This window comes from Rattus norvegicus, chromosome 9 (assembly GCF_021556685.1).
Source record: "Rattus norvegicus strain SHRSP/BbbUtx chromosome 9, alternate assembly SHRSP_T2T, whole genome shotgun sequence".
Classification (NCBI taxonomy): domain Eukaryota; kingdom Metazoa; phylum Chordata; class Mammalia; order Rodentia; family Muridae; genus Rattus; species Rattus norvegicus.
The window spans coordinates 11913063-11981664 of record NC_141542.1 but is presented as its reverse complement, the minus strand read 5'-3'; the positions used below and the strand labels follow the sequence as shown (position 1 = coordinate 11981664).

The 68602-nt window shown below is 41.8% G+C and overlaps 2 protein-coding genes across 9 annotated transcripts; one reads left to right on the top strand and one right to left on the bottom strand.

Moving 5' to 3' along the window:
• Nucleotides 1–13780: 13780 nt before the first annotated feature.
• Pp2d1 (protein phosphatase 2C-like domain containing 1) lies at nt 13781–35206 on the top strand. 2 transcript variants are annotated; one of them, XM_087565707.1, is made up of 3 exons: nt 13781–14052; nt 25075–26144; nt 33667–35206. In XM_087565707.1, the coding sequence occupies exons 2-3, from the start codon at nt 25184–25186 to the stop codon at nt 34443–34445; spliced, it is 1740 nt and encodes a 579-aa protein (XP_087421833.1). In that variant the 5' UTR covers nt 13781–14052; nt 25075–25183; the 3' UTR covers nt 34446–35206.
• Rab5a (RAB5A, member RAS oncogene family) lies at nt 34589–63493 on the bottom strand. Of its 7 annotated transcripts, XM_087567537.1 has the most exons (8): nt 62621–62972; nt 61559–61648; nt 59575–59615; nt 58584–58838; nt 45357–45508; nt 44755–44877; nt 42692–42785; nt 34589–35961 (listed from the first exon to the last, which is right to left on the bottom strand). In XM_087567537.1, exons 4-8 carry the CDS (start codon nt 58744–58746, stop codon nt 35846–35848), a joined length of 648 nt encoding a protein of 215 aa, XP_087423663.1. In that variant the 5' UTR covers nt 58747–58838; nt 59575–59615; nt 61559–61648; nt 62621–62972; the 3' UTR covers nt 34589–35845.
• Between the last annotated feature and the right edge of the window lie 5109 nt (nt 63494–68602).

Below are 68602 nucleotides of genomic sequence, written 5' to 3'. Positions count from 1 at the left end.
GCAAGCACAAGGCCCTGGGTTCGGTCCCCAGCTCCAAAAAAAAAAAAAAAAGTACAGTTCTGGTTCATGGTAGGCAAGCACCGTACCTCAGTTGTCATCACTTCTCACAAAAATATTAAGACAGCATGTGGTCGTTTGAATATGCTTGGTCCGAGGAATGGCACTACTAGGAGGTGTAGCCTTGTTGGAATGGGTGTTATCTTGTTGGAGAAAGTGTGTCAGTTTGGGGCTGGGCCTTAAGACCCTCCTCCTAGCTGCCCGGGAAAGAGTGGTCTTGCTCCTGGCTTCCTTTGGATGAAGACATAGATATCTCAGCTCCTCCAGTGACATGCTTGCCTGGACACTTTCATGCTTCCTGTCATGACTATAATGGACTGAACTTCTGAACCTATAAGCCAGTCCCAATTAAATGTTCTTTATAAGAGTTGTCTTGGTCATGGTGTCTCTTCAGAGCAATGGAAACCCTAAGACAGTGTTTCACAAAGTTGAGTAGGCTAGCCTTGAACTTGAAATTCTGTTGCCGCAACAGAAAAACTGGCATTATAAATCTGCACCACCAATTTCACCTACACAAATGAAATCTTCCCTTCCTCATCCTTTTCCTGTCTTTGAAACAGGGTCTCAAGTGTGTAGCCCAGGCTGACCTTGAATTCCTTTTTTTTTTTTTTTTTTTCTGAGCTGGGGACCAAACCCAGAGCCTTGCGCTTGCTAGGCAAGCGCTCTACCACTGAGCTAAATCCCCAACCCTGACCTTGAATTCCTGATCCTTCTGCTACATCTTGAGTTCTGGGATAAGAGATGTAATATATCTAACTTCAAAAATTAGGATTATAGGTATGTGTATAGGCCCTGGGTTCGGTCCCCAGCTCCGGAAAAAAAAAAAAAAAAAAAAAAGATATGTACTACCCAGCCCTCTTGTTTGTTCATATTAGTGTCTGTAATTTTTTTTTTTTTGGTTCTTTTTTTCGGAGCTGAGGATCGAACCCAGGGCCTTGCGCTTCCTAGGCAAGCGCTCTACCACTGAGCTAAATCCCCAACCCCTGTAATTTTTAATTAATTAACTCATGTTACTGGGAATGGCAGGGGTTTGCCCATGGTAAGTTCATGCTCTTGGTTTAGATAAATCTCTGGTCCTAGACCTTTTTGTCTTTATCTTTTAAAATTATTATAATTTATTCATTTTATGAGGGTGTTGTGCACGCAATGACACATGTAGTGGTCAGAAGACAGTTTAAGGGAGTCAGTTCTCTTCTACTGCCAAATTATGCATCTTTTATTTTGTTTGATTACTTGCATTTATTTATTTGGGGTATGGGTATGGACATATGTATGCCCACACATAGAAGTCTTCTGCCTTCTACCATGTGAGATCCACGGGTCAAACTTAGGTCGTTAGGCCTGTAGCAGGTATCATTGGCCCCAGTTTTGTGTTTTGAGATTTTGCCAATGAACTCTAACTGGTCTAGAAGTTGTTCTATAGAACAGAGTGAGCTCCGATCTGCTTGCCTTTGCCTCTGTCTCTTGAATGGTATCAACTGCTCTATATGTTTTTGAGAAACGGTTTAATTCTGTAGCCCAGGGTGGCCAGACTCCAACATTTTCCCATTCATTCATTCGTTCACTGTCTTGGTTCTCATCTTCCACCAGGTGGGTCCCTCACCTCAAACTCTGGTCGTATTTCTTGGCAACAAACATCTTTACCCACTGTGCCATCTAACCCATGCTCTTTTCTTTTTCCTTTTCTTTTTCTTTTCTTTTCTTTTCTTTTCTTTTCTTTCTTTCTTTCTTTTTTCTTGAGAAAGGAATTTAGCTGGTTGTGTGGCATCATAAGCCCTTAATTTGGGAGATAGAGGCAGGTATGTCTCTGAGTTCAAGGGCAGCTTGGTCTACAAAGTAAGCTCCAGGACACCAAGGGCTACACAGAGAAACCCAGTCCCCAAAAGAAAATAAAATGACTTTTTAGGTAGGCAGACGGGCCCTTAGGTCTTCCCACTGAGTGATGGGATTAAGGCTATGTTTTATCATGGGTGGCTGTGCTCCCAGTTAGTGAAACAAACCAAAGAAAATTAAATAGTCCAGCTAATCCAGGGTCTCAGACCTGTCATCCAATCATTCAGGTAAAGTGTAATACTTCAAAGCTCAAGGTGTTTCTTGAGCTACAGAGTATGTCCAAGGCCACTGTCTCAAAATGAAAAAATGTGAGAGGTATCTGGAGGTAGATGTTGGAGGTTGGGCATTGTCTTAAATGCAGGAACTCTTGGGTTCAATCCACAGAAACGGCCCTTAGACTGTTGGTGTTTACTTTGTTTTAGAGTTCTGGGGTGGAACTCAGAGACAGAGAATAGTAAATCATCACTCTGACCATCCCTTCCACAGATCGGCTTGTTTTGTTTCCCTTCGGCTTCCGTCGACCTGGCCTCACACTGTAACCAAAGCTATACTGGAACTCTCAAATGTTCCTCCTGTCTTCCGTCCTCCATTTCCCAAACTTTACAGCATGCCTTCCCGGGTTCTGCACAAAATTGATACTTAGACGGCTATGTCGTGGAGCTGGAACTTAGACAATGGCACCCTCCTCTGAGACGTGTAGTACTGAGTACCCTATGTTGCACGAACAAAACAATCAGTATGTCACTTGGTATTCGTTTCAGACAGAGCAGCCTCATAAATCTAGAGGCTCACTCTCTTGCCCAAGAGTCACTTTCAGCCCCATCCCCTCCCCACCCCAGGAGGCGGGGGGGGGGGGGGGGGGCCCTCCTTACATCTCTTTGTGCTAAGTCCCCAAGACAAAAGACATCTGCATTGGTGTGTTCAGTTATCTGGCAAGAGCCTTGCATGGAAAGGATTTGAGTGGCAGAGCCACTTAGGTAAGTAAAAAGACAAATTAATTAACTTGTCAAACCCTGCTTCTTAGCGTGAACGTGAAGGATTCTTCAATAACAAAGCATTGTTCCCAGCATGCTCAGCAGCCCTTTTCTTTTCTTTGTACTCGATTCATGCTTTTGCAAATCTCATGAATTAGCTCCTCTTCCAGCACTGAAGGCTCTTTATTATTCAGAGTGGTTGGGAAACTTTTGGTAAAATGGATTCCTTTTGCCTTCAGCTTCATATGCAGAGATACCCAGACCTTGGAAGCCGGGTAGCAGTCCTCCCTGGCAAAGGAGACGCTGAATGAGAGCTACCACGCCCTGATGCTGGCACTGTTTTTATGCCGGTGTTGTGTTCAGCTGTGCTTAAACATCTCTTGACGACTCAAAATTTTTGTATTTTCTATCCAGTGTTTTTCTTTATGCTGTAATTGAACTAAAAATGTGATAGTGACTATCACTTCATCTCGCTAATTTGTTTTTAAAGCTTTGATAGATGGTTTTGAATATTTGAGTTCACCTGGTTTGTTCTTTTTTTTTTTTTTTTTTTTTCTTTTTTTCGGAGCTGGGGACCGAACCCAGGGCCTTGTGCTCGATAGGCAAGCGCTCTACCACTGAGCTAAATCCCCAACCCCTCGGGTTTGTTCTTTATAGTTTTGTTTGGTCTGTGATTTTGAGACTCATGCCCACACCCACTTGCTAGGAATAGATTCCAAGGTGGGCCAGAGCTCTACTGTCGATCCCTGATTTTGAATACGTCAGAACACCTTCTTTTTTGTTGCTTTTTTGAGACAAGGCCACACTATGACCCACACAAGTAAGCCTGTGCTGGCTTTAAACCTATTTTGCAGTTCAAACTTGTAAGGCTCGAAGTGAGTGCTAACTACCAGGAGGTCCCCCCAAGTGAGGCACAAGAGCAGAGTTCGATGCAAATGGAAAAGGTTTATCTTCTGCCTCCTTGTGGTGAGAGACTAGAAGGCGACCCCGAATGGCTGTAACAAGCAGTTTTTATACTTTTTAGGGGTACAGGTTGCATCAGCAAGGTTACAGTTTAAACTTATTGGTTAAGCATATTGACCTTTGAATGTATTGGCTAGCAAGCATATGACACGCATTCAAACTCTCTCTGGGACCAGAGGGTCAGGTGACTATCAGTCAGTACATTCCGTGGATTTTCAAGAATGTCCCTGCTCCTCCTGAGAACTATGGGTGGAGAATGGAACTTGGCCTAGCCTTGACCTGAGGTGGGAAGCTGGTACTTGGCCTAATCATGACCTGAGGTGGTGGGTGTAAAGCTGGTGAGAGCCCCTAGGATCCCCATAACCTCCCTGTTTCTACCAGGCCAGGCCTCTTAATAGCTCTTATGCTTCAGTAAGAACTAGGGTCCTTCAACCTGACCTTGAATTCCGTCTTAGTCATTATTGCTGTGAAGAGACACGATGACCAAGGGCAGCTCTTATAAAAGAGAGAATTTAAGTGGGGGTTGGGGGTTGATTATGGTTTCAAAGGCTTAATCCATTATCATCATGTCAGGGACCACAGAGGGTGCACAGGCAGACCTGGTACAGGAGAAGTAGCTTAGAGTTCTACATCCTGATTTGCAGGCAGCAAGGATTAAAAAAGACCTGAGCCCTGCTTGGGTCTTTGGAACCTCCAAGTCCACTCCCTCAATGAGGCACTTTCTCCAACAAGGCCACACCTACTCCAACAAGGCTACACTTCCTCTAATCCCTCTCAAAGGGTGACAACTAAGCAGTTAAAATATGAGCAGCGGGAGCAATTCGTGTTCAAACCACCACAAAATCTGTTTCACTTTTACTTGTATTTGTGCTGCTGGAGATCAAATCAAACCCTGTATACTCTAAGCTAGTGCCCATTCTAGAAGCTACATTCTCAGCCCAGGTGTGGAACCCAGGACCTCACTGCCTCAGGCTCCCCCGGATGCTCATACTACAGGTGTTTTCAACCTCACCCAGCCCACAGCTAAGTTTTATGCCATATGACCATAGTAACATTAACCATGAACATTTGAATTAAAATTTAAACAAACAAACAAAACCTTATCGGTTTTAAAGTCTAACTACAGGCGTGCTCAGGCCGCTGAGAGTGATGGATTTCTTTTCTTTTTTTAACTTTATTTAATCTACTTTTTACCCTCCAGATTTTCTCCACCTCCCCATTCTACCCTCTGACTGTTCCCCATCCCGTACCTCCTCCCCACCCCCTGTTCCCACAAGGATGTTCCCATCCCCCCCTACACCCCCTCCCCCCACTCCACCAAACCTCTAAACTCCCTGGGGCCTCCTGTCTCTTGAGGGTTCCGTGCATCTTCTCTGAGAGTGAAGGATTTCTTAAGTCCATGAATTCAAAACCCAGCTATCTCAGTGACAAGGATAAACACACACACAGACACACAGACACACACACACACACACACACACACACACACACACACACACAGGAAATGTACATGCACACCGAATAGGAGCAGGCCAGTAAATCAGTTAGTTGGTGGAGCACACACATGAAGCCCTGGGTATGGCTACGTACGGCTGTGATCCCAGCAAGCAGAGGTGAAGACAGCAGGATTTAAAACGTTCTTCAAGGACACCTTCAGTTCCACAGTGAGTTTGAGTCAGCCTGTGCTACATGAAACACTATCTTAATTTTCTTTTCTTTTTTTTTTTTTTTTTTTTTTTTTTTTTTGGTTCTTTTTTTTCGGAGCTGGGGACCGAACCCAGGGCCTTGCGCTTCCTAGGTAAGCGCTCTACCACTGAGCTAAATCCCCAGCCCCTTAATTTTCTAAAAGTGCTCTTTTTTTTTTTTTCCAGAGATGAGGACCGAACCCAGGGCCTTGTGCTTGCTAGACAAGCGCTCTACCACTGAGCAAGTCCCCAACCCCTTATCTTAATTTTCTAAAAATTTTCTCCGAAGTGAATAAACCATCAAAGAAGGCTCAGACCCGTGTTTAGAAATGGTGGATATTCATACTGGGGGTACTCTAATTTGAAATCAGCTACAATGTAGCTTCCATTCTTTTCTTCTTCCTTCCTCCATACAAACACACTTACCCTGTTTGGAACTAAGTTTTCTTTATCAAAACAGATCTGAGAGGAGAAGACAACACAGCTGGCTAAACAGGCAGACTGACGCTTGTTAACAGAACGTTGGGGTCCAGCACAGACCAGGAACCTCTAGGTCTCATGAGACCTTCCAGCTCTCAGGTTTGTGGGTGGCAAAGGAGAAGTTAACTCTTTTCTGACAGTGTGATCTGTTTGTTGATTTGACAGTCTGTGGCAGAAATGAAGGAAGTGCCAAAAGCTTGCAGAGTTGGCCCCCTCCACACATCCTCCGATGCACACCTGGAATACCTTCAAATCTGAAACTGAATTTCTAAAGAAATTCATGAGAAAACAAAGCAATAGCAAAATAAGAACTGAAAAGGAACTAGCTGATGTATCTCACTGTGAACCCAGCACCCAGAGAAAAAGAGGACCGCCAGGCAGGTCAGAGCTAACTTGCAGTATTTGGTGAGTTTCAGGCCTGTCTGTGGAAAACTGGAGCGATAGGAAGGTAGACAGGTAAGTAGATAGATAATAGATGATAGATAGATGATAGATAGATAGATGGATGTTAGATGATAGAAAGATAGATGATAGATAGATGATAGATAGGTAGATAGATTGATTGATAGATGATAGAAAAAAGATAGATGTTAGATGATTGATTGATAGATGATAGATAGGTAGGTAGATAGATAGATAGATAGATAGATAGATGATAAGATGAGTAGACACATTGAAGTAGAGGGGATCTTTATGGGATGAACTTGATAAATTATTTCTCTGCTGGTGAAATGAACCAACCAAGCCAGATTATATTAAATACAAGTTTGTTGGGAAATTGCTCTCTGGTGAGTTCACTGGTCCCAGGGAAGGAGGACAGGGGAAGTTGCCATAGGAAGGGAGAGAGAAGAGAGGGAGAAAAGAAAGAAAGGAGGAGGGGAGAGGAGAGAGGGGAGAGGGAGACACAGAAACCAAGAGAGGAGGAGGGGAGGGAGGCAGAATGTCTGGATTATATAGTGTGGAGCCTGGGAGAAGGGGGCAGCCTAGTCCCTGGGCTAGAAATTTCCGGATGGGGGCAGGGTATGCCAGGTAGGGACTGAGGAATGCTGGGAGACCCTGGAGGCCAGCTCTGCTTTGATATGTAAAATATGCACCTCAGTCCCTTGTCCCCAGGGGTCTGAAACTGAAACCAAACATAACTTAACAAGTGCCTTTTAAAAAGACTTTGGGGGGGGGGGGGGCTGGAGAGATGGCTCAGTGGTTAAGAGCACTGACCGCTCTTCCAAAGGTCTTGAGTTCAAATCCCAGCAACTACATGGTGGCTCACAACCATCTGTAATGAGATCTGATGCTCCCTTCTGGTGTGTCTGAAGACAGCTATAGTGTACTTATAAATAAATAAATAAATAAATAAATGAATCTTTAAAAAGATTTGTGTTGATGTGTGTGTGTGTGTGTACACCAGAGTATATGTGTATGTATAATAGAGTGCAGTGCCTAAAGAGGCCATGGAAGGGCCCCTGGAACTTTGTCTTTTGTTTTCTAAGTTAATGCCAGTGTGTGACTGTGAACTGGCTTGTGCCACGGTGTGTACACCCTTTTCTGCCAAGCCATCTCACCATCACCAAATCTTCATTTTCTTGTGATGGTTTTTATTTTGTAGGGCTAGCGATAAACCCCGTGTCCCACACATGGTAGACAATCTCTCTAACCCTGACCTAAGCAGCCTAAGTCGTACACTGTCAGGTATAGCTGTTGTTTTGTTTTCTCATCAGACCCAGCACGCACTAAGCCCTGCCCTCCGCCAAGACACCACCCACACTCTTTGTTTGCAGTATTTCGATTTATTGTGGTGCCAGGGTTGAACCTATATGGGCCTCCTGGCACATATGGGGCAAATGCCTACCACAGAGAAACACCCCAGGCCTTAAGTATCAAGTTGTTGTTGTTTTTTTTTTTTTTAAATCTTATCTTGAGCCTGGATCTCAGTAAATTACCAGTTCTGTCCTTGAACTCATTCTGTAGCTTAGGCAGGCCTTGAACTTGGGATCCTCCTACCTAGCTCAGACTTCCCAGTAGACGAAATCCAAGTAAAACAAGACAGTTTTTTTTTCTTTTTTCTTTTTTTTCCCCAGAGTTGGGGACCGAACCCAGGGCCTTGCGCTTGCTAGGCAAGCACTTTACCACTGAGCTAAATCCCCAACCCCAACAAGACAGTTTTGGAGAGTAACACTCCCTGGTGGCCAAGTTCTTGGCAGATTTCTCCTTTGTGGATTCTGCTTGTGCGTCTCCCCTTAATCATCCCAAAGCCACTGGAGAACACAAGCCAGTGGATACCGAAGTCTATATTCTCTGTGAGTTACACACGTGATGTCTGTGGCAAAAGTTACTTTACAGATTAAACACAGAGAGAAATACCAGGAGCCAGTAAGAAACTATAGTACTATCCTATAGTAGCTGGGTGTGGCGCACTGTAGGCCTTGAATGGAAGCACTTGGGAGGCAGAGGCAAGCAGATCTCTGAGTTGCAGGCCTGCCCGGGTTACATAGAAGGTCTTATCTTAAGCAAACAAACAGTAGAGACCAAGGGTTTTCTGAATGTGGGCGCTCCATTGTATTTCCCTCACTGTTCTCGCTATTTCTTTTGTGATTTATTTATTTTTTAACACGATTCCATATATAGCCCAGGCTGGCCTTCAATTTTTGGCGATTCTGCCCCTGGCCCTGCCTCTTGGATGTTGGGATTGTGAGCTGCTTATTGGCTTACGGGCAATTCTATTAAGAACCTCCCAGGGACCTAGCAACAGCTTTATCTGCCACCAGGTGCTGGCATATAAAAGACTCTCTCCCTCTCCTTCCTCTTCCTCCTCCCCATGTTCCCTAAAGACCTCTCTCTTCCTTCCTGTCCTTCTCTATCACCCCCTCCACACCCTTTCTCTACCTCATAGCTCTGCTACTGCTTGTCTGCCTCTACCCCTTCTCCAGGTTCTGACTCCCTTCCCTTTTCCCTGATTAAACTTCCTTTATACCCGGTATGTCGCCTGGCCTGGTTTCTTGGGGGTGCGGGGTGCCGAGGAGGGGGCTTGTCAAACGCTGGTACGACCGGAACGTGTGTCTAAGGAGCGCAGTGTGCCTGTTTGAAGATCCTTAGAGGATGGGAAAGTGGAGTGGCGAACCTGAAGGTCAGACTTTCCCTAGATTCTACAGATGTTTGTGACTCCCAGTGAGACCACTGACCTTTACCCTCAAAGCAGAGTTGCTGAAAAGTTTTCGGCAAGATGACATCCTTAGGAAATAAACTGAAAAAGAAAACAAGCATACAAATGTGGCTCTGTACAAGGGCGCCATTGTTCTCTGCTCCCTTGCTCCACCCTCTGCAGACTGACAACTCAAGATCGACTCTGGCACTAGCTCCTCAGAATATACTGGAAGGCTGGATCTGGGACCATGGGCCAAGCAAACTAAGCTGGCTCTTTGTGCTAATGCTTTGTGTTTCTGCCCTTAAATAAATACCCAGATGTTTATAAGAACTGTTGGCAAGGTGCCCGCACCCTGTCCTCAACCACATGCTCCGAAGCCCTCATCTGCCACAGGCAGAGCATCCTAAGCATCCTCTGAGGTGCAGATCGCAAGCTCGCACCACAGCGGTGCCACAACCTCTGCCGTGCAGCTCGCACCACACTTTTCTCTTACAACAGGAAGTGAGCGCCTTTTGCTTTGGTTTGGAGTAGGTTAAGTCAATCTTTGTGATGCTGAGGATTGAGTGCGGGGCCTGCTGGAGACCAAAGGTTGTAGCCATCAGCTACAGGTCTATAGCACTGGCTGACAGCTTTAGCAAACAAAACAACAGCAGCCTAACTCAAGAGGCTGACTCTCTGGTCTGACCATCTTTCCTACACTCTGTGTGTGTGTGTGTGTGTGTGTGTGTGTGTGTGTGTGTGTGTGACCATGGGGTATGGGAGTCAGAGAGCAACTTGCAGATGTTGGTTCTCTGATTCCCCCAGTACAGCCTACTGAGATTGTTTGGCCTAGCAGTTGGCATAGTCCCCTCTGACCAAAGTTTGCATATATATATATATGACTGTCCTATAATTGGGAGGATGACAAGCCAAAATAATGTATTATTCTGCATGGAGAAAGACAAGAAAAGAGAGAAAATGGGAGATTAAGGTTGGTGAATGGGCTGGGTATCATGGGACTTTCTGCTGTCCCATGGCTTGGGAGGTAGAGGAAGGAGGATCCTACTTCAAGGTCATACCTGGCTATATATCAAGCTCAAGGTCATTCTTGGCTATATACCGAGATCATATTTTGGAAAATGTGGAACTAAAAAAAAAAAAAAAACAGTAAAAAGCAATGAAAATTTCAAGATTGGTGAATTTGGCTGGACATGGTGGTACACGCCAGTAATCCAAGTAGTTGGGAGGTAGAACTAGGAAGACCAGAAGTCCACAACCAATCTTGACCACCTACTAAGTTTGAGGCCATCCTGGGTTATTGAAATACCATGTCAGAACACATGTGTATTTACAGAGAGAGAGACAGAGAGAGACAGAGACAGAGAGACAGAGACAGAGAGACAGACAGACAGAGAGAGAGAGAGAGAGAGAAAAAACATATTTGAACTAAATAGGTTTCAAAATACATGAAACTGACTTTTAAGCAAAAATGTATGACTAACTGACCTCTTCATCCAAAATAAATTCACTTGACTTTTGCTCCTTGCACACTTGAAAAGCTGCCTGTTTTGTTGGTCAACACCACTGGGGTTGACTCCCGCCTCTGACTAAGTGTGTTACCTCAGCTTCCCAAAGCGTTGGTGTCAAGCAGAATCTGACCTGTTAGTGCTTTTTGCAGTGTGTGTGTGTGTGTGTGTGTGTGTGTGTTTGAGACAGCGTGGATGAATGCTTTTCAGACAGCTTCAGCACATGCAGAGTTCTTATACCATTATTTAACAGTGCATTGCATGTTTCTTCTGTGTGTGTGTACCACCTGTGGTTGTCGCGCGCCCAACGTCTCGCCAGCAGGAACGATGCGCAGACACCAGGATCCTTCTGCAGCAAAGCGTTTATTACATCTTGAAGAGGAGAGACCCGGGGCCCAGAAAGGCGCTGCTTATATACACCCTAGCTTGGCGCGTCCATACCTGATTGGTCGCTTACCCATGATCTCATAGGCACGCCCCGGGGTGGGCAAAGACTTGGCGCGAACACACTCTTGCACATGCGCACACAGCTAGCTTCCTGAAAGGAAGTCGGGCTGGCACAGCAGAAGCCAGCGCCATTTTGTAATGGCGAATGCTATCACAGCTTTCCACATGTGGTAGTTAGGAGAGCTGGCCAGGAGGACATGAGAGCAGGAAAGCTAGCCCTGCTGCCTCAGTGGTTGTAGCACTCATGACAGTGGGCCCTGCACCCCCTCATGGCAACACAGTGGAGCTGGCCCTGATGGCAAAGGCACTGTGAACCAGCTCCTTACAGGCTGGGGCACTTGGGAGAGTGGGCCCAGTGCATTGACTGGACAGCATAGTGGGCTGTCTCTGGAGACCCGCAGGGCTAGTGCTTGCCAGTGAGCTGGCCCACAAGGCATGAGAGCAGGAGAACTGACCTTGCCTCATGCTAATGGTGGCATTGGGTGCCCTAGCTTGAGTAGTGCTGGAGAGAGCTCATCCTTGTGGTTCGGATAACGTAAAACTGGAGTGATGACCACCTCACTGCCCACCCAGGCCCAATTCCAGGGCTCTGAGTTGGCCCACCCCCAAATTTATATCATCTGTGATTGGTTAGAATTCGTGAAAGGGCAAACCTTGCTGATCCAAAGCTGCAGGATCTCCATGGCACAGGTTAACAGGATAACCAGGAGGAGTCCTGGTGAGGAGGATCCAATATTGATGAATTATATTCAAGTGGAGGCCAAACAATAGAATGGGAATTCAAGGCCAGGCTAGTTGCATTGCAAGATTCTGTCTCAAAAAAACTAATAATTAGAGATGAAACTCAGGGATAAAAAAATGTGATATTATATATATTATAATATATTATATATATCATAATATATTATATATATTATATATATGTATATGTGTGTGTATGTGTGTGTGTGTATGTACATAAGTGTACAGCTGACTATGGAGGCCAAAAGAAGTCATTAGACCCTCTAGAGCTGTAATTACAGATGGTTGTGAGCCCTGCATGGGCGTTGGCAACCAAACTCTATTCCTCCACAGAAAAAGTACTAATGAGCCATCTCTCCAGACTGTTTTCTCTTTTCTTTTCTTTTATTTTAATTTTTAAACTATTGTTTTCTCCCAAGGATGGCCTGACCCTCCTACTATAGCTCCTAAGGGCAGGGGTTACAGTCATTGTTGGGTTTTTTGTTTGTTTGTTTGTTTGTTTGTTTTTGAGGAGGGAACTCGCTGAGATGGTTCTATGTAGGTATGCAGCCTACTGGGTGTGAACCCTTGCTTCTCTTCCTACCTTCAGTCTGGGGTTATAGGATTAGAGATACATATTACATTTTTTAGAATGTGGTGGGGGCTAGAGTGATGGCTCAGTGGTTAAGAACACTGGGTTGGGGATTTAGCTCAGTGGTAGAGCGCTTGCCTAGGAAGCGCAAGGCCCTGGGTTCGGTCCCCAGCTCCGAAAAAAAGAACCAAAAAAAAAAAAAAAATGAGATACTAGTGGTTAAGAACACTAAGTACTCTTTCTGAGGTTCTGAGTTCAATTCCCAGAACCCACATGACAGTTCACAACTGTTTACAATTGTTTATAACTGTATGGAATCCAATTTCCTCTTCTGGTATGCAGCTGTACATGCAAACAAAACAGCCATATATGTAAAATATATAAATAAATCTTTTTAAAATATGGTGCTTAGAATAGCATTGAGAGATTCTCATATGGTATTAAGTATTGTATCTCCAATTTCCATCTTTCAGACCCAAAGATAAAACACAAATTAGCAGTTTGGAAAAGATCACAATGTACCAGCATTTCTGCAATCTCAGCAACTGGGAGGAAGATGATCATAAATCAGATGACAACCTGTGCTATAAATTGAGTATGAGACTATAGTGAGAACTTGTTTTAAGAAAAAGAGAAGAAAGGAAGAAGCAGAAGAGGAAAAGAAAAGAGGAGAAAGAGAAGGAGGAGGAGAAAGAAGAAGAGGAGGAGTAGGAGGGGGAGTAGGAGGGGGAGGAGGAGGGGGGAGGAGGAGGAGAAAGAAGAGGAGGAAGAGGAGGAGGAGGGAGAGGGGGAGGATGAGGGGGAGGATGAGGATGAGGGGGAGGAGAGTTGTTTATCTTGGTCATCTAACTGGCAGGCTCTCTGCTTCTGACTATGGGTCTGATGTGATGTGACCATCTGGTTCAAGTTCCTACTGCATAGATTTCTCAGTAGTAATGGGCTGCTCCAGCTGGAAAAATGATGCAAATAAACCCCTTTTCTTTCCTTTGCTTTTCCTGAGGTATTTTTTTATGCATATGGGTATTCTGTCTCTGTGTCTACACATATGCCTATGTACCATGTGGTTGTGAGCTACCACTTGGATGCTGAAAATCAAACTCCTCGGGTCCAGTACTCTCTACCCTTGAGCCATCTCTCCAGCCCCCTTATAATCATTGTTTCAAAACCTCACAATTAGCCAGAAAAGAAAGGAAGGAAGGAAGAAAGGAAGGAAGGAAGGAAGGAAGGAAAGAAGGAAGGAAGGAAGGATGCAAGCAGGCCCATTTCTGATACTTTATAATGTATCATAGGTATAAGGTGGAACCTATAAGCTTTGTCCTCTCACTGGGAAGTTGGCTAATACTCTTATGACCTACTGTTTCAAGTCCCGGATCACAAAGGTTGCTATGGCTACAGTTCCAGATGAGATGGTCAACATTGTAATAGGGAGTCTCCATCAATCAGAGAAGACCCCACCTCCACCATCACCACTCCCTTCACTGCTTGCCATAACCACATCTGTTTCATCCCTCCTCCTTTCCTCCCTTCCTCTTCCTTTTTCTTCCCTATACCCTCTCACCTGTGCTCAAGATAGACAGAGGTTCTGCAAATAAAGTAAAGGAAGGACAAAGAAAAGTATTACGTCCAAAAGAACATGGATTTTGAAATATATAGCCCTGTAAGGTATTTATTTAATCTTAAAAAGATTGATTGATTGATTGTGGACCTATGGGCCAAAAAAGAGAACATTAAGTGTCCTACTCTATCACTACGTCTATTGCTTTTGAGGCAGCACTCCCTGACCCTGGCTGAGGACTGGGCTTTCTTGGCGCCCTAGTGACCTTGTTTTCACCTTCCTTGGAGCTGGGGTTACAGGTGGGCATGCGATACCCAGTTGGATGGTAGGTGGTGGGATCTGAACTGTTGTCCTCGTGATCACTCAGCAAGTGCACTTCACCTCTGAGTCATCTATTTTGATTTATTTTTAAAAGTATTTATTTTATTATATACGTGTGTGTGTGTGTGTGTGTGTGTGTATACTTCCAGATGTGTGCATGCTCTGTGATCTCAGAAGTTAAAAGAGGGTGCCGGATTCCCTGGAATGGTCCTGGGAGTTGAACCCAAGCTCTCTGAAGAGTATCAAGTGTAATCTCTGAGCTAACTCTCCGGCCCTTGTTTTATTTTATTTTGGTTTTGCTTGCTTGCTTGCTTGCTGGTTTTTGAAACAGGGTCTCACTATGTACCTTGGCTGACCTTGTACTCATTTTATAGACCAGGTTGGCCTCAGACTCACAGAGATCTATTTGCCTATACCTCCTGCCTGCTGGGATTAAAGATAAGTATCATCTTGACACTTGTCTGTTTCTTTGTTGTTGTTTTTTCCCCCTGAGACAAGGTTTCTCTCTATAGCTCTGGCTGTCCTTGAACTCAGAGATCCAACTGCCTCTGCCTCCCAAGTAATGTAACTAAAGGCATGCATCACCACCTGGCACAGCCCAAATTCTAAAGTAAGTGTGTGTGTGTGTGTGTGTGTACATAAATACAGGTACCCATAAAGACCAGACCTGTGAAATTTTCTTAGAAGTGGCATTATAGTGAGGGTGCTGGAAAATAATTCAGGTCCTCTGCAAGAACACTGGGTACTTGTAATCATTCAGGTATCTTTCCAACATTCCCCACTCTATTGGCCAGGTTGGCCTGGGTTATTACGGTAATTTACCACACTCAGTGCTAGGATTACAGTTGTTAGTCATTGGGGCTGTCTGGCAATCTTACAAGAAAAGAAGAAAGAAAGAAAAGGAAAGAAAGAGAAGGAGGGAGGGAGGGAGGAAAGAGAAGGAGGGAGGGAGGGAGGAAAGAGAAGGAGGGAGGGAGGGAGGGAGGGAGGAAAGAGAAGGAGGGAGGGAGGGAGGGAGGGAGGGAGGGAAATGTGATGAAAAGTTGAAGGTCAACTGTAATGATTTTGGGAGAAAATAAGTTTTATACAGGGTATTCTGATTATGGTTTCCCCTCCTCTACCTTCTATATTTTCCCACCTTCCCTACCCACCCAATTCCATACCTTCTTTCTCTCTTTAGAAGATGGGGGGAGGGGCGCTCATGAAACATACACACACACCCCAAAAAAACCACAAAATCAGAAACCATGATATCTAAGACATTTTGTCTTGGCCATCTACTGTTGGGCATGAACCCTGCCCTTAAGTGTGGTTTATAGACCCAGTGCAACTCACTGGAGAAAGTTAATTTTCCCTTTGCAAGTGGTTGTCTATTAGTTATAGAGTCTGGGTTAGGTATATGAGCTCCTGTCTGCTTCCCCTTCTTAGCAGTGGAACCCTGTCGGGTTTGGATCTGAGCATGCTGACCCAGTCTCTGAATTTATATGCATGTCAGTCCTGTTGTATGTGTAAGACACTGTTTCTTTGGGGTTATCCATTACTTCTAACTCTTACATTCTTTATACCTCTTTCACATATATCCCCAAGCAACAAAGGAAGCACTTTAATGAAGGCATCCTATTTTAGACTGAATATTCTCACTCTCTGCACAGTGTCCATTTGTAGGTCTCCATATTAGTTCCCATCTATTGCAGGAAAAGCTTCTTTGATGATGGCCAAATGAGACATGGGTATGTGATCTATGGGTCTAGCAGAATGTCCTTAGGAGTCATTTTATTGCTATGTTCCTTTAGCAGAATAGTAGCATTTTACTCACTCCTATGCCCACCGCTTATCTAGTCTCAGATCTTACTTTATCATAGGTTCAATCTCATGGAGGGTGACTAAAATCCATTCTGGTGGTTACTAGCACATCTGTGCCACTATTGTATCAGTGTACCATGCGGGTAGGTCACTACTGCAGATCTCAGTGGTTGTGGCTTCGTTGGTTTACCTTTGTCCTTTGGTAGTATACAGACTTTACTACTGTGAACACTAGTCAGTATAGATAAAGGCTCTTGGTAGCCACCAGCTTCACTGCTCTGTGTTCAGTGAGTTGTGTATATATTGTCTTCAGCAATAGGACTTTTGTGGGGAGCCATCATCAGAGAGTAAATGATGGCCTTGGCAATAGCCTGGATTGTTTGGGGGCTTCCCTGGGGCCCCTTTGGACAGTGATTCAATTAGATGTAACCCATCCCTGGCATTGGAGGGTCCACTTTGTAATGAATGATGTCTAGTGGAGGCATTGGCTCGCCCATTATTTGGTGGATCAATTTAGATTTCTCTCATACATGTATGTCTACAGTATTCTTTAGAGTGTTATTTTTCCCCCTTTACTTTCTTAGCAAAAGATGAATCTTTGTCTTTCTGTTAGACTATGCAGACTGAAGAATGGCTATCCTTTACCTGCTACAAAAGAGAGATTCTGGCATAGCCCCCACCACCATCTATTTCCTCCTCCTTCCTTCTACCTTCCCTTCCCTCCGTGCCTCCCTCCCTCCCCCACTCCCTTCTTTCCTCTCTTGCTTGCTGGCTGGCTTGCTGTTCACATGCAGGATTTGATGTAGCCCAGTTTGGCCTTGAAATTCAGATCCTCCTGCTTTCTCTTTCCCAACACTGGGTGACAGGTACTTACTCTCATGCTTAACTCCCTTCTGTGTACTCTTTTTTTTTTTTTTTAAATTTATTTATTTATCATATATGAGTACACTTTAGCTGTCTTCAGACACACCAGTAGAGGGCCTCAGATCTCATTACAGATCCACCATAGTGAGCCACCATGTGGTTGCGGGGATTTGAACTCAGGACCTTTGGAAGAGCAGTTAGTGCTCTTAACCGCTGAGCCATCTCTCCAGCCCCCTTCTCTGTACTCTTTTTTTTTTTTTTTTTTTTTTTTTGGTTCTTTTTTTCGGAGCTGGGGACCGAACCCAGGGCCTTGCGCTTCCTAGGTAAGCGCTCTACCACTGAGCTAAATCCCCAACCCCCTCTGTACTCTTAATTAGCTATTCTTACTTGGTTTGTTTTCTTTTGAGCTTAGGTATCATTCTGGATCCCAGCTGTCCTTAAATTTATTATGTATCCCAGGCTGGCCTCAAACTTGCAGCCATCGTCCTGTTTAAGCTTCCCTAGTGCTGAAATTATAGGCATGCATCTCCATACCCAGCTATGGCTGATGTTTTCATTTTAAGTATGGCTCCACGCTTGACAAAGCAGTGTCATGGCTACCCCATAAACATGAAAATTGAAGTTCTTATTTAGGAAATGACTGCTGGTGAAATTTTATTATTTTATATTGTTCCCAAAGGCCATCACATCTGGTAAAACTATATCCTTTACCTGCATATTATCTTTTTAAAATTTAATGCGCAGTTTAATTAAAATAGCTTAAAACATTTCCGGCCGGGGAGACAGTTGAGTTGGTAGAGTGCTTGCCTAGCATGCGTGAAGGTCTGGGTTTGATCCACAACAGGAGATGCAAGTGGTGGCAGGTGCCTGTCATCCTTACACTCTGGCAGTGGAGGCAAGAAGATCAGAAGTTCAAGGTCATCCTTGAATACAAAGCAAGTTCAACGCCAACCTTCGTTTCAGGAGATCTCTTAAAAAAAAAAAAAAGCATTTGTAGTCAAGAGGGGTGGAGGGAAAAGAAGACCTGAAATTTACTATGTAGTCTATGCAGTCTGTGCTAGCCTGAAACTCCTGTATATTTTCCTTCCTTAGCTTCTTTTTTTTTTTTTTTTTTTTTTTTTTCTTCGGAGCTGGGGACCGAACCCAGGGCCTTGCGCTTGCTAGGCAAGTGCTCTACCACTGAGCTAAATCCCCAACCCCCTTCCTTAGCTTCTTAAAAATGTCTGGGTCAGACGTCTACCATCTCACCCAGTCTCTCTCCTTCTGCCTATTAAATTGTCCACTCCCTTTTACTCTAGATCTTTGGTTGCGAGTTCACTCTTGATCTCCTGATCCTCCTGCTTCCACCTCCTGAGTGCTGGGATCCCAGAAGTACATCACTACACCTGGTTTGTTGTAAATTAAGCCTAAACACAGGGCAGAAGAGAGACTTATTTTTTTTTTAATTTATTTATTTACTATATATAAGTACACTGTAGCTGTCTTCAGACACACCAGAAGAGGACATCAGATCCCATTACAGATGGTTGTGAGCCACCATGTGGTTGCTGGGATTTGAACTCAGGACCTCTGGAAGAGCAGTCAGTGCTCTTAACCACTGAGCCATCTCTCCAGCCCAGAAGAGAGACTTATATGCACCCTCTATGTCTCTATAGTTTTTTTTTTTTAAGATTTATTTATTTATTTAATGTATATAAGTACACTGTAGCTGTCCTAGACACACCAGAAGAGGGCATCCGATCTCATTATAGATGGTTCTGAGTCACCATGTGGTTGCTGGGATTCGAACTCAGGACCTCTGGAAGAGCAGTTCTTTTTTTTTTTTTTTTTCCTTCAGGGCTGGGGACCGAACCCAGGGCCTTGCGCTTGCTAGGCAAGAGCTTTACCACTGAGCTAAATCCCCAACCCGGAAGACCAGCTCTTAACCACTGAGCCATCTCTCCAGCCCTAGAGGTTGTTTGTTTGTTTGTTTCTTTCTTTTTTTCTTTTTGAGATAGGGTCTTGCTATGTAGTAGCCCAGGTTTACTTGGAACTTAGTACCCTCCTGTCTTACCCTTTCAAGTACTGTTACCCCTAGCTAAGCAGGTAGCTTGCCATTCCAGCACTTTGTGAATTGAGCCAGTCACAGAATGGCTTCCTGGCCAGTTGGAGCTACAGTGGGAGTCCCTGTCTTGTGCCCATCTCAGAAAAACACAGAACAGAGATGTTATTAACATAACACTCCAGAGGGGGTGCAGATGGGCCAGGAGCTCAGAGCAGGCTTCAGCTCCTCGTTTTTGTTTTTATGACACAGGGTCTTGCTTTGTAACCCAGGTGGGCCTCAAACTTGTGCTCCCACTCCTCTGCATACTCCGTACCATGCTTACAGGTGTATACCGACACCCACGCATTTTATAGTTTTTTTTTCCTCTTCCTCTTTTTTTAAAATCATCATCATAAAAAAATGAACTCTTACAATTTCAGCCATTTTCTTCTGCGTTATTTGGGGATTGAACCTGTGCTGCTAGCATGCAGCTCTACCACCAGCCTATGGCCAACAGTTTTTAAAGGTTGAATATGTAACTCCAGATACTGTGGAACCCCTGGGTGGTGTAGCAGGGTGGCTTTGAATTTACAGAAAGCCTACATGCCCAACTTCTCCAAGTGGACCCCCACCCCCTTTTTGAACTTACTTTTACTTTTGTGTTTGACAGGTGAAGATGTGCTCCATCAAATGTATAGCGGTCAGAGTCAGTCTTTCCTTCCATGACAGGAGTCCTCAGGATCAAACTCATGTTAGCAGGCTTGGTAGCAAGTGCCTTTACCAGTAAGCTGTCTTTCAAGGCCAACCATAAACCTTTAGACATTTTCCTTTGAGATAGGTCTTACTCATGTGTCCTGGCTGGCCTCAAGAATGAGGTAGTCCTGCCTCAGCCTCTGAACTTACCTGGACTACGAGTAGCCAATATGCCCAGCTCAGAGACTAAGTGTATTTTTGTGTTTTTATATTTTTACAGTGTATTGCTTTTATTCATTCATATTAAAACTTTCTGTACATCACATAGGATTGGCTGAAACCAGAAGATTTTAAAATATTTTCCTTTCAGGAAAGCTTTTGTTGTCATCCCAGAATTTACTTTATTTTTAAAAATCAACAAAGGGACTATGCCATTCAGATCCCAGTGGAAGTGATCCATATCCAAAATAGCTTTGAAAAGGTACATAAATCTCCGGAGTCAGCACTGGTTTATTGCAGGAATTGCTGTAAACCCACAGTAACATTTTTGTAAATAGAGATAAATCGCTTCATGGAACAGAATTGAGTGCTCAGAAGTGAACTGGCACAAGTGTGAAAAAGCAAGGCTTGGTAGGCAGAGGAGATTTTACAACAGATTGCTTTGAAACAGGGACAAGTGTGCACTACAAGCCTGGGGAACTAAGGGCTGTTATACCACACAGTTAGCTAAAAGTGGATCACAATATGAAATCTAAAATTGCAAAATTTTAAAAACAAAAGAAAATATTTTGCCTTAAAGAGATAGACAATTCTGAATAATGAGTGGACTGTAAAAAAAGATATAATAATAATAATAGGAAAAAAGAGGTAGACAAATCCTTCTTTAAAGATATAATAATAATAATAATAATAATAATAATAATAATAATAATAATAATAGGAAAAAAGAGGTAGACAAATCCTTCTTTTCCTCATACAAAGTATTTTGACTATGTTTCCTCTACTCCAGCTCCACTCTGGTCCTCCCCACCTCCCTATGTTCTTTCTTACAGAAGAAAAAAAATCAACAAAATCCAAGAATAAAAATCAAAACAGTCAATAAGACAAGCCAAAAGAAAACAACAACAAAAAATCCCCATGAAGTTTCTTTTTTCTTGGCAAACTACTTCTGGGCATAGGACCTATCCTGAAGTATGGTTAATAATACCCAGTGTGACTCCATTGGAGAAAACTGATTTTTTGTTTGGCCACATGGAATCAATTGCAAATAGTTTCTCAATGGGACCCCATGGGAACCCCTTTCAGTGCCGGGACCTGTCTAGCTTGAATCTGTGCAGGTCTTGTGAATACTGCTATAGTTTCTATGAGTTCACATGTATACCAACAGTCCTGTTGTGTCTGGAAGCCAGTTTTCTTGGAATCATCCATCACCTCTGGCTTCTGTAATCTTTCTGCTTTCTCTTTCCTCTCTTTCCCTGAGTACTAAAGGAAGGAGTTTGACTGTCTTATCCCACGGAGGATGTAGTCCCCCAAAGTATTAATTCCCATCCACTGGAAGAAGTAATTTTACTGACGAGGTTTGAGTGAGGCACTTATCTATGGGTATAGCAATATACCATTAGGAGTTATTTTATCTCTATGTTATTTTAGCAAAATAATATTAGGTTTCCCCTAGGACCATGGTCTATCTGGTCTCAAGTTCTTAGCCACATTAGTAATGTGAGCCACGGGTTCCATCTCATGGAGGTGGCATGAAATCCAATCAGAGTGGGTGGTTATTCCCACATTTGTGCTATTGTAGGTCACCAGGTCTGGAGTTCTCCTCTGTTGGGATGAATAATTCCTTTTAGCATGATGACCCTTAGTAGAAGTGACACTTCTAGTTCAGTACCAGTTTAGCTTTGCTGTCTGATAACACAAGTAATTGTTATCTTCTGCAATAGGGTCTTACTACCAGGTTGTATAGAGCAATCAACAGCTTTGACTGTGATTTGGAGGGCATTTCATGGAACTTTTTTTTTTTTTAAGATTTATTCATTTATTATATATAAGTACACTGTAGCTGTCTTCAGATACACCAGAAGAGGGCATCGGATCTCTTTACAGATGGTTGTGAGCCACCATGTGTTTGCTGGGAATTGAACTCAGGACCTCTGGAAGAGCAGTCAGGTGCTCTTTTTTTTTTTTTTTTAAGATTTATTTATTTATTTATTTATTTATTTATTTATTTATTTATTTATTTATTTATTTTATATATGTGAGTACATTGTAGTTGTCTTCAGACACACCAGAAGAGGGCATCAGGTCTTATTACAGATGGTTGTGAGCCACCATGTGGTTGCTGGGAATTGAACTCATGACCTCTGGAAGAGCAGTCGGGTGCTCTTAACCGCTGAGCCATCTCTCCAGCCCCCAGTCAGGTGCTCTTAACTGCTGAGCCATCTCTCCAGCCCTCATGGAACTCTTTTGACTCAAGAGGTAACCCATTCCTAGCACTAAGGATTTTTACATGGGGGCATAAGGTGTCCAGTGGAGGGCTGGAGAGATGGCTCAGTGGTTAAGAGCACTGACTATTCTTCCAGAGGCCATGAGTTCAATTCCCAGCAACCACATGGTGGCTCACAACCATCTGTAATGAGATCTGGTGCCCTCTTCTGGCCTGCAGCCACATATGCAGGCAGAATGCTGTACATAAGATAAATAAATAAATTTCTAAAAAAAAAAAAGACCAGTGGATTCATCATCATCCCCATTATATGACTAATTTAAACTCCTCCTTTCCTTCCTTCCTTCTTTCCTTCCTCCCTCCCTTCTTTCCTTTTTGTTTCTTTGAGACAGGGTTTCATTACGCAGTCCTGAGTGTCCTGGAACTCACTCTATAGACCAGACTTTACTCAAACTCAGAAATCTATCTGCCTCTACCTCCTGAGTGTAGGGGTTAGACGTATGTGCCAACCACTGCCCATCTAGATGACCTGTCTCATCACCTCCACAAGTGTTCATGCATACTTACAAACATACACATATACCTACACATATGCATAGATGAACATACACACACACACACACACACACACACACACACACACACACACACACACACACAAACACATACACTTAGTGGATGGGGCAGATGCTATCACCTTTTCTCTGGCCTTTTTATATCTTCTTAGACAAAAGTCCTCTAGAAAATTACCTCATAGATAAAATGTTATACAAAGGGAGGATTATAGAAGAATGTTGATAGTTAAGTTCAAAGCAGTGGTTCATTCTATAAGCTCATTATGAGTTCAAAGCAACAGTTTCATATGGCTAAAAAGAAAAATAGGCCACCTGTGGCTTTATCCTTGGATCTGACCTAGAATGAATGTTTTACCTTGATCACAAATTTGTCCCAAGCCTATTTTTCTTTTTAGTGTTGTGAAAGCTCATTGTATTCACTATTATGCAGCCTTTCCTTACTATTCTATGAGGAGTGGGCACATTCTGTTCTTGATTCTGACTTTATTACAACTTTCTGGCAAAAGAGCTAACACCATCTCCCGAAAACTTCTTTCTAAACCGATCCAATCATCAATTCTATAAAGTCATTAATTTATCTAAACAGCATTAATTCATGAAAGTTCATTTTCATGTTGACCTGCAGAAAATTTGGTCAATAAGGTAGGCTGAGGCCCAGGAATCATTAAGCTGTGTAATAGGGATAGGAAAAAGTCTATCAGCAGTGAGAAGTGATCCTAGGATGAAGTCTTTAGGGACTTTGCCTCTCAGAGTTCACTCATCATAGGCCATGCAAAAATGGTGGGCCATCTCCAGAAAACTTATTTGCCTTTAGCCGTTTCTGGATGGCTCCTGACAAGGAAGAATAGTGAAAAATCACCTACATGTGTCAGCCACAGTATGGCCACTTAGGGTCCCTAGTAGAAACCATGTCTGTGACCTGGCAGATGATACAAAGAAATATGTTCAGTGGAAAAATGTTAGGTGGAAGTGTGCCCAGGTAATGGCTATAGGGCAATCGGAGGGACTCCTGTAGATAGGCTACATCAGGACTCTCAGAAAGTTTATGTGTGGATATGTGTGTATTGAAGTCAAGGTCTCAGTACATATCCCAGGCTGGCCTCAAGCTTTAAATTTTGTTTCAGGCTCCTGAGTTACTGGGATTATAAATGGGTTAAGTTCCTATCACTCCTGGCTTATAGTAAATATTTCCTTCCCTCTATTCTCTAGCCACCCATTCATTTGGAAAGATATATTGGTAGTTAATTACAGGTAGGAGCTATAGTTCAGAGACACTGCACTTGCCTAACCCTGGGATCATTAATGACCAAATTGGAAAAGACAGTTATTGAGACTGAGACTTGACCATATTAACTGAGGTTAACAACACCACTCTGTGGTTCTCTTTTTCCCAGACACTAAATCACTATGTAGCCAAAGCCAACCTCAACCTCACAGCTATCTTGTCTCAGGCTACAAATTATACTGGAAAAATTTAAAAGATTACAAGTGGATTTTATGTTAAAACTGTATATGTGAGGGCTGGAGAGATGGCTCAGTGGTTAAGAGCACTGGCTGTTCTTCCAGAGGTCCTGTGTTCAATTCCCAGCAGCTACATGGTGGCTCACAGCCATCTGTAATGGGATCTGATGCCCTATTTTGGTGTTTCTGAAGACAGCTACAGTGTACTTATATATAATAAATAAATAAATCTTTTTTTAAAAAGGTGATTGCTGCTATACCTGAGTAAAAGTGATTTGTTTAAAAAAACTGGGTCCTCTGTTGTTTTAAGCCTTATTCCTTTGAGGCAGGTATTCAGTGGATCTGGAGCCTATTTTTTCTTTTTGGTAGCCAGGAAGCCCCAACTGTCTTTCTTTCTGCAGGTTAAGAAAGAAATTCTGTCTTAAAGGAATAGGAGAAGTGTGGTGGAGGAAGGCAACTAATGTTCTCCTCTGATCTCCATGCATCTGCACATACACACATAGAAATTTATAAAACAAAACGTTTCTCTCCATAGCTGGAGTAAAATACTATTTCTCTGAGTATTTGTTCAGATGTCTAGCTGAATTTGTTTACTGGGCACCTAATTTCTCTTAGGCAAACATTGAGTAATCAGTGACTTATTGAGGACCTTTTTTGGAGGGGCTTTATAAAACTCAACTGTAGGTCTCTATGAAATTATGAGTAAGACTATGTGGAGGGTGTACCATTTCTTTCAGTAAACATCTTAAATTGTTTAAATGTATTTTATATGTATAAGTATTTTCTCTGCATGTGCATGCAGTGGTACCCATATAGGTTAGAAAAGGCCATGTGGTTATGGGCCTCACGTAGGTCCTATACAAAAACAGCAGGTGCCCTTAACTACTGAAGCACCTCTCTAGTTCCTGATGAGTAAACGTATTTCACCTTTCTTCCAGAGTTTTTTTGAAATCAAAACAATGGGATGAGAAAACTTCAAAATTTACTTCAGATGAGGCTCTCCCAACTGTCAGAACAAATGTCAGAAGGCGTAGTAGACTGCCACGAATGAATGACCCAGAGGAGTCCACTGACCAGCTGACTTCGGTTGACATGGGTGACATGGTCACATTCCCCTGCTCTGTCTGCCACCAAGAACTGAACACAGCTGGGAATTTTCTCCATAAGAAACATCACAATGCTCTGAGTACGCTGGGTTTCGAGTGGATGGGAGGGAGGAAACCAAAGCCCAAAATGGTCAGTTTTCACAGAGAGTGTATAATTTCTAACCTTTTGAGATCTTCTACATACAGTGAAAAAGTCCTTCAGAGTATGAATTATGCATTTGAGCTTCTTAGGAAGAAACAAATTCCGTCGTACTTCAAACTTTGTGACAAGGTCGGAGAGACTTCTATATATTCTCCAACCAGCTACCACCTTCTGATTAAAGGTATAGCCATCTGTAGCAATAGTAATTCAACCTGGAAAGCTGAGCCCAACTGTAAATTCACGGTCGTGAACGACTTTGGCGATAAAGCCAATGTGTGCTTTTTCGGTTTATTTGATAGTCATCATGGTTACGCAGCAGCAGACCTGGCATCAAAGGAGTTTCAGGTTTTACTTCTCCATCAACTGTCTGTACAGGATCCTTCCTACCAGATGACAGCCGAGCAACAGGATCTCATCAATTCCTTTCACACGGTGTTCAGGGAAGAATACAGAGCCAGAGAAGAGGCCTTCTCTTCCACATATAAAACCTTCAGAACCAATAAACGGGAGTATGAGGATGTACACAAAGCGTTTGCCAAGGCATTCTGGAGAATGGATAGGCTTCTACGGCTGGGAAGGAACGAGGTCTCCCGGGTTCGGTGGAGCGGCTGTTCAGCACTCACGTGTATATTAGAGGGTGGGATCAAGAACCCACAGGCTACTAAGGACTGGGAAAAAACCTATCAGCATGGTGTTAACAGCTCTCCCTTCCAGAAGATTCCCCAGATCATCTCTGGAGTACTACACATTGCAAATGCTGGTATGTAATTCACTTACATCCATGACACCTAAATTTTATAAATGCTTGCTCATGCTGCTAAAATCACTGTTATTTAGCAATTTGCTAAATAATTAAACAAAAAAAAATCCAGTTTAAATAGATTGCAGACATAAAAGCAAGCAACTATTTTGTGCTGTGTAATGAGTTGTGTAATGAAACTTTTTCTGGGGAGGCAAAATACACACTTCTATGAACCTCAGATAAGGAACTCAAGATAGAACAGAATATGGATACCATGAAAGTAAGATGTAGGGAACAGACGAGCTTTACTGGAGCCACTTACCTGAATATGGAGGAGGGGTAACTTACAGGAGCAGAAATAACTCACAGACAGTTGTATCACTAAAGTCCACCCCAGCATGGATGACAGTGCACAAAGCTGGGAACCTGGAGCACACTGCATATCCTGCAGGCCACTCAATAGGTTGGAGAGTGTTCTTTCCAGGTGACTCTGGTCTTCAAGGCAGATAGGCTAGTTTCTGCTTCTAGGCAGCTGGTGTGGCCAGGGCCTGCCTACTTATTTGTTTTCTTACGGATGTTGATAAAGCTTAAAAGTGACTGCAATATGGAGACAGTAACTGCCTGGATCCAAACAACACAGATATAAGGAACCCACGCCTTTTTAGACTGGAGAGTTGATTAATAACTGCTAAGGTAAGTTTGTTTACTTTTGGGGACAGGACTCTTGATCCCCAGGCTTGCCTCAGACTCACTGACTCTCCTGCCTCTCTCTTGAGAGCTGGATTTACAGACATGTACCGTAACTCTTGGGGCTGCTAGACTGGACTGAATGTGTTGCCAAGCACCCTATTAACTATTTCCTAAGGAGAGACCAATGCATGTGTAACAGATTGTTGTTTTCAAGCTCAGTGATCATGCTGTATTCATTTCCTAAGAACAGAGTAACCATTTTTCCTTCAGTTTTCAGAGCTTTAAAACTGGCTAAGGTGCTGTGCAAACTCTTCTCACCAAGCTACATTTCTAGCCCACTTTGTCGTTCTTACTTTAACACAGAATTTCACTAAATTTCAAGGGTGGGCTTGACTTTGTAATTCTGCTGCCTCTCAAAATTGGGTATCAGCAATTAGCCCTGGCTGAGTTCTTGTCCTTACAATTTCTTATCTACGGTCTTACAACTTTCCTTGATCTACTTCTTTATTTCATTAAATCCTTATAGGATTAAAATACTCACATACATTCATACACAGGGTCATGTCCGTGGGGGTGGAATTGCCACAGCTTTCCAGAATGGTGATTACAGGACATTATGCATTTAGCAATGGCTAAAAAGTTCTATTTTTCTACATTTCTTCAATATTGTCATCTCATTTGGTGCTCTCTGCAACAGCAGTATTTGCTCTTAACCTCTGGCCCAGCTCTCTAGCCCTACTTTTTCTTTTTTTGAGATGGTCTTTCTAGGTAACTTAGGCTAGTATCTGCGAGAAATGCCATGACCAAAAACCAAGGTGTATTTGGCATATACTTCAGATCACAGAAATTGGAAGTCAGGACACGAACTCAAACAAGGCTGGAACCCCAAGGCAGGAGCTGATGCAGAGGGCATGGAGGGGTCATGTTTACTGGCTTGCTTAGCCTGCTTATAGAACCCAGGACCATTAAACCAGGGATGGCACTATTTACCACGGGCTGAACCCTTCTACACTGATCACTAACTGAGAACATGCCTTATAGCTGCCTTATAGCTGGATCTCATGGAGGCATTTTTTCAATTGAGGCTCCTTCCTCTCTGATGACTCTTACTAGAGTCAAGTTGACGTCAGAACCAGCAAGTATAGCTAGCCTCCTACTACCCCTACTCTGTTTTCACTGTTCTCATTCTAGAGCACCAGAATTACAGGTGTGTAGGGCTACACCTGGCTCAGTCATTATTTTGTTTACATGTTTGTATGTAAATGTTTATATATATATATATCTTTCTATATCTTCATATTTTGTACTTGAAAGAGGGATGTATCAGGAACTCCTACTCCTTTTGTTCTTAACTCCTTTGTGCTGATCCATTCACTTGGTGTGTCTTCTGCCTGGAAAATTCCATGGTTTCTATGATGTGGCTCTTCTGGTGTTTTGTTTTTGAGACAGGGTCTCAAAAACCCCGACTGTCCTGTAACTATGTAATCCAGGCTGGCTTCAAGTTCACTAAGACCCACTTGCTTCAACCTCCTAAGGGCTAGGGAAAAAGGAATATACCACACAGGCTAGTGATGAATTTTTAAGACATTATTTGCTTGCCTCTTGTTTTTGAAGGAAATAATCAACTGGTGTGGAATTCCAGACTGGCAGATTTTTCTCAGTTGCTAGAATCTGTTTCCCTGTTTGGCAGGGCTGACATCACTGTCTCCACCTCTCTTTGCTCCTCTGTTCAGAATGTGCCTCCCTCTTGTGGTTGCTTTAAAGATTTTCTCTTCCTCGAATTTTTTTCTTTCTTTCTTTCTTTTTTTTCTTTTTCTTTTTTCGGAGCTGGGGACCAAACCCAGGGGCAAGCGCTCTATCACTGAGCTAAATCCCCAACCCCGCTTCCTGGAATTTTACGCCATTTGAATGGTGATGCATCCTCTTTCCGGCTCCTCTCTAGATCACTCACGTCATTTAAGTCAGTCCACTGGAACCTAACCTCTATGCTTTGTTTCACTCTTCTACTTCTCTTTCAATTAAGTTGTTTCCTAAATGCAGAGGACCTGAACTCACAAAGATCATGGTGCATGTGTGGAGGCCAGTCAACTTTCAGGGTTAGTTCTTTCTACAATGTAGGTTCTGGGTATTGATCTCAGGTTCTCACACTTGGCAGCGGGCCTGCGCCTTAACACCGAGTCACCTCACTGGCCTTCCTCTCCCTCCGTCCATCTCCTTTCCTTTTTTAATCATAAAAAAAGAGAAAACCTTTTATGACTTATCTATGTATGAACGTTTTGACTGTATATATGTACACCTTGTGTGTGTCTGATGCCTTCAGAAGAGGGTGTTAGATGGCCTAGAACTGGAATTATTGATGATTGTGAGCCACCATGGGGGTGTGGGAAATAGAACCTAGATCCTCTGCAAGAGCAACAAGTGCTCTAAGCCACCGAGGCATCTCTTGAACTCTTGTTTTTTTGTTGTTTTTGGTGAGATAGTGTCTCATCACTCTGTGTAGCCCAGCCTGGCCTTGAACTTGTGGCAACCCTTCTGCTTTAGTCTCTTCAAGGTGAGACTATAACTTTGAGCCTTTCTTTTTTGACACACATAGCCATAGCTGGCCTGGGACTCATAGTTTTATATAGAGTTCTACTGCTTCTGCTTCTCAAGTGTTGAGATTAAAGGTGTGTACCACTATACAGGGCTCCTTTAACAGTTTTCAAATCCACCTACCATTTGTTTTGGAATCCAGTCTGGCATTAATTCTTGTTTTTCTTTATTTCAGGCATCGTGGTTTTAACTTTTGTCTTTCTATATCTATATCTTCACTATTTGAATGTTTTGAATGCAGTTATAGAAAAGGAGGGGTAGGGAAGAAAAGGAGGAAAGGTGGAGAAGGGAGAAGAGAAAAAGGAGGAAACTAGACAGCAGTGGACCCTGTCTCACAAAAAAAGACCTTCCTTGTTGATCTCAATTCCAGTGACATTTTGGGTTTGGTGCTACTCAGTTGGGGCTGTGGGGCTGACCTCTCAGGAAAGCCTAGTGGTTTTTTCTTTGAGATCTGCTTCTCCCTTTCTAGTGCTAGTGCTCCCCAGGTATGTATCACTGCTTGGTTTCAAAGTTTTGTGTGTGTGTGTGTGTGTGTGTGTGTCAGAACTGGGAGTTGAACATATGGCCTCACACAAACAAGGGAAGCACTCTACCATGGGGCTATAATTCTCCTGGCCTCTTGTCTTGATGCTTATTTGTAAGCTGTTGGAATAGTGTACCTGGGCTGCCAGAATAAATTCTCATAAACTTAGTGGCATGAAAAAGAATTAGCTTTCTCAACACTTTGGATTTTAATAAATTTCATACTGGCAAGCCATCATTTCTTCCTTTTGGAAATAAGATCTCACTCTAACCCAGGCTGTCCTCCCAACAATCCTTCTGTCTCATTCTGAGCTTACAGATGTTAACCACCGCTGTCAAATTTCCTTCCTTTCTCTTCCCTTCTCCTCCCTCACCTTTCCTTTCTTCCCTCTTATTTTTAGTGTTTTTCCCCCTCTCCATTTTCTGAGATTTAGTCAGTTACTAAGTCAAGAGGCTTGAGGTTACAAGGAATTTATTCTTATGTGTTTTTGTGAATGTAACATATATGCAGGTACCTGGGGAGTCTGAAGAGAGTGCACTGGATTCCCTGGAGCTGAAGTTGTCAATCAGCTGACAGGGTATTAAACTGAACCCTCTGGATCCTCTGGAAGAACTTTAAGAACTTAACCACTGATCCATCTCTGCAGCCCATTATTATTTTCTGACTTAATAGCTTTGTTCTGCATCAACATATCAACATGTGGAGACCTAACAGTACATTACCAGGACTGTGTTTGGTGAGATGGTCTAGACCCTGATCCATGGTGACTACTATTGACCTCTTTTTGTTTTTTGGACACAGTGGTCTCATATTATATCCTGGATGGCGATGGCCTCACTCTTGCATTTCCAAGTTACTACTCCTTTTAAATAACTGAATATTCACATTTATCTGCCAAATTACAGATGTATAAGGTCCAAGTGCTTGCTTACCATCATCCCCCTTAAGGTGGTAAGTGAATTAAACTACGTCCCCACAGTTTTAAACCTATGATAGCATTATTTATACATACACACACTTCCCTGCCCCCCTCTCTTTTAAGAAAGGCGCAGAACTACATCCTAATAGTTTATCCAGTTGCTTTGCTGGTGACAGTTACTTAGAACCTGACGAGATCCTACTATTGACTTAAAACCAAGGATTATAGCTCAGTTTGCAGAATGCCTACCTAGTGTGCATAAGACCTATGCAAACAGGACATGATGGCACATGCTAGCAGGAGGACTAGGAATTTCAAGACATTCTCAGCTACACAGGCAGTTCAAGGCCAGCTCAAGCTATATGAAGAGCTTGTTTCAAAACCAAAACCAAACCAAACAAAGCAATCCCCTCTCAGTAATTACGGACTTACCTGCGACAAAGTAAAGATGCAAAAGTTCGCATAAAAGAATGAGAGTACAAATTTGTGCAGATCGCAGGAGCGTCATCTGCACAGCACAGGGTCACATTTTGCAATCAACCCAGTAGCTCAACTAGCATTCATTCTATTATGTTAATGAGGCAATACTACTGTTTCTCTCATCAAGATAGGCTTTCTGTCAAATCATACCAGCTGGACAGACTTCAGCCTTCTAAACCTAGATTCTTCTTTGCTAAATATATTAAAAGGCTTTCCAGCAATGAGGCAGAGACAGGAAGATTTCAAGTTCAGGTTAGCCTGGGCTACACATTGAGACTCAAGTTAAAAACTAATCAAAAGAAAAACAAACAAAAATAAGTTAAAGATTGAAAAAGATTGAACACAGTAACAACAAAATTCTGATTCCAAGTATAGCACTGTTTAAAACCTGAATATTCTTTTGTGATTGGAGACAGGGTTTCATTGTGTGTAGCCTGGCTATCCTGGAACTCAGGGATCTACCTGCCTCTGCTTCTTGAGTGTTGGGATTAAAGACATCCACCACTACCACCTGGCAGAATATTCTCATTTAAAAATGTGTGGTACATGTGCATGTATGCCATAACATGCATGTAGAGGTCAAGGGCAGCTTTGGGGATGCGTTCTAGGTCAAACAGGTCATCAAGTGTCTTTACTTACTGAACCATCTCACTGGTCCCACAAAAGTTTGCTTTTAGAATTGGTATATTAAAGTAGGAATTTTAATTTTCAGGGATAGGGGGCTGGAGAGATGGCTCAGTGGTTAAGAGCACCGACTGCTCTTCCAGAGGTCCTGAGTTCAATTCCCAGCAACCACATGGTGGCTTACAACCATCTGTGAGGGGATCTGATGCCTTCTTCTGAGGTGTCTGAAGACAGTGACAGTGTACTCATATACATTAAAAATAAATAATCTTTAAAAAAATTTTTTCAGGGATAGAGTATTCAGATACCAATGCCACCTCAGATACGCTGTGAGTCACAAATAATACTGTAACAAGAACCACTGCTTTTTCTTAAATATACAATGATTATAAAATCTTTGGAAAAACAAAACAAAAAAATCCAAACCACTTCTAATAGCATCTTTTAATCTGTTCAGACCACATTTAGACTTTAGGACATAAAGGAAGCAAAATGTAAACATTCCAGGTCTATCTCAACTGTAATCATATCATACTGCCATCTCTTACTGAAGACTTCAGTTATCAGCTGTTGAGTTTAATATGGCTGCCTATTTCCCTAATATGAATTTTTATAGAACTTACAGTTTAATTAAATATTACAGAAATCTAGGACGGACACTTAACAGAGGCATCTTATTATCCATATCCTAAATACATTTGGGCTTTACTTTCACCAATCCCATATGTACACACGTACTTTGCTCATTTATTCATCCATTTGATTATGCTAGTGCGTGTGCCTGTGTGCGTGCGCACGTGCCTGTATATGAAGGTCAGAGGACAACTTGTAGGAGACAGTTCTTTTCACCATGTGGGATCCAAGAATGGAGCTCGAGATTAACAGGCCTGGTAGCAGCTGCCTTTACCTAATTTTCTTAGCAATTCCCAAGAGTTTTTGTTCTTTAAGAGTTCTTTTATTTTTATATGTATATGTGTGGTCCTGTGCATACAAGTACAGAGGCCAAGGGCATCAGGTCTTCTTAGATCTGAAATTACAAGCAATTGGTGCTAACCTCCGTGGATGCTAGCGATCAAATTCAGGTCCTCTGCTGGAGGAGTGTGTGCTCTTTATTGCTGGGTCACCTCTCCAAGCCCCACTGAAGAATCTGTTGTTGTTGTTGTTTGTTTGTTAATTACTTGGTGCTAGAAAGATATTTCAGTATTTAAGAATACTTGCTGCTCCCCTAAGAGTTAGAGTTCAGCTCCCAGCACCCATTTGGGTGGATCATGGCAAACTCTAGGGGATCCAACACCTTCTTCTGGACTCTACAGGCACCCACCCTCCTCATGTGCACACCCCCACACGTATAATTTAAATATTAACGAAAAAACCCCCTTTATTTTAATATTTTAAAAATCTGCTGAATAGATGTTAAGAAACAGTAAAAAAACATACTTTGAAACAGTCATAAAAAATTTAGAAATCATCTTTTGTGACTTGTAGATATAGTTAAGTGTTTTAAATTCTACTGCTTATCGCTGAGATTTGAATTAGGTGGCTTCCCAGTTCAAAATCATATTGGTACAGTGTTCAGCTTATGTATTCTAGAAATATTTACATGTCATACTCTGTTTATTAGCACTGAAACAATTAGTAAGTAGCATACTTTGATACAAACTGATGATTAATCTTTTGATCCCTTTCTCTTAAAAAACAAAATACCTGTTTAGGAAATGTACAAGCAGTCTTATGCAGAAATGGAAAAGGATTTTGCCTGACCAAGGAGCACACTACACGAAACACTAAAGAAAGAAGAAGAGTACTTTACAGCGAAGTAGGGATCAGTTCAGATGACCCCTATGGTCTCCTGGATGGGCACATAAAAACCACCAGGGGTCTTGGATTCCATGGAAACCTCAGACTAAAAAAGGCCATTATTCCAGTACCACAAACAATTTCTGTCCCTATAGATGATTTATGTCAGTTTCTCATCTTAGCCACCAATGGACTTTGGCAAGTTTTGGACAAGAAGGAAGTCACTGCACTGGTAATCACTTTGTTTCACGCATATAAAGAAACATGTGTTTCTGGCCCTAGAAATAAACCCTGGCCATCTAAAAGCCTGCTTTTCCCACCAGACAGTAACATCCGCGTGCTGTTCCAATACCAGCCTGAAAATGAAGACATTACGTCAACTACAGATGTAATGAAAAGGTTATCTGACTCACCATTTGCTGACACCAACATTCATCAAGATACATCTGCAGAAACATTTCTACCAAAAGCGACCTCTTATGACCCTTATAGCACAAAAGAGAGTAATAGCTTACCCACTTCGAACAGTAAGCAGGAAAGTGAGAAAGAAATATGTATTAAGAACTTCTATAAAGGTGCAGCTGAGTACATTGGCTGTCAACTGGTAAGTGCTGCAATAGAAGGTGGTTCCAGAGACAGCATCACTGTTATGGTAATGTTTCTCAATGGAAGTGAGTATCACAGGCGGACATGAAACACTCCAATGACCTAGAACAGTACTACAAAGACGCCTGTGAGAACCATTCCTCAGAAAAGGAAGGAAACGCAAAAGTTGCAGCTTATACATCATGTGTATTATGGTATACACTTTATGTCAAAGACAGAGAAAACTCGGTGTTGCTTTTTACACCACTTTATTCCAACCTGAGCACCTCAATATAAAACTAAACACTGGTGAGCTGTTCTCCTTACTAATTTTGAGTTACTGTAAAATGTACACATTCTGCTAGCAGATCAACACTTAAATAGATTAAATCATCTGACACATGGTAGATTTCATATAATGAAAATACCTAAAATAATTAGTGCAATATACTGATTAAAATAAAATGGACTTCAAAAAACAAGGCTTCAAGATTACTAATAACATTGTAATACTTATGTTACAAATTGCAAGTACGGTGTTTATTATGGTTCTAGCATGTAAGAACAGCAAAGCCCCTTCCTTTCATAGGGGGAGAAAGAAATAATTAGCTGTTTTAGTAACTGTACATTTTGTATGTTTAGGCAATTCTTAAATATTACAGGAAATAATAAACATATGGAGACTACAATGCAGTACTCTATTTACAGTACAGCTGAATATTTAAAATAATCAAGTTTGAATGTACATAATGGTTAGTGCACTGACTAATCATGTCCAAAGGGAAGCAGAGCCCCCTCCCTGTTCTAGACAGACCTCTATGTAATAGCCAACAGTGATTAAATAGAAAGCAGATACCTGGTTTGTTTCCACTTTGTCTTAAAAAGAAGCTCCTATGAAAGGACCACTATCCATTAAAATGCACTTATCAGTTTTTATATTCCTAAAACAGGATGGGGTTACATGTGACTTTTTTTTCTTCAATTAAATTTTAAGAAGTAACATGACTGAATAAAATTAAGATGCCACCAATATTCCTTCTTTCTGGAGATATAGGACTGTTTTCTTGGGATTACTTTATTAATATGTGAAATGTAGGCTTTTTAAGACAATCAAAGAAAATTACCATTTGCTTGGCTTTTGTTGCTAAGCATAAATATTTTTAGTCTTCTAAAAATGTTTTTCTAAAGCATACATTAGTAATTTTGAATCTTCCATACCTGACTATCATCCCAGTTTAGAGACTGGGTGGGTTAAGAGTGGGTCCATACCCACTGGAGATGAACTGTTCCCCTGCACTTTCCCATGGAACAAGTGTATACACAGTTCTCATTTTCCTTTCTACTGCTGGAGGAACACATGCATGTTATTAAAAATTAAGTTCAAAACACTCAAAATAATTCAGTATTAGAAACTTGATTCTACCATAGTCTCTTTTTGGAAGTCACACTGGGCCGGCTAAATGCTCCCAATTCCATGGTTTTTGCCATTTAGGAAGTTGACACTGGAGTTCAGTTACTACAACACTGGCTTCTGGCTGGCTGTGCAGGCTCAGTAAGGTCTACTCCTCGTCCTCTGGCTGAGTTTGCGCCTGGATTTTGTGGTTCGTTCTTTGGCAGCTTTTTAGCTGAGAAATAAACAAGATAAAATTATATCATTCCTATTAAAATCACTTAGACCTGCTTATTTGTAATGCTCTCCCAGTTGGATTATCTCCAAAGGTTTATGTAACTGACAGTATGCTCTTTTCAAATGTTTATTGCTTACTAAATGCCAAAGAGCAAAATGAAGCACTAAACAAGCCACAAAATTAAAACAAACAAACAACCCCTGCCCCAAACAATACCTTCCTCCCAGCCCCCACACTGCTGGTTGCTGTACTAAGGGAGTTTAATAGTACTTTGGAAGTAGTAGGAAGAGGCCAATTGTAGACATACCATTTAAACTTAAATTTAACTAGGACCATACATAATTTTTATATCAGTTCCTGTAGAAATCACAGTTTATTTAGTTACTGGTACTTTAGGTTGTATTGGGTCCTGTGCACACTAGGCAAGTCCACTACCACTTAGCTACACTTAGTCTGTTTTATAATCATTACATTTCTATATACACAATCTGCTGGACATGGGGGAGCATGACTGTAATTACCATGATTCACTATGGAGAATGAGTTGGAACAAGCATTTGAGCCCAGGAGATTAAGACTAGCTTGAGTAGCATACCAAGACTCCATTTTGAAAAAGAAAGTCAAGCAAGACAGACATAAAGTCCATAGACCATGGAGAGGTACAAAATTTATAAAGAAGCTTATATTATAGCAACATTCTCTGGGCTCTCATCACAATTCTAAGAACAAGTCAGGATGTGAACAAATTCAACTGACAGAATCATCAACCCAACCAAACTTGTCCTTCACTTCGTAACCTAATCAAACAATTACATGACCGGTAACTTCTTCCCTCTTTGGCTATGACAAACCCTGATTTGATCTATAAATACCAATAATTAATATACATGAACAGCTTAGTGAATTCTACATTGCTAATACTGGTTCTGTGGAATATGCTCCCACTAAAAGCTCACCTGCTGGATATATGGCTTACTCCTGAGGATGAGGCAGCAACACTACGAAGAGTAATGCTTTATGTCCAATGCCCACCTGAATCCTGGACCTTGATTTGTTTTTTAGGAAATCTGGGGCCTACATACACATGTTATCCAAGTTAACTATCACTAAGTCATATACCCCTTAATCTGAAATTTTTAACCCTTTATTTTCCTTACTTCTCCCTCATCAATATTATCTTTAGAATCTTATGAGCTGCAGGAAGCAGGTCCAGTGATCACTTATGTTTGGGAAGAGAGCCTCCACTGAGCTCCACTGAGCCACTCTAGAAACTGCTCTAAAGATTCCATAAAGTACAATATCAATTAAGTGTTCAGTCAGGTGTATTTATAATAGTACCCAGTAAATAGACTAACAATGGTACTACTAGGTATGGAGAAGTGGACTGTGAAAGGAGCCTGATCCTTGGTTGAGCTAAGGCTAAAAGCCCGAGACCCTAAAGGGATGGTTGGAACTTGGCCTGCTCTTGGGCACCGGCCCATCACTAGCTGCCACCATCCATAGATTTGTGGCCATCAGTCATGTAAGGGTAACATCCCAATTTTCTCCACATGCAGATGAGGAAAAGGATGTGACCTGTGGCTACATAGGCTCAAGACATAGGTACATAGGGAGCCAATAGGCTTCCCTTCCAAGACATTCTTCCCTGTAAAAGGTATTTAATCTCAGGCTCACCCTGAGAAGTGGGGCATGGTTTTACACATCCACTTTCCACTATGGCAATAAATGATTTGGAAATGTCTCTCTTCATCTGGATCCGCTGTGGGAAGCCACGGAGAAAGCCTTTGCCTATAGAACCTCTGTCTAATATCCCATAGAAGGTCTCTTTACCCCCAGCCACAACTGCCATAAGGCCCAAGGCTGCAATCAAGACTAGGACTCTCCCCATGAGACCTGCCAGAGCTCCTGGACACACACACACACACCCTCTCCCCGGTTAAACCTAGCTCATGGGCTCCAGCCTCTTCTTCACAGGCCCAGCTGTTCAGCACCTCAGACTGCGCTTTCCCATCACAAGTGGTGCTTTGGCGCTCCCCTACACAGCACGTGTCCCTGTGGCATGGGACAAGTACAAACTCCCCACATTCTGCCTCCCCAAGCTGCGGAGCCTGGACACGGGACCCCCAACTCTACAACTAGGGACACAGAATAAACTAGCACTGTATACCGTATGATAATAAGCACCAAGTTGGTTTTGGAATGAGTATAAATGTCTTCCTCCAGCCTACTCCTCTAAGGACTTTCTAAGACTACAATCACATCTGACTCGGATGAGGAGGTGGAAGTGAACACAGTAAGGACTCTCTTTTAACTGGACTGTACCATATTTACTATGATATTTAATATGCTAATTTCAAAGAAAGACTCCAATCCCAAACACATGCATTTGTTTTTCTGTGTGTAACCCTAGCTGTCCAGGAATTCACTCTGTAGACCAGGCTGGCCTCACTTGGGGATCTACCTGCCTTTGCCTGTCAAGTACAGGTTAGCTTGGTATTTCTTTATAGAAAGCTTAATTTTGAAACAAAATCTAGGAGCTGGGAATGGAATCCAGGCCTCAGGACTATAATACACACTGTACCACAGAGCTACTTCTGCAGCCCACAAGTTTTAAACTTAAGTATAAAGTGTAGCCCAGCTTAGAACGGTGGCTCTATCCTATAATTCTAGTAATTGGGAAACTGAGGCAGGAGGATCTCGAGTTCCAGGCCAGCCTTGGCTATATGTGAGACCCTGTCTAAAAAAAATAATAAAACAGGTTTGGTTAGTGAAATCTTTATTGTTCAACCATAAGTTCTGAATTTGCGCCCTCACCACCCATGCCTGCCTGGATGCTGCCGTGTTCCCACCTCTGAACCTAGAATGTTGTCCTTAGAAGAGTTGCCTTCCTCGTGGTGTCTGTTTACAGCAATAAAACCCGAAGACGGAAGGTGGCACCAGGAGTGGGGTATTGTTGTGATAGGCCTGACCATGCTTTTGTTTGGAAGAATGTGGACTTTGGAAAGCAGTGAATACATTAAATGGAACTTAATGGCCTATCCTAGTAGGATAGGAATATGGAAGACTTTGTTACTGAAAGTAATTGTGAGGTCCTGGCCCAAGAAAGTTCAGTGGAGAATTTCATTATGTGGCCTACACACTATTTTTGTGGTCTTTTGGTGAAGAATGTGGCTACTTTTTGCATCTGTCTGAAGAGTCTGAAGCTGAGGTGAAGAGACTCAGATTAATGCATTAATGAAGGAAGTCTCAAAAAAGCCCAGCAGAGTCTTTGTACTCTGGTTAAGTCTCATGAAGAGCATTTTAAACAAGCATAGCAAGCTTAAAAAGGGAAAATATAAGACATATGGGGCACCACGAAGTGAAATGGAGCTGAATCCTGTGTTCAAGGATATTAAATTGAATTAAGAGAATAGTGACCTTGGGGCAAGATCCCACCCAGCTAAATTTAGGTTCAGGCATGTTAGTACGAGCCTTTAATCCTGGGAGGCAAAGACAAGCAGATCTCTGAGTTCAAGGGCAGCCTAGAAGAAATACTTAAACCCAGGCTTGGTGGACCACTTTTTTAATCCCAGGCATGCAGATCTCTTGAGTTCAAAGTCTGTCTACAGAGAAAGTTCCAGGACAGCCAAGCTTAGGCAGTGAAGAAGTTGGAGAATAGAAACCTGGTGATAATTTAATAGAATGTTCCAGACCCAGCAAGCAGCAGGACTCAGCCGCTTTGGCCATATGGCTTTGGCTTTAGAGTCCAGAATAGGGGCTGGAGAGATGGCTCAGCGGTTAAGAGCACTCGACTGCTCTTCCAGAGGTTATGAGTTCAATTCCCAGCAACCACATGGTGGCTCACGACCATCTGCAAAGAGATCTGATGCCCTCTTCTGGTGTATCTGAAGACAGCTACAGTGTGTACTTATATATAATAAATAAATAAATCTTTAGAGTCCAGAATAGAAAGCATTACTGGGACTATTGATGCTGCTTAGCTGGAGACAAAAATTTAGGGGCGATTAAGAAGAGACCAGCATCACTAAGGTGAAATCAGGGAGGTGTTTTCTGAGAGCACAAAGAAGCTGTGTTCCAGGTTGTATCTTGTGCTGCAGTTGTACTTGGTAATGTGTAAGAGTCACCCAGGTGGTACTGGTTTTGACGGCATGGAGGGGTCATGAGGCTTGGCACTGTGAGAGGCCATAGAAGGTCATTGGTGAAGGTGCAGCCTCACGTGCAGTTGATGGCCCAGGACTGAAGGGGTCATGCAAAGGAGTTGAGGCCTGGCACCATGAAGACAGCCTATGAGAGGCTATTGGTGAAGCCTAGTAACAGCGGAAGTTCCCTGTCTATTGGAGATGCCAGTGCCATGGGATGAGCACCAAGAACAGCAGCAGCAGTGGAGGGGATCAGCCCGAGCTTAGAGTGCTACAGAAGGCAGAGCTTGAGAAGTGACACCGACCCTTTGGAGGAGCCCAGAAGATCATGTGAGGATCCCAGACATTGAAACAAGAAGTTGTAACATTGAAGTTGCCACGGAGACCCCAAGATGTTCGAGATGCCAGAGTCATGGGCTATCTGCTGAGGAAGGACGCTAACAGAGTAGAATCAGTCCAGGAGAAAGAAGTTCATTGCAGTCAACAAAGATGAAAAAGAACTCGGAAATCTGAAGACTGCCTTGAAATCAGACATGGAGATGAAGAATTTGGAGTTTGCCCAGCTGATTTCCTGTCTTGCAAGTGACTAGATGAATCTCAGAAGAGACTTTGAATTTTTAACATTGTTGAGACTGCTATAGACTATGGGACTTTTGAAGTTGGACTAAATGTATTTTGCATTATGCTATGTTTAGGCATGGCCTCGATAGATTCATATGTTTGGAAAAGCATATTGGGGCCAGGGAGTGGCATTATTAGATCTGGCCCTGTTGGAGTAGGTGTCTCATTATTAGGGTGGGCTTTAAGACCCTCATCTTAGCTGCCTGGAGTAGGTGTCTCATTATTAGGGTGGGCTTTAAGACCCTCATCTTAGCTGCCTGGAAGCCAGCATTCTGTTAGCAGTTCAGATGAAGATAGACAACTCTTAGCTCATCCTGCACCATGCCTACCTGGATGCCATGTTCCTGCCTTGATGATAATGGACTGAACCTCTGAACCTTAAGCCAGCCCTATTTAAATGTTGTCCTTATAAGAGTTGCCTTGGTCATGGTGTCTGTTCATAGCAGTAAAACCCTAACTAAGACAAGCACCAATACAGTGTCTTCCTCAGGTATGGGAGACACTTATCTCAAAGCAACTTTAAAAAAGACAGATCTGGTGGTATCCCTATATACCCAGCACTCTGAAATCTGAGGCCCAACAATCCCATGTTCTAATCCAGCCTTGATATATACCAAGCCCAAACTTAAACTCAGCTTCAACAAAAAAACTCAGGAAAACAATCTTCAACACCGAACAACACACTTGCCTACCATTTTTAAGGTCAGGGGTCTGATCCTTTTCGCAGATGGAAAATAATCTTTATGGAAAAGGGAGAGGGAACTCTGTGCTAGTTTTGATTTTCCATCTCTGTGTGAATTATGGCGAATGTGTAAGATGTATACAGAACAGAAAAGGCATCAAATTAGAAGGCTTAACACTATCCACTGTTTCAGGCATTCACAGTTTCTTGGAATACATTCCATACAAACAAGAGGCACGACTTTTCAGTCAATTCATCTTTGGAAAAAATCTACCTCTTATCTATAAGATCAACTTTTTTTTTTTTTTGGTTCTTTTTTTCGGAGCTAGGGACTGAACCCAGGGCCTTGCGCTTCCTAGGTATGCGCTCTACCACTGAGCTAAATCCCCAGCCCCAAGATCAACTTTTAATTCACCTCTTTATATAATCCAACACTCACTGAATTCATAAATGAATATAAAACTGACATTAATGGGGCCACTGCCTCCATGGTAGGCATAGGTTGCTTAGCAAGTAGGAGGCCGGGTCTAATTCACACTCTTGGAAGGGAAAAAAAAGTTAAAGGAGGAGAAAGAGGAAGAAAGAAGGGAAAAGAAAGGAGGAGGAAGAAGGAAAGAGAAGAAAGGAGAAAAGAGAAAGGAAGAAAAGGAGAAGGATGAGGAGCAGAAGGAAGAAAGAATTAAAAAAACAGGGTGGGACCTCCTAACTTCCAATCAATCTTTTTTTAACCTTCCCCCATTCTGAGGAAGGGTCTTTTGCTTAGAAAGGCCACAACAGGGCTGGAGAGATGGCTCAGTGGTTAGGAGCACTGATTGCTCTACCGAAGGTCTTGAGTTCAAATCCCAGCAACCACATGGTGGCTCATAACCATCTGTAATGAGATCTGATGCCCTCTTCTGGTGTGTCTGAAGACAGCTACAGTGTACTTACAGATAATAAATAAATAAGTAAACAAACAAACAAACAAATAAATAAATCTTAAAGAAAAAAAAAAAAAAAAAAAAAAGAAAGGCCACAACATCCTGCTTCCCAACCAGCCTTTACGGTATTCCTAAGAAAATATTGCTTATTGAAAAGGATCTAGAAAAATTGTGTAATCAGCTAAAAAAATGTTTTAAGAAGGGTGAGGGGGGGTTGGGGATTTAGCTCAGTGGTAGAGCACTTGCCTAGCAAGTGCAAGGCCCTGGGTTCAGTCCCCAGCTCCGAAAAAAAAAAAAAAAAAGAAAAAAAAAGAAGGGTGAGGAACATTCAGTATATTTTACTTTTCATTAAATATTAATCTTACCTATTGCCATAAATATTTCATTTACATTCATTGATGTCTTAGCTGATGTCTCCATAAATAATAAGCTGTTGTCATCTGCATAGGACTGTGCTTCCTGTTTAAAAAAAAACAAAAAAACAAAAAACCCTTAAGCACGCACCGTGTACAGTTTACTTTATGGGTCTCCTTATTTGATTTCTATTACTAACAATGAAAGAATGTGCTGCAGCAACGGAAGACACAATGGGTAGGATAATCCACCATGAATATTTTTTTACCTTAATGTTTTATATATTCTACCCCTACTCAACAGATCTAAGATTAAACCTAGTCACAATAATAATTGGAGGACAATGTATCATTTTACTCTAAATTCTCTTCAATCACAATGGCAACTTCTACTTTTAAAGGTAAAGACAAAATCTGTAATAAATATGGAAAACCAACGTCTTAGCACAGGTACTACTGAATCACATCCTCACGTTCAATGACATACAGCATTAAAATTCAAATTACATTATGAACTATTTCCTTCAAAATTACAAACTAACCTACATTTCTGTCATGCTTTCCAGTTTACCTCTATTGTTGTCTTTGATCCCCTCAGAAAAACTGAGATCCCTTTGAGCTGTTATAGCACAGGGCCACTTCTGAACAAAACTGAAGCCCTCTAAGATGTTTTGCTGGAGAGTGTAATAGTCTTGCATAGCAGATAACAGACTTCACGTGGCCATCTTAAGAATTAAAGTTACAAGTGCAAAGTGCTTTGCTTAATACACCATGATCTCCCTCTATCTACATTCTAACAATGTCACGAAGAAAGAGTCCCATCTACATATTAGGCCATAGCCAGAGATTTCTGAACAAGAGAAATAGTTCTAATAAATATAAATAATTTTGCAAATATAAATAGCATTTACTATGTTTGTACTGGAAAACATTCTCAATTATCTTAAATATATACAAACGAGGTCTTTTAAGATCAGGCTAGCCTAAAACGTGTGGCAATACTCCTACCTCTGTCTCCCAAGTAATGGGATTACAGGGGTGCACTGCCACGCTTGACCCAAGCATTATTATTTTTACGTATATACATAGTACATATTTGTATGTATGCTATGTATGTATGTATATATCTATGTATGCATGCATGCATGTATGTTTGGGGTAGGTATGTGCCAGTCAGTATGCACGGGGAGGTCAGAGGACAATTTGCATTTCTCTCCCTCCAGCACCTGGGTTCAAGGCACAGAACTCAGCATTTCTTCGTGCTGAGTAACACTGCTGGGTCTCAAATGAAGAGTAGCCAAGTCTCTACTTTTTAATTGCCTTTTAAGGACAGCTTTGTAAACCTGCACGCACACACACTTGAGTGTGTGTGTAGCAATATATAGAGAGTATATGTACAGAAGGTAGGAAGAACATTACTTTTTTTCTCAGTTATATATTTGGGAGTGGAAGGATGAAAAGTACAGAGCAGGATTTCTGTAATCTTTCATGCGATTCTTTTTGGGAAGAGACAGGGTCTTATGCAGCCAAGACTGTCTGTCCTTACTCACTCCCTACCCCATCGTCTTCCATCTATTTCCCCTGGTATTATGTGTGCTACCTGCATGCCTGGTTTAGGCAGTGGCTCAGTGGCTCAGAATAGAATCCAAGACACCCATACAGGGGCAAGTGCTATCATCCATCCATCCATCCATCCATCCATCCATCCATCCATCCATCCATCCATCCATCCATCATCTGAGCTATATCCCTGACTGCATCAGGAAAAAAAAAACCTATATATTACTGTTTTTTATGTTCTTTCTTTTTTCCTTCCTTTCTTTTTGTTTTAGGTAACATTGTCAATATCTTCAGACACACCAGAAGAGGGCATCGGATCCCATTACAGATGGCTGTGAGGCACCACGTGGTTGCTGGGAATTGAACTCAGGACCTCTGGAAGAACAATCAGTACTCTTAACCACTGAGCCATCTTTCCAGCCCCTTTGCATGTTTTTTCAAAGTCTGTATTTTTAAGGTTTAAAACTACTTTTGTAAAACATATGATTTTAAGCTAAAAGTAAAATTCCACATACCTGGAAGTCAACAGCTCTTTTATTTGCTAAGTCAGCCTTGTTTCCTGACAAAGCTATCACAATATTAGGACTTGCTTGCCTTTGAAGTTCTTTAACCCAGTTTTTTGCTCTCGAAAAGGACTCCTGTTAAGAGTTGGAAAAAATAATTTGGCATAAGCTCAGAACAAGAGTTAGAAAGTATTCTCTATGAGAGAAGGCTTAAGACTCTAGTGCAGTGTTTTTCAACGTTCCTAATGTTCCTCACATTGTGGTGACCCCAACCATAAAATTACTTTGCTGCTACTTCATAACTGTAATTTTGTTACTGTTATAAATTGTGCTGTAAAAATCTGATATGCAGGATGATCTTAGGCGACCTCCGTGAAAGGGAGGTTAGATCCCCAAAGCGGTTGCAACCCACAGGTTGAAAAAACCACTGCTCTAGCATGACCCCGTGGGAAGAAAATTTTTCAGTACTATATCATTTAAGGCACTTTCATCATATATTCCACTCATAAAAGCTTTGGCAGAAATGCTATGACTTCCCAAGAATCTTTAACAAATTATAAGTACTAAAAATGACTATTCCAACCGGCTTTAGGGTAGTAAGATTTTATACCCACCTCATTTGTAATATCATACACAACTATGGCGGCTTGTGCTCCTCGGTAGTACATTGGTGCTAGGCTATGATACCGTTCTTGGCCAGCTGTATCCCATATTTCAAATTTTACTGTTGTGTCATCAAGACACACAGTTTGGGTTAGAAAGGCAGCTGAAAAAGAAAATATCTGTAAGTTTATCCTTTTTCTCAGCTTGAAAAAAAAAAAAAAAAGACACAAGAGCCAGGCTAGCCTGAAATTCAGTGCATAACCAAAGTTGACACTGAACTTTAGATTCTTTTGTCTCTACCTCCCTATTGATGCTACATCATAACCAGTTTATGTGGTGCTGGGAATCATGCATGCTAGGCAACTGCTCTACCAATAAAACCACATCCCAGCCTACCAACTTCACATTTCAGGTATTAGAAACAATCTAGAGATTATTGAAAGTAAGTGGGAGGAGCTGACAATATAGCTTGCCTAGCATAAACAAAATTAGGTTAGAACCCCAGTGTCATATAAATTGAGTACAGTAGTGCATACTGGTACTTCTAGTCCAAGAGATAGAGGGCCAAAGAACTAGTAGTTCAAAGACATTAGCAATATCAAGTTCAAGGCCACCCTGGTCTACATAAGGCATCTCTCCCGCCCCCACCAAATCCCACTTGTATATACTGTTAGTCTCTGAGTTCTTATGTTCTTTTTAAAAACATTACTTATTTATTTATTTATTCATTTATTTATTTATTTAATGTATGAGTGCTCTAACTATATGTACACCCACATGCCAGAAAAGGACATCAGAACTGATTATAGACTGTAAACTACCCTGTGGTTGCTGGGAATTTAACTCAAGACCTCTGGAAGAGCGCCTGGTGCTTTTAACCGCCATCTCTCTAACCCTAAAAACCAACTCATTATTTTTTGTTTGTGTACAGCATAGCTCAGAAGACCACTGTGAATATCAAAGTTTAAAATCACCAGACTAACTCTTATTCTAAAGAAATAAAAATAATTTTTTTTCTTTTGGGACTTCACTATGTAGCCCTCAGACAAAGATCTGTCTGCTTCTGCCATAGGAGTGCCAGAATTAAAGGTGTACCATTATGCTCAAGGGTCATTTTTATGTTTATTTTGTGTGTTGGTCTATGAGAAACACTTAGTTCTTTGCAAAAGCAGTATACACTTTTCTTCACTGAGCTATCAGTTCTTCAACACCCACCTTCCTTCTAAGAATTTTACCTTTTCCTACCTTTTTTATTTATTTTTACTTATCCTGAGATAGAGTATCACTACAGAACTCGTTATGTAGACCAAACAAAAAAGTAAAACAAACAAAAAGTGGGGCTCAGCAGTTAAGTCTATTTCTTGCTCTTACAGTAGACCTGGTTTCAGTTCCTAGCACTCACATGGAGGCTTACAATTATCTGCAGCTCCAGTTTCAGGAGATCTGGCATCTTATAGCATCCAGTATACTCAGACATACACATGCAGGCTAACACTCATAAAGTAAAATTAATAAATCTTTAAAAGCATTCTGTGTGCCACATATATGTACAGGTCAGAGGACAACTTTCAGGAATTGGTTCTTTCTTTCCACTGTGTGGGCTATACTGATTGATCTCGGGTCAGACTGTGTGGCAAGAATCTTTGTTTTTATTTCTGATTTTAATTTCACCAAACAGTACCTACCTATATAAAAGAATACTTTATATATTCAGTATGGAGATGCAAGCCTGTAATTCCAGCATTTATTCACTGGAAGCAGAAGAATCATGAATTTGAGCCTAGCCTGGGCTTAGATCCATAGATAAACATAAACATAACCGTTTGTAAGAACATGGTTCATTTCGTGTTTTTGAGAAAACTCCAAGAAAGCGAGAGTCTTGTGACCTGTTTCTTTCTTTTTTTTTTTCGGAGCTGGGGACCGAACCCAGGGCCTTGCGCTTCCTAGGTAAGCGCTCTACCACTGAGCTAAATCCCCAGCCCCTTGTGACCTGTTTCTTAAAAAACAGGGAATTGTTCTTGGGACACAGAATGAAATCCTATCTCAAAAAGCCAAAACTAAGCTGGAATAGCACCCGCTATTTCAACACTCACGAATAGGATTGTTACAAACTTGGGGGAGTTTTAGGTCAGCTTGGGCTACAGAATAATACCCCGTTTAACACCCCTACCCCTAAAAACTCCAAAAAACAAAGCAAACATAGTGTGCATAACTAGAAACAATTCTTAGACCATGGAGATAACTGCCAATTAATTACACTACCTTAAAAAAGTCCAGTCTCAAAACAGTTAAGTTATAACAAAAACCACTTAACAGCAAAAACAACAACCAAGGAAAAAAGCTGTTCTCTGCTACTATGGCACAGGCATACCCATGCTCACATGAATAAAGAAAAAAAAATTAAAAAGCAGCCAACCTTCTTCATATATAATGTTAAAAATTCCAAGTACATACAAGAAAATATTAAATACATCAAAAGAACAGTAAGTCACCAGCAAGTTAGGGTTCCTTTTAGAGAACTAAACCATTAGTTTAAAACAGAGCAACTATCCCATCTATAAGCATGAAACTGGCAGACCACTTAGTAGCAAGGCTCCGAGGAATTCTGCTTCGGTGAACAATAATGCCCACGTCGCTAAAATTACTATTTCTCTATAATAAAATTGTTACTGAGAATTATTTTAAATCTAACAGGTTTAGATCTAACTAACGCATGAGTTCTTGACTTGTGATGAGCTAGTAGTTGTACAATGGAACACTGAGTAAGAAGGTGAAACTTCCTGGAAAGTAACAGGATTCAAGGAACCCCAGTAAGACCAGATCATTGTCCACACTGTGTGCTTACAACATCTTTTATCACCCTAGTGAGGATCTGCTGCTTATGTGCTCCCAAAGCTCTTTACATGGATGCTTTAGACTTGACTCTTCTGGTGCTGGGGATTAAACACAGGCACTCAAACAAGGCTAGGCAAATGCTCTATTTATCTGACCAGACTTACTGACTTACTTATTTTACTCGTTTTGTTTAGAGATAGCATCACATTCTATTGTATCACAGACTTAACTAAGCCTCCTAAATGTTAGGAATTATAGGAAGGAGCTAAGTAAATAGTGGCTGAACTATAACCTACAACTATTGAGCCTACAAATACCCAAGTTCCCACTGTACTGGTTCCAGGAGGGGAAACATTATCCAAACTGATGGCATCAAAATAACAAAAACCAGTTAATCTCTCCTAAAACTGCCCAATAAAACACAGAGAGAACAGAAAAACTATGGGAACTAAAGTGACTCTACCCCCAGATGGTTTATTTGTAATGTTCACGGCTTCACACATGTTAACCACACACTCTACACTACTAAACTACATCCCCAGGCTGCCAAGTTAGGTATCAAATTCAACTAAAAATTACTTTACTAGACTTAACAACAACTAAAATCTGTAAGACTAGTGGATTTAACTATACAAACAAATCTGAGACCCCATGTTTTTGAGGCATCCAAAATGCACATATGAATACACTCAAAAAAATTCCTGGGGCTGGAGAGATGGCTCAGCGGTAAAGAGCACCTGACTGCTCTTCCAGAGGTCATGAGTTCAATTCCCAGCAACCACATGGTGGCTCACAACCATCTGTAAAGAGATCCGATGCCCTCTTCTGGTGTATCTGAAGACAGCTACAGTGTACTTATATATAATAAATAAATAAATCTTAAAAAAAAAAATTCCTACGGTGAATGCTAAGTGATTTTTAGTGTGCAGAAAGTTCCTATAAGCAAAGCAAGGTGCCTATAATCCAAGCACTGAGAATGAGACAAGGGGGAAAGGAGTTTGAAGGCCTATCTCAACTATACAATGAAACCCTGTGAACACCAAAAGCCTCAAATAACACAAAGCTGGGGCAGAAGAGATGGTCCAGCATTCATTGCTCTTACAGAAGGAAGAGTCAATTTACTTCCCAGCACTTACATAGCAGCTCACTATTATTCATAATTCCAGGGAATATGATACCCTATTCTGACCTCTGTAGGTCCCATAAAGCTAGTATTAATAAAAAGCATATTTGTATATCAAATGTTCAAAGCAGCAATGTACATAATAGTTTTTTTTTCGGAGCTGGGGACCGAACCCAGGGCCTTGTGCTTCCTAGGCAAGCGCTCTACTGCTGAGCTAAATCCCTGCTCGTCACCTAATTATTTATCTGCTGCCCTTAACAGCACATTTATAATACTTTGTTTCTTTTTTTGATCTGGTAATAAAGTCTTCCTTATGGTTAAAAAAAAAGGGGGGGGGGTTGGGGACTTAGCTCAGTGGTAGAGCGCTTGCCTAGCAAGCGCAAGGCCCTGGGTTCGGTCCCCAGCACCGAAAAAAAGAAAAAAGAAAGAAAGAAAGAAAAAAAAAAAAAGCCAAGCCTTAGTACTATCATATGAACTCACAGAAAAAGTAAATACAATTAACTTGCTTTAAGGCGTTATAGCTATATGAACATGTGGGAAAAGTTCACAAATACCTTAGTTGTAGATAATAGTTTTTGTTACAAGTTGAGATTTTAATGGAACATATAAGTGGCAAAAAAAAAAAAGTTATGAGGCTTTGGAGCTGGGGTGACAGATCACTGTTTAAGAGTGTCTGTTACTCTGGTTGAGACCCTAGTTTCAATGCCTATGTGCAGTTCACAACCACGTATAATGGTTGTTGGAAGGTATTCAATGCTGCCTTCTTCTGACTTCCCCAGGCACAAGGTGATGTACTTAGACACATGCAGGCAAACAAAATACTCATACATATTTTAAAATCTTAATTAACTATGGCTGGCCTATAACTCCTTACAATGACCAGTCTGGCCCTAAATTTGATATTTACCTACCTCTGGCTCCTGAATGCTGGGACCACATTACTTCGACCAGTAAAGATAGGGAACATAACACAGATAAATGATGTGGGTGGTAGCACATACCCATGTAATATCAGTACTTGGGAAGCTGAAGTGTGAGGACCTTTTGAGTTACAGGCCAAAATAACAACAAATTAAATGAACCTCCCAAATCCATCAGATTAACAGTTACAGGTACTTACAGGAATTAAGCCAAGATTCCCATAGAAACTAGAAGTGTTCAAAGGGAGAAAACTTATAAAAAGACAGGAACCCTTTAAACCTCAGTCATTAAAGCTTCTTTTGGTTTTATAACCATATGTAATAATCACATTACAGAAATAAGTTCAGGAGCAAACATTTGAAGATGACATCCACTACGGGATTGTAACCTGAAACTGCAAACAGAAAAGTGAGTGTTAAATGTCTATCCTTGGAGCTAGGGACACAGCTCAGGAGTAGGTTTTTTTGCATAACTTACAAAGACCCTGGTGGTCCCCAGCACCAGGGAGCGTGCGTGCATTAAGAAAATAAGAAAACAAAAAATGAGATTGCAAGGTATGAAAGAAAATATGACCATAAAGAACACTGAGAAACTTTACCATTAACAAATAACATAGAATAGACATATGACCATTATAAAGAACACTGAAGAAGCTCTTCTGTTAAGATCTTACAGTAGACTGTATGTTCCAAGAGACCTACCTACATTGTATGGTGTCACACTACAATTTTCTTACAAGACTTGAGCTTGGTCATTTTTCATAAAACTCATGCTTAAACTCGGCTATTAAATTGTCAAGGAAAACCTAGGCTGAAGTAAGTGTAAAAAAGCCAGCTTGCTACAACTGAATTCAATTTCTAGGACCAACATGGTGGCAGGAAGAGAATAAGTCTCCATACATGCAACCAAAAATGAAAACATAATTTGTAACATAATGTACAGCTGTAAAAGTTGTAAACTGGAGGGGGGGGGGGCTGAAAATCGGAGCCTAAAGGACTAACAACGAAGTTGGGTATCTTGGACACCCACTGGAAACCTTAACTCCCTGTCTCTTCTCCTCCTACCTCCTTTTCCTCTTTTAGACAGGATGTCACTATGTGTTCTTGGCTGGACTGGAAAAGGCATACTCCATCACCAAGCCCTTTTACCTCTTTTTTCTAAGACAAAGTTTTTTGAAAATATTTTCACATTATTATTTCTTTTAAGACTTATTTATTATAAGTACACTGTAGCTGTCTTCAGATACACCAGAAGAGTGCATCAGATCTCATTACAGAAGGCTGTGAGCCACCATGTGGTTGCTGGGATTTTGAACTCAGGACCTTTGGAAGAGCAGTCAGTGCTCTTAACCAGTGAGCGATCTCTCCAGCCTGTTTTCGCATTATTTTAAATGATACAAAATAAGGAGTATTTTGATTACACAGCACAATGCTTGTCATGGGCACTCTGATTTTCTAGTCTCGACTTCTTGCAAACCCCCCAAACAACAAACAAACAAAAACCCAAACCCCAAAACCCCCACATGGGCAACCACAACTGTTGCACTGAAGGACCTGTTTTGAATTAACTTCAAAACCCCAGGCAAATTATAGAAGCTACTGCCTTGGTTTCTTCATCTATAAAATTTACTGTTTTTATACAGCCATACTAATGCACTGATGAGACTTGGAAATGTGTAATCTAAGTTCATGAGTGGACATGTGTTTTAATAGGTCAAATTGTTTCTATAAAGTAACATCTTTTTAAAACTTACCAATTAGATACAAATGCAATATAGCCCCAAAATGTACTGTTATTTTATGTTTTTCTTTTAAACAAAGATAAAGAGTGCCAATCCCCCATCCCTGTCATTTCAGTAGTCCCAACTAAAGAAAGCATGATTTCAAGGCCAGTCTGGACTATACCACAAGACTATCTTAAAATAAAGGGAAGGAGGGGAAAAAAGGAAGAGAAAGAAATCATCAAGAAGGGAGCGGTGGAGATTTGTAAATTACTGGGATTATCTTCAAAGTCCAATGATGATTGGACCTAAAAAAAAAAAAAAAAAAAAAATCAAATCTCAGTTACTCTGGTAGCTGAGGGAGGAAGATTCTGCTCTTAAGAGTTCACATCCTTCTCTGTGCCAGAGTGTGTTCAAAGACCCTGTCTTAAAAACAAAGAGGAAAATAAGGTGGGCTGGGCTATTAATTCAGAGGTAGAGTACTTGTTTAGCATGGGTAAAGTGCTAGGTTCAATCCCTAATGTTAACAATACATAAAGAAAAAAGTCTAAGACATGATACCAACAAAAATCTCGTTTTCATGGGTTAGCAATTAAATAGCTAGAGTTTACTTACATCAAAATAGTTGATAAAGGGGTTGGGGATTTAGCTCAGTGGTAGAGCGCTTGCCTAGCAAGCGCAAGGCCCTGGGTTCGGTCCCCAGCTCCAAAAAAAGAAAAAAAAATTGATAAAAATAAAAACCTGGGCCAGCAAAATGGCCTTGGGTGCCTGGCACACAAACCTGATAACCTGAGGTATATCCTTGGAGTATATGGCAAAAGGAAGGAGTATGGTAAAATTAGTTCTGACTGCCACATACATATGCCACAGCACCCAAGTACCCACAGATCACACAAAATACTAATTAAACAAAACAAACAAACCCCAAAACCTTCCAAATAGAACTGAGAATGTAGTTTAGGTGGTGGTAGTTTGCATTATCATATACTAACTCATGGGTTCAATCCCCAGCACTGCCTCAGTAGCCTCTAATGCTATCATTGGGGAAGTAGAAGGAATAGCTCAGCACTACACAGTGAATTCAAGGTCAGTTTGGGCTGTAAGAAACCCTGTTTTTAAAAAAAAAAAAAAAATCAACCACAAAAATGTCTTGAATTACTGTTTCCCCTTTTGGGAGGGAGATATGACTTCAGACTTACTACATATTTGAGACTGATGTTGAACTTACACTTTTGCCACCTTCAGAAGCTGGGACTATTGGCAGTGTACCGTATATTATACACAGGTATGTAATTTCAGGTAGTACAGTGTTTGGTAATGGGAAATGAACTTCAGACAATCTACTGTGCCCCAGTATCCAACAGAATGGTTAAGTGAACCAACAGAGGCAGTTCACTAAGTTAGAGGTTCTTAGTCAACTTAGTCTGCTGAACATTTTCAAATACTTGATTGGTGCCAGCTCCCTAACCCCAACATTGAGACAGGGTAAAAATACTAATACTCACAATTCATAATGATTCTTCTCAACAAATTTTAAGATAAAATACACAATTGATCATAATACCTATGTCTATGTGTGACTACATCTTTTGTGATATTGGGGGCATGGGAATTGAAACCAAGACCTTATGAATACTAAGCAAACACTTTACCACTGAATATAGCTTCAATATTTGTTTTGTTTTGTTTTGTTTTTTTGTTTTTTTTTTTTGGTTCTTTTTTTCGGAGCTAGGGACCGAACCCAGGGCCTTGCGCTTCCTAGGTAAGTGCTCTACCACTGAGCTAAATCCCCAGCCCCTGTTTTGTTTTTAAGACAGAGTCTATGAGTCCTGGCTTTCCTGGAATTCACTTTGATGAACAAGCTGGCTCCAAACTAGATTCAAGCCTGCCTCTGCTTCCCAAGCGTTGGGGTTAAGTGTGCACCATGACATGCAATTTAAAAGAACACCTGGGGCTGGGAATGCAGTCACACAGTGGTAGAGCACTAGCCTAGTCTACATGAAGCTGTAGGTTCAACCTCCAGTATTACGAACAAAATGAAACATCAACAAAAGGGGTCCCTGGGAAATCTTTATCCAGTTCAATACCTCATTTGCAAAATATGCAAAAAGTGTTTATAAAGGGCATAGAATTGTCATCAATCCTATTCAACAGTAATATTTCAATTACACAGAAACATTTTAAATGCATAACTCAAGAGGACTGATAGTATAACTACTGCATCATTATCTGTTTAGGTCTTGAGTGGCACAAACTAATATGAAAAATCAAATTTCTACCAACATCTTCTACAACTACGAGCCCATGGACATAAGTTCTATGAGGAAATAATATTTTACCCATTAAGATAACAGTCTTTTACCTAGAACCAAAGACACCACACAGTAGTTTTATTATTATTATTATTTTATTAAGAAACACAATAAATTAGATGTGGTGGCTCATTCCTTTAGCCTCAGCACTCAGGAAAGCTTAGGCAGGAAGATAACTATAAGCTGCCTGGGCTACAGATGAAGATCTCAAAACCCAAACAAAAAACTCAAAGCCAAACAGCAACAACAAACCTACAAACAGTTTAAGTATTTTAAAGTATCCCTTGTTTTTATGAATCAATGCTATATATTAAAAAGGTCTAGGGGTTGGGGATTTAGCTCAATGGTAGAGCGCTTGCCTAGCGAGCGCAAGGCCCTGGGTTCGGTCCCCAGCTCCCAAAAAAAGAAAAAAGAAGAGGGAAAAAAAAAAAAAAAAAAAAAAGGTCTAGCTCTTAATAAGACCCGGAGTTCAGGCCCAGTCTGAATTATCCTTGCTTGAAATAATAATCCCCTTTCCCACATGGGGCTCTTCTACCATTTTATTAAAAAGTAGCTTTAACAAAAGCAGGGCATGGTAGACAGTAGCACACATGTGTACTCCCCAGAACTTGGGTAGTGGAGGCAGGATAATCAGTTGAGGTTAGCTTTAGCTACACAGTGAGTTCGAGGCCAACCTGATCTACATAAGATCCTATCTAAACAAACCCAACCAACTAACCAGTACCATCAACACCGTGAAAGCTGAGGTGTGGTGGCACACCTCAGGAGGTTAAGGCCAAACTGCTGTGAGTTCTAAGCCTGCTTGTGCAACAGAGAACCTGTGTCTAAAACCAAAACAAAGATAAATATCCCCAGCCCCATTTTCCTGCTAATTTTATTAAGGTGTTGTAGTGAGGTCCTAGGTGAATGCGTGTTGTTGACATGGGTATGTCATGGGCAATGCCATGTCAAGATCCCCATAGCCTTAGGCTCAGAGGAACAACAGCAAAGCCTTCCTTAGGGGACTGAGTGAGTGTAAGCTTTGACAGTGTGTGTAGAAAATTCCATCACAGTTTGTTCTCTTTGAGATTTTTATAGCCTGAGAACTGTTCCCATACAGACAATTCTGTCATGAAGATTGGCCAAACCTGTCTCCTTGATCCAGTTGTATACCAGAAACTTTACCTTTGTTTATTCTTATGTAACAACCTCTACTCCTTGTTCTGCTATATGTAATAATCCTGCTTCCTTGCTCAACTTTATAATAAATTAACAGGTGCTTCTGGGATTGTTGTGATTTCTCTTCTAGAGATCCTAGTCCAACCAATCCCAGCTATTTATGTGTGTCTACAGTTGTCTTTTCATTTCCTCACTGGCCTAGCCAACAAAGACAGCACAGATATAACTGAGGAACAAAAGTCAAATATACTTCAACACACAGTTTTGATACACGCATATACTGTTGACAATTGAATCAAACTATCATATGTTGTCTAGCAATGAAAAATAATTTTAGGGCAGGCAAATGGCTCAGTGGGTAAACCAGGTACTTGATGACCTGAGTTTAAGCTCTGAAAATGTATTATAGAAGGAGAGCCAGCTCCAGAAAGTTGTCCTTTGCCCTCCAAATATGCACTGTGGCACATACACTTCTGTCAATACTCATATAATACATAACGTCAGCAGAGATCATATACATAAACACTGTCTTAAGAAACAAACAATACAAACAAACATCCTGGTTTGGTGGCCCAAGCCTGTAATTCCAGCACGAGGTAATAAGGCTATGAGTTTAAGGCCAGGATAGCCTTAACACAGTGAGTTTGGGTCAGTCCAAAGAAAACTCTTGTCTCTAAATGAAACAAATAAATGAAACACCTACTAGTTTCTATTCACATTTAAAATAAAAAGAAAATGGGCTGGAGAGATGGCTCAGTGGTTAAGAGCACTGACTGCTCTCCCAGAGGTCCTGAGTTCAAATCCCAGCAACCACATGGTGGCTCACAACCATCTGTAATGAGATCTGATGCCCTCTTCTGGTGTGTCTGAAGACAGCTACAGTGTACTTATATATAATAAATAAATAAATCTTTAAAAAAAATAAAAAGAAAACTATTCATTTTATTTATGTATTTTATGTATGAGTACATTGTCAGATTTCATTACAGATGGTTGTGAGCCACCATGTGATTGCTGGGATTTGAACCCTACCCCTGAAGAGTAGCCAGTGCTCTTTACCACTGAGCCATCTCTGCAACCCACCCCTTTAAATTACATTATCACTAATTGTAATAACCAGAAACTTTAACATATATACAAGTAGTAATCTATTTACCTGTACTCCCCAAGGTAATCATCTAGCAAGTAACTCATTTGATGTTGAGTGAAATCCATTGTTTACATGTCTGGCCACATTTGTGAAAACCAAGAAATGAACTTAAAATTACTAAGAATTTACCATGCCCAATTCCATAAACTTGGCTGTAAAATGTTCATATTATCTGTGTGAATGAATTACATAACTAATTTCTTTAGGGAATTTCAGGTTTAGAAAACACTTGCTTCTTACATTTCTGTACTTCATTTGTTACTGGTTTACTTGGTTCTTCCTTTTATTGAGACAGTTCTCACGTAACCTAGGCTGCCTTCACATTCACAGCAATCCTAACATCTCACATTGCTAAGTATTAGGACTACAACAGACATAAACCACCATGTGTAGTGTATATTTTATTTTACTGGGTTTTTTTTGAGACAGGGTCTCACCTTGGAGCCTTGGCTGGCCTGAGTCTCCTGGGGGCTAGAATTTAAAGATGTGTGTGACCATACTCTGATCTCTGTGTTTTGAGGGAGGATTTCATGTAGAGCAGGTTACCTCAAACTCATAGCCAAAGATAATGTGAACTCCTAATTCTCCTGTTTCGACCTCCCAATTCAGAGGAATGCACACACCTCTGCCTCCTGAGTGCTAGGATTGAAGGGATGTACCACCATGCCTAGCAACTGTAACTTTCAGTAATAAATCTTATTGTCTAAGTTAGTAGCTCAGAATCTTACTAATGCTGCGACCATTTAATACAGTTCCTCATGCTGTGGTAACCCTAAACCATGAAATTATCTTGTTGCAACTTTATAGCTATAATTTTGCTACTGTTATGAATCATCATGTACATATCTGATATACAGGAATTTGATATGTGCAACCCCTGCAAAAGGGTCATTCAACCTCCCAAAGAGGTCTGGACCCACAGGTTGAGAACCACTGGTCTATATAGTCTTGGTCTAAAGTTCTTACCTCTGGAAGAGCAACCAGAGCTAACTGCTTAGCCATCTCTCCAGCTCCTACTTAATTAAAATTTTTAACAAAAACGTTAAATCAAATACTAATCAGGTATCATCCAAAAAAATTATTATATAAAATATTAACATGCTAAAAATTACTCAGCAACAATTATTCTGGTATTTGTTTAGCTGACAATTTATCCTTTGCTTAGAGATAAGAACATCTGTTTTTATTTCAGGTAAAGCTGTTATTTCCATTTCATGTAAGAGGAAAATTAACATGTGACTTCCCTAACCTAACAAAAGTAGCATGCACTGGAGGATTAAAGATGAAAATATGTTAAAAATCGCTGCCTAGAGATATACCTTACTCGTGCTTTCCTACCACGCACAAAACCCTGGGTTTCATTCCTAGCACCACAAACATGGGTTGTGGTGACCCACCTGTAAACACTCAGGAGGCAGAAGACCAGATATTCAAGGTCATCCATAATTACCTAGCTTCTGTTCCAGACCAACCTTGGCTATATGAGTCTTATGAATGTCCCACTCCTCATATGTCACTCTCCCAAAAAACAAGCTGTGCTAGGTTTGACACCCTGACTCAAAAAAAAAAAAAAAAAAAAAAAAAAAAAAGCCGCGTATGGTAACTAAACCTGTAGCCCTATACTTGGTAGGCCAAGGCAAGTAGGGATGCCAAGAGTTCACAGGAAGCATGGGATATAGGACTAGACTTTGTCTTAAAAGGAAGACTTTCCTACATAAATAAACAAGTGGTTTCAATTTTGTGCCCCTCCCCCACCATTAAGTACTGTTTGAGTTAAAACACAATGCTGGGCTAGATTCTAACTGTAATCCCATAACTAGAAGGCGGAGGCACGCCACTCGGAAATTCACAGGAATTTCAGAACAGTTTAGAGTACAACACCCTGTTTAAACAAACACCAAAATAAAGTATATTTTAAAGTTTGAGGTCTCCTAAAACTTTTTTTCTCTCTTGCACAATCAATTTAGCTATTCAAAATCACATTTAGAACAAATATTAAAAGGAAAATATGAATCTCACCCCCAATGGTACTCTCTTGAAACTCATGAAATTGGCCTTTCACAAAGCGAAGCACCAGACTTGATTTGCCAACAGCAGACTCTCCTAGAAGAACCAGTTTGAACTGGCATATTTTATTTCCAGTATTTGGCCCGTTGGGTCTTGTTGCTCCTCGATTAGCCATGTCCAAATTATAAAGAAGTCCCTGATTTCAGATTCCTAAATGAACTTCCAGGATGCAAGGTATCAATGTTTTCTTCTTTCTGGAGAAAATACCTATGGAGACACAAATAATAAGTAAATAAAAAAACTAAGTCAGTATAGTCACATTAGTAAGTTTACTCACTATATTGTAAAGACCAACTAACTAGACAGCCAGTATCATTTAGTTTATTTTTCCACCTTTAAGGAGAAATAATGGCACAAGATTTGAGCCTAAAATCACCTTAAGCTAACCTTCAAAAAGACTGAGAAATCTAAGGAGAAAAAAATGCTTGGAAGAAAAAGTAATACAATATGTGTATCATGAAAACAAAAGGTATGGGCTGGAGAGACGGCTCAGTGGTGGTAAGGGCTGGAGAGATGGCTCAGTGGTTAAGAGCACTAACTGCTCTTCCAGAGGTCTCGAGTTCAAATCCCAGCAACTACAAGGTGACTTACATCCATCTATAATGAGATCTGATACACTCTTCTGGTGTGACTGAAGAGAATTACAATGTACTTATATATAATAAATAAATCTTAAAAAGAAAAAGCAGAAGGTAGATAATCTATGGAGAAGGGGTAAGAGAGCAGGACAAAAAAGAACAGTGGAAACAAAATATGACACAAATGAAAATGTCGCCCATAACCCACCTCTGTATATTAACCAAGAAAAATGAAAAAAGGAAAGAGGTAAGTTTTCAGTATGGTGTGGTGGCAACAGCAATGCCAAACTTGGGAAGGCAGAGGCAGGACTCAAAGTCACAGATCACATGTTAAGACCTGACGGTAAAACTAAACAGCAACTAACCTTCAACAATTTGACTTTGGAGCTGGGGCAGGCAGTGAGCTCTAGGTCCAAAACAAACAAACAGAAAGAAGACTTGACTTGGTTCTATATACTTAATAAAGTCACTCAACAGTATCAAGCACTATTACAATTCTTATCAACGAGGAAACAGGCATTGAAAGGTTAAATACCTTCACTGAGATCACACATTAACTGTGACAGCAATCTGAGAAGTCAAGAATTCAGATTCTAGGTGCTGGAGAGATGGCTGCTTAGTATTAGTATAAGTACTGCAATTCTAGGTGACTGGAATTCAATTTACAGAGCGATTCGCAACCACTCACAACATAAGCTTCAGGTGATCTGACATCCTCCTCGGGCCTCATAAGCACAAACCCATAGACATATAAACTAAAACAAATTAAAACCAAAATCTTGAAAGAACAGAAAGACAGACAGAAAAAGAAAACTAGGTTCTAATGTCATAATACTTGGGTTAAAGTTATTTTGAAGGAAATTATGCTAGTAAATGGAAAGCTTCTAGAATAAGTCTAGAGTTTACTACCTGAAGGCTTCCATTAAATGACTCATTTTTCATTTAATTGTAATTCCCAAACAACAAATAATTTTAACTCCCATGATTGTGTGCCTAGCTGATAACGATTTCTCTGGTACGATCAGGAGTGGCATATTTACTTACAGTAATTTTGGAGGGTTGCTTTGGGGTTAACAATACACACACACACACACACACACACACACAATTTTCTTTTTAGCAATGTTTTTGGAAAAAGCTGGTCGGAGTGACAGTTCTCTCCCCTTTAAGGACAAGGTCTCCTGTGTAGCCCTGGCTGTCCCTCAACTCAAAGAGATCAATCAGTACATCTGTCTTTGCCTCCTGAGGTATGCCCCATCAATCAGTACATCTGTCTTTGCCTCCTGAGGTATGCCCCACCAAGTCCAGCTCAGTTTTTAAGATACCACCTCTTAGCCTTATAGTTACTACTTTTGAAGAGTTCCTACCTTTACCAATAAATACTAACACATTTATAGATGAAATGTTTGAATTGCTTCTAACCAACAGCACATAAATAAAACTATCATTTCAGCCTAGCATGATGGAGCTTGCCTGTGGTCCTAGAACTTGAGAAACTGAGGCAGAAGCATGCCAGTCAGAAATATTTAGCAAGGCTCATTTCGAAACAGACATAGTGGTCCAAGATTTTAATTCTAGAACTTCAGGGCCAGAAAAAGGTGGATGAATCTCTGAGGGTTCCAGACTACCCTGGTCTGCAAAGTATGTTTCAAGTCATCCAGAATTATACAGTGAGAGCTTGTCAAAAGTAAGTAAAACTCCCATTTCTCCCTAATTCATAAAATAAGCCAGATTTTGAAGTCTAGTCCCAGCTATGCCAATTTCTGCCTCAGCAAAGTTTTAATTTTCAAATTTCTATGTCTATTATACTCTAACACTGCACAACTGTGAGAATTAAGACAACATATGTAGTCTCTAATAAAGTGCTTTCTAAGTACACAGTCTTTGAAATTGGCAATTAAAATGGCCTCTTGGTGAATTAATTAATTAATGCATTCTTGTAGATCAATAGACTCATACAGACTGAAAGCGCACAACATATCTTCAGCTTAAATGTTTCTCAACTGTCCCTTACCTACAAAACAGTAAATGATTTTTTTTTTCCGGAGCTGGGGACTGAACCCAGGGCCTTGTGCTTCCTAGGCAAGCGCTCTACCACTGAGCTAAATCCCCAACCCACAGTAAATGATTTTATCCAGGACAAAACTTGTTCTGTGTGACTACGGTACTTCCAAAATCTCAGGGAAACATCAATTCTCATTGAAAATACAAACAAAAATTAGTACTTAGTTTTGTTTTTTTAAAAATTGTTCCCTGCCGCACATCCCCATGGCATTTTTTGAGATACAGGGACTTGTAGCCTAGGCAAGCACAGGATAGGTTAGGGATGGCCTGGACTCCTGATCCTACCTCAGCTTCCAGAGTGCTGGGATGACAGGTGGATGCCTTCATAGTCAATGCTTCTTAAAGTGCAAAAGCTAAATCTGTACTTCCACAGACCTCAAACCGGAAACAAACCAAATTATAAACATACACAGACTGACCATAATATTAATGTTGAGTGCAAGGGCTGGGTTACTTCAGTGAAGCTACTGCTCATCGCACAGAGGCTCTGTATTTCTTACTTGTACCTTTATTCTGCAAAGGAAAACTTCTGCATAATATACATCTTGAATCGTTAAAATATTATTTATCTTATACGATTGGGTAGTTTTTGATTAAAAATGCACCGCGTCCTTAAACTGTGCCAGGCACTGTTGTACTGCATACTTTGTTCACAACCTTACGGGTTCAAATTTTACGTTAATTTACCACTCTGGGCAGCCCTCAATATTCTGAATGATGTAACATAGGTTGGCTTTTGTTTTTATATTAGTTACGTGCAAGGCAACTGATTCAGAACTTTGAATCCATTTCGGCGAGGCAAAAACTAATATGCCAAGTGTGACAGTCAAAGCTTTAAACTTCTGGAGATGTCAGGATGTTAACCTGCTCCCACTGAGCCCCACAGTCTGGGTTCACCACCTCCCACGGAAAAGACCTGAGGATCCCACCATTAGCAAAGCCAGACCACACCAGTCAGAGGTAGGCGGAGCTCCTCACTCCCCACCTGCTGAGGCCAGGGTTCCTGTCTGGAAGAAGCCGAGACATCAAGACGGGGTGCGAGGGCCAGGAGCTCTGCTGGCCCCTGTGGGCGCGCTCCTGAGCCACCCCTCACCCCGGATGCGATTCGGCTCGACGGCCGGGACAGAGACCCAAGGACCCGGCTGGAGACCGCCACGGTCCCAGGCTCTTCCCACGGCGCCATCTTGTGAAGGGAAGAGGATGACACCCGCCGCTCCCTCAGCGGATCCCGGCGTCCCAGGCTCGGAAGCTGCTGGAAGGATGAGTCACTAGAGCTGAGGGCCCACGGAGGCTTGGAGGCCCAGGCACAGCCGGGGACCACGGAGACACGCCCCGACCGCAGCTTACCTGGGGCGCGGTTCCCGGCAGTGAGGCCACGCACGGCCCGGAGATCCGACGCGCCGCAGTTGCAGCGGCGTCGCCTACTCGCTGCTTCTCACACTGGCCGACGCGGGACTCCGAGCGCCGTGCCGCCCCTGCCGGGCTGCGTCTCCGCCTCTCTGCTCCGCCTTCCTCTCTCCTCCTCCAGAGTCGCCGGGCTCGAGTTCCGAGGACTTCTTCCTCCTCGTCGTCGTCCTCTTCCTCCTCCCTCCGTCTCCTCCCCTCAGACCGCCCCGGCTCCTCACGAACCAAAACACAAACACTCTGGGTCCAGCGAAGGAACTGCTTCCGCCGGCTCCGCCACGTAGCCGCACGCAGCAAAGGACGTCGTGAGGTCATTTCCGCTGCCGCCCCTTCCAGGGGGCCGGGCAGTGGCTTCCTAAGGGGCGGTCCTAGGGGGCACGTGACCCCGCTCGGCACGATCTCGCCCCGCACGACCTCGCCTCCGCCCTCGCTAACGCCCCCTTTATCTGAACGGACTTCTTTGGGTTCTGGCCGCAAGGAGAGGCTGGAGCATCGGAAATGAAGAGGGGGCGTGGGGTTGCATCATGTGTCTTCGCCAGTTTCCCCTCCCCCCCTGGGCCAGACCTACTCACATCCTCGCTCTGACTTCCTCTGCGGGTCGCTGGGCTCCACCCTCACTACCACCATTGTTATCTGGGCCGCATCGCCCTAAGCCCGCCAGACCTGCGTCCTATGGGTCTCTTCGGAGCTGACAAGCTCCCCAGAGCCATTGTCAGCCTGGCCTGTCTTCCATTGCGGCGATTTTCTATCTAAGGATTCACTCACAGGCCTCTCACACCACCTCAGTCGTAGCAGGTGTGGGACTAAAAGCAGCTCAGTAAAGGGGTTTAGGCGAGGGCTTGTGTAGCCCTGGAAATGCCCTGCCCTTCCGGGAATGGGCGTGTCTGTGATCGCGAAAGAATTAAGACCCTTAAATTCAAAAGCTGCCTTTAGAAGCAAACCTCAAAAGAATAACTTGCTTTTATTAAGAATTTACCTGCTTTTTTTTTTGAGTGAAAAGGGGCAAACCCTAATAATTAACGTTTATTGGGAATTTCCCTTTGAATTAAGTACTAAACACTGGAGTTTCCTGAAACATACAGCTGTTATTAGGATCACACACCCACAAACTGATAAGCACAGTTGATGAGCCAGGAGTCCTGTCATGCTTGTGGAATGAATGAGGGAGAAAAATAATTCGGCCAAGATCACAAGCTAGATATATTCTAGCCTGCATCTGGCTCCAGAACACTGGTTCTCAAGATTCCAGTGAACAGCAGCCCAAGATGTTCATGGCTGCCTACAGCACACCTATTTAAGATGTTCCCTTGATTCTCAGTCAGGTCCAAATACTCCACTCCCCCAAATTCTGGCACCACTCTCTCTACCAAAAGTGTCATTTCCTGTCATCACTGTCAGGATCCCTGGTGCCTATTAGCCTATCAAAACATAGGACTGGACTTCTGACTTGGTACCTGTGGCTCTTCTTGCCCCACCTCCTACCCTAAAACTTCTCCAGCTCACGAGCTTCTCTCTCATGAGTTTTTCATTCCCACAAAACCCTACTATTTGTCTCATTCTCTCTCTTTCTCCTTCCCACTCCCTCCTTTAGCCTCCTCTCTCACCGTCTCCTTTGCCCATACTTGTCTGACCCCACCCCACACCATGGCCCAGTTCAGTCGGTAGATCAGGTCCAGTCTACCATTTTCTCTCCCTGTTGTGGATTTTTCTGGCTATACTTTTGCTAATACAACAAAAACCTTTCCTTCAAACATACCTTTGAGCAGTCATGTCCTTATTTTACATATCTGGCACCAAAAACCTCCATTACACACACTCCACACGTATGTACATGAATGTTTTGATCAAATCCACTCCTCCAATTCACTTCCCCCCAAGTACCCCCATATTCAATTATGACTTTTCCTCAACTCAAAGTACTCCTTTTCTATCATTTTAAAATTTGACTTTATGTTTATGAATGTTTTCTTGAATATACGTTTCTATAACGTGGATCTCAGAAGAGGGTGTTTCACCGTCCTGTGTTAAAGTACTTTTATTCACCTTAAGTAATCGTCGTCTCTGAACACTGCCATATTCTGCTAATCTAGGCCTAGTCCTGGAAGCTTCTAGCCTGGAAGCTAATCTAGACCTAGAATGTTTTCAGGCTCTGAGACTTACTGCTGAGTAAGCTCATCCTGTCCAGTTCTTTCTGAATTCTCTCTGTCTGGTTCAACTCGGCTCTTCTGGCTCAAAATCCTCTCCAAGCTGACTAATTCAATCTGGCTTCTCTCTTGGTCTCTGATTTTTTCCTCTGTTTGGTTTCACACTAACTCAGATCTTCAGCTTTCTCATTCTCTGGGGGGTCCTCTGTGTCTAGCTTGCTCTCTCTTCAATCTTTCTCTCTAAAACTCTCCCAGTAAAACTGCCCCCCCTCTTCCTCTCCCTCTTTCCCTCCCTCTCTCCTTCCCTTCCCCTCTTCCTCTCCCCCTCCCCCCTCCTGCCCTCTCAAGTAGCTTTCTTCTCAAGAGAGTTGGGCAAATCTTTTCTGTTAAATCTTTCTCTGATTCGTCACTTTGCCTGCCACTCAATTAAACATCACTTTCAAACATGGGTGCTTCCTTCTACAAATTAACTTTGTCTTCACTATTTGGGATTAAAGGTGTGTACTAAGGGCACACCTTTTCCAGCCAGAGGGATTAAAGTTGTGTGTTCTAAGGGTGAGCCATACCACAACTAGAGACAGGTTTTTCCATTAAACAAGACAATCTTGGGGCTCACAGTGTGATCAAATATCCTGTAGCAGGTGCAGAATACCTAGAGCTGCAGTTATTAAGTACCAAAGAGATGGCTAACTGTGGTGCTTATTAACATCCCAGAGTGTCAGACGTGCCTCCAGGCTCACTCAGTACCTGTGGTTCCTCTCACCTCTCCTTACTCTATCTGCTACCCTAACCCTCTCCAGCCCATGGGCTTTGCTTTTCTTCCTTAGCTTTTGATTCCTGCTATTGCAGCTATAACTCTCTCCTGGTCTTCTGCTCTTGACTCTTGGTCTGCTTGCTCTCTCTCCTCTTCTCTCCCCCCAACCCCATGGTTCAGTTCAGTCTACTGGCCATGTTTAGTCCACTACATTCTCTCCCTGCTCTGGGCTTTTCCAGATGTCCCTGTCTGTACTCTTCTCAACCACACTTTGGAAATGTTATGTCTTCATTTCAGTCATCTGGTACCTAAACCCGGGAGGGACTGTATGACATGCTGCTCCCCCAACCCAAGGGGCTCAGCCTCTCCTAACCAAAGCAAACTGCTGATTTGATTCTCCTAAGGTATATATAGATTGTTTGTTTCTTCTGGCTGCTGCTACTCACCATATTTGACTCTAGAGTCCACTTCCTCAGCTACTTCTTCAGGCCCCCTGCTCTAACCATTTGTCTCTCCTCTCCTCACTTTCTTGGTAAGGTTCTACTTGGTGTCTCTGGCTCCTAGAGCCTGCTATGCTTTCTTGGGCACCTGTCGCCTGGGCATCTTTTTAATAAGACACTTCTCTGCCTCAGTTGGAACTCCCCTTTCCCCCAAAAGCCTTTCCGAGTCCACCTCTTTAGCTGTTTTCTCTTCTGTTCTAACCACTGGACTCTCCTCTTCTACTGGTTTCACTCTGGAGGTGCCTGCTTTGCTTCTATTGGACTACTACAAAAGACAACGCCAGTGTCCTAGAAAGCTCCTCTTGCCTGATGGGGCCTCTATCATGTGGAAAGTGACACCTCTCCTCTGTGATTTGAAACATTTCTCTCTGACAGCCCTCTCAGTTCTCTTGTAGATGTGCCAGATTGACATTCTCCTCACCATGACATATACCTTCCTCTGCTCCCTTTGTTCTCAGTTCCTTTCTGAAGTTCTCTTGCCTTCCTTCAGGAGTTGAAGCCTGTAGCTTCTCTATGTTCTCCAGAGCCTACCTTTAGTACCAGTCCTGATTCTGACTTCTTTCTTACCTCCTCCCCCTCAGAGGTACCTGCTCTCTCTTTCCTTATATACATTCCTGGGCCTACATATTGTCACCCTGTTCTCTTCCCCCTTTCCCCCTAGGAACCATCTGGGAAGTCCTACAACTTCCCTATACCCTTCCGGGCCTCTAAAATATTAGAACCCTCCCTCTGGAAGAGTTTCTGTCTGTGACCCTGTCCTTTATGTCTCTTAGTATCCCTCTCCCAGAAGTTCTCTCCTGGGGCTGTATGATACTGAAATCTGCCCTCTAGAGGAGTTCCTGCTTGCAGCCCTTGTCCCTCATGGTGACCTTGTTGTCTATCAGTTCCCTCTTGCAGCTTACCGGAACCTTCTTTTGGGCAATCAGTTGTGACCCTTTCTTTTCCTTTATAGACTCAGTTTCCTCCTTAGTCTGACAGATTTCATTAAAGCCTTGATGTTAGTATTTTGTCTAAGCTCCTCCAGGTGTGCCTGGCTCACTATAAAAGGGGCTGCTTATCCTCTCTGCTTTCTCTTGCACTCTTGCCTTCCCGTTCCTGCTTTGTCCTCTTGTCCCTTCCCCCTCTCTCCCCATTCCCTTCCCCCTCTCTCCACATGCTCATGGCCAGCCTCTACTCATATTCTTTCTCTCTCTCTCTCTCTCTCTCTCTCTCTCTCTCTCTCTCTCTCTCTCTCTGTGAATGTGTGTGTGTTTCTTTCTCTGTCTCTACTACCCTCTCAACTCGCCTCCCCATACTCTAAATAAACTCTATTCTATACAATACCATCGTGTGACTGGTCCCTCAGGGGGAAGGGATGCCTCAGTATAGGCCCACGGAGGCACCACCTTCCCCCACCCGACTCCACACCCGCCAAACATATTCTTTCTCTCTCTCTTTTTATAAACACAACACTTGCTGTATTATAAAAACAGTTTGGCCTTAGCACACTTGCTCAATGGCCAAAAATTGCACACTTGAGTCCCAAATTCTGTCCTACAGTAATAACTTCTGCCTTGGCACAGATGACACCAAGTCTCTTACAGCTATACTTTACACTTCCGAAAAGCTCTTATCTCTAAGCTCTTCTACTTTCTACTCGTGACAATTTTATCTCTACCATTTCTTCATTTTCTGTTCCTAAGGAATCTCTTATAACTACTGCGTAAACTCTTTATCCTAGTGTTTGTAAGCCCATTGAATATAGTTTTTTTTTAAAAAGTCTGTAAAGTTAGTTTAAAACTTGTAGCAAAAAGTTGATATATAAAAAAAGTTAAACATAGGTAACCTGAATTTGTTACAATGTATGTGATTCAATTCTTTATTTAGAATTATTTGTTTGTTTTTTTTTTTTAGAAAAAAAGGACCTACTCACTATTTATGTAACTTGGATTCAACTCTTGTTTAGGGAAATAAATGTTCTTAAATAACTATGTGGTTCACCTTCATCTGGACTGATGATCTCATCCGGATGAAGCAACCATGGGGCTTGCAGCCATCCTTACTCAGGTTAAAAGACAGCCCAAGTCATGACACGTTACCACCATCGTAATAGAGATGACCACATGGTACAAACCCAACTAAAGCAACTATCACAGAACCTCTGATTTCTACTGAGCCCTCTTATCCTTGATCTCCATTTTAGACTGAAAAGGAGCATGTCTGCAAAGTATTTTGGATTAGAATGGATTTTTGCACAGTGATAAATTCCTAAGATTATGCAAGTATACTCAGGATAACAAAAAGTGACTTAGAGATAACTACTTATGTCTTTGCCAACCGTTCAACCCCAGGATTCTAAAAAAACTTTAAAAAAAAACTCTAAAAATATAGTTTATAAATCCCTTACCTTTACTCAGGTAAACAGTAATTGACTTGAAGATGTATATCTAGCCTCTTTGTCTTCGCTCACTTTATTAAGCTTTAGCTATTTGGATAAACTGAGTTATCTAAGAACTTGATAGTTTATAAAAGTACACTATGAAAGGGT

What these genes read in the sequence shown, in the direction of transcription:
- Pp2d1 (XM_087565707.1), top strand. Translation starts at nt 25,184, where the DNA reads ATGAATGACCCAGAGGAGTCCACTGACCAGCTGACTTCGGTTGACATG. An exon ending in ACTACACATTGCAAATGCTG is followed by an intron (nt 26,145 to 33,666) that starts GTATGTAATTCA and finishes ATACCTGTTTAG; the next exon opens with GAAATGTACAAGCAGTCTTA.
- Rab5a (XM_087567537.1), bottom strand. Translation starts at nt 58,746, where the DNA reads ATGGCTAATCGAGGAGCAACAAGACCCAACGGGCCAAATACTGGAAAT. An exon ending in AAAGAGCTGTTGACTTCCAG is followed by an intron (nt 42,786 to 44,754) that starts GTATGTGGAATT and finishes TTTTTTAAACAG; the next exon opens with GAAGCACAGTCCTATGCAGA. An exon ending in TGAAATATTTATGGCAATAG is followed by an intron (nt 35,962 to 42,691) that starts GTAAGATTAATA and finishes TTTATTTCTCAG; the next exon opens with CTAAAAAGCTGCCAAAGAAC.